This window comes from Juglans regia, chromosome 4 (genome assembly GCF_001411555.2).
Source record: "Juglans regia cultivar Chandler chromosome 4, Walnut 2.0, whole genome shotgun sequence".
NCBI lineage: Eukaryota > Viridiplantae > Streptophyta > Magnoliopsida > Fagales > Juglandaceae > Juglans > Juglans regia.
Genome location: NC_049904.1, coordinates 29,576,158 through 29,648,246, shown reverse-complemented (window position 1 = coordinate 29,648,246; position 72,089 = coordinate 29,576,158). Strand labels below are relative to the sequence as shown.

The 72,089-nt window shown below is 36.1% G+C and overlaps 3 protein-coding genes and 1 non-coding gene across 5 annotated transcripts in view; all 4 read right to left on the bottom strand.

Annotated features, from left to right (window-relative positions):
- The window catches only part of LOC108979149 (glutamate receptor 2.9-like), an 8,492-nt gene extending 4,567 nt beyond the window's left edge, over nucleotides 1-3,925 (bottom strand). Inside the window, exon 1 of the mRNA XM_035689285.1 lies at nucleotides 3,814-3,925. Coding sequence (XP_035545178.1) covers nucleotides 3,814-3,910 — 97 coding nt within the window. The 5' untranslated portion in view covers nucleotides 3,911-3,925. The remainder of the gene's footprint in view (nucleotides 1-3,813) is intronic.
- Nucleotides 3,926-19,337: 15,412 nt separating this feature from the next.
- LOC118348342 lies at nucleotides 19,338-19,444 on the bottom strand. Its single transcript, XR_004801436.1, has one exon. It is a non-coding gene; the product is annotated as a U6 spliceosomal RNA (small nuclear RNA).
- Nucleotides 19,445-36,141: 16,697 nt separating this feature from the next.
- Nucleotides 36,142-43,014, bottom strand: LOC108979151 (glutamate receptor 2.7-like). Of its 2 annotated transcripts, XM_035689394.1 has the most exons (6): nucleotides 42,742-42,855; nucleotides 41,928-42,052; nucleotides 38,314-39,602; nucleotides 37,878-38,184; nucleotides 37,309-37,706; nucleotides 36,142-36,945 (listed from the first exon to the last, which is right to left on the bottom strand). In XM_035689394.1, exons 2-6 carry the CDS (start codon nucleotides 41,938-41,940, stop codon nucleotides 36,475-36,477), a joined length of 2,478 nt encoding a protein of 825 aa, XP_035545287.1. In that variant the 5' UTR covers nucleotides 41,941-42,052; nucleotides 42,742-42,855; the 3' UTR covers nucleotides 36,142-36,474. The 2 variants fall into 2 exon arrangements, with proteins under 2 accessions (XP_035545287.1, XP_018805296.1); XM_018949751.2 differs by lacking the exon at nucleotides 41,928-42,052 and having other exon boundaries at nucleotides 42,742-43,014.
- Nucleotides 43,015-53,760: 10,746 nt separating this feature from the next.
- On the bottom strand, nucleotides 53,761-58,412 carry LOC108979147 (glutamate receptor 2.7-like). The gene is made up of 5 exons (XM_018949745.2): nucleotides 58,130-58,412; nucleotides 56,678-57,999; nucleotides 55,553-55,859; nucleotides 54,646-55,040; nucleotides 53,761-54,508 (listed from the first exon to the last, which is right to left on the bottom strand). Exons 1-5 carry the CDS (start codon nucleotides 58,410-58,412, stop codon nucleotides 54,011-54,013), a joined length of 2,805 nt encoding a protein of 934 aa, XP_018805290.1. The 3' UTR covers nucleotides 53,761-54,010.
- Nucleotides 58,413-72,089: the final 13,677 nt, after the last annotated feature.

The window sequence follows — 72,089 nt, the reverse complement described above, 5'->3', positions numbered from 1 at the left end:
GCTCCCCATCGGCCGGCGACCTCACCCCTCCAATCTCAGCCTCCCTTGTGCCGCCGTTAGCCACCACGAACCCATTGAAGCTGCGGCGTTCCATGCACCACTGCGCCGCCGTCGCACCACCTCCGGCCACCATCTTCCTATCACTTCATCCCCGACCTCTTAGCAATCCAATGGACCCAAACCCGGCTCCGATCCGTCACCGGTGAAGCACAACCAAGCCCATCTCCGATTTTTGCATTTTTGGCCTAAAAACACTCTTGCGCCGCCACCCACGGCAAACCACTACCACCATTAACTTCACCGACCTTTCTAGGCCCTATCCTATCAATTTCGGGTCTTCGTTTGCACCCGTTGGAAAGTGGGTATATGTGACCCACGGCCACAATGTATTTTGCATTGTTCCGCAGCTGTTTTTCCACTTTTTGCGCCTCCGTGATCCTCCAGAATTTATTATATAGCATTGTAAGTATTTTTCAAAAAATTCTTGTGAATTTAATGTATTTTTGCACATGCACATTACACTATATTTAATTGCTAATTGGTTTTGCCGGACTGAGTCCGAGGAGTAACGGGGTTGATTGGAATGGGTGATGGAGTTGTTAGTATGATTGGTTTAGATTATGAGATTTGTTGGCTGTTCGGGTTTAAATATTGGTGTTTTGTGTATGATGTGGGTTGTGGCAGATATTGGTGATTTTAGGAAGTGATGATATATTTTGGGATTATGAAGATTTTAAGTTTTGAGGAATTTAAAACAGGTTATTTAAGAAGCTTAGGTTTAAATATCGAAATACATGATTGATTGGAAACTTACGGAAATTACGTGATTATCTTTATAGTCGACTCGACATATTTGACGACAATTCTGAAAAAGTTAAGTCGTCTAGGTAAGCGGGGTTTCTATGCTAGATTTGCATAAAAAGAAATGAACTGAGGTTGGTTTGTAAAAATGTGCATGTTGTATTAAAAAAAAAAGTGAAAAACAACTTCAGTATATGTTTTGCATTCCCTCATGAGATACGTATGAAAGAGAAAAGAAATGTTTTTGACATGAAATGTGTAGACATGAGCAATATTTGACATGTTTCTAAAATATGCAAGAGAGCGAATATGATATCATTGAAATTTTTATGCATGTGATATGAAATGATTTGGATCTGCTTTTGATCAAATAGAAATTATATGAATATGTTTCGCACGTGTTTTGATATGATATGGATATGATAAAACTTTGGCATACTTATCTGTTCTGAATATGGTTCTGATATGATGATACTGTTCACGTGATATGGTTGGTACCACCATGATATGATATGAGTGCACCCACTTTGGAAATAAAGTGGTCTTTATACGTGTTCTTTCATGTGTGCACACTCGGGATTCCGAGATTGAAAAAGGGGAAGTTCACCACATGATACTGCCTGGTTTGGTCACCGGGGATAGCACAACCCTACCACGGGGGGTTAAACATGGTATATGATATGATATGATAAGATGAAGATGTTCAGTTATGTTATGTCAAAGCATTTTTGAATATGAAATGGATCCTCAAATATGAATTGTTGACTTGAGTATGAAATGTTTGAAAAGTCGCTCTGATTTTCTGATAACACGTTTTCTGAGATCTGCATATAAAAATAAAATGTTTTGTTTCTGCATATTGAACTTTCTGAAAATGCTCATGTTTACATGCTAGTATATGTTCTCTGCTTACTGAGTTGTTGATAACTCACCCCTTATCTCCACCATCTTTTTCAGATGATTTGAATGTTTCAGTTGAGGATCAAGGATTTGGAGTAAGGGTGAGAAGAGTTAAGAATGATGGTTTAAGCATAGAAGATTTATATGGGTATTGAAAATTTTCATTCAGTAAGCTTGTTGTGTTCTGATGTTGTGATTTGTCGGGAGATTGATGTTTATATTAAGACTTTGTCTTGTCTTAGAATCGTTATTCTGGAGTAAGTGATGTAAATATATGAGTATTTTGTGCGATAGAGAAAAATTAGAGTATGTACTATGTGGAAGAAAAATGATTTTTAAATGACATGAGTTAACTCTCCGGATCCTCGGGTACGGGGCGTTACAACTCATTTAAATTTTGTTTCAAAATTACAATTTTATTATTGTTAGGTTGAAATTGGTATTTTTCATTATGCTTATGTTTTTATTATTGATATTATAATTTTAGACCTATGCTCATTTTGTTTTTGGTGGGTTTTTAATATTAGTTTTATTATAGGTTAAAATCTGAAAAAATATTGATATTTTTTTTAGTATGTAGCCTTATTTTTTTATTTTTGGAGATATTATGGCTACAAATAAGTATAGATTTTAACATATATGAGATTATGTTAATTACGTCAAATGGTTTTTTTTTTTAGAAAGAGATAGGGTCACATGTCTAAGAGTGGCCTCCTCCCAATTTTATTAAAAAATCCTCACTTATGACGAAGATATCATGGTAACAGACATGACACATGAGATTTACTCATAAACAATAAAACACAGCCCATGTATCTAACTCCTGAAAAGAAAAAAAAAAAAACAAACCAAACTCCCAAACCACACAAAACAAAGGATCGAATCCAAGTAAAATGAAACCTGAATGAAACCACACAAACAAAACTAACACTTAAACATCTTAAAGAAGTGAGGCCTATGTCAAATGGGTTATGTGGGTTAGTTCAACCCATTTATATAAAATAGGTTGAAATATGTGATGTTGTATTAATTAATTTCTAATTAATTACTCAAAAGGTCAAAATAGATTGTGTCTTGTTATCCATTATTTAAACGAGTTGTGTTAGAGTTTGAAAATAGTCTATCTCGTTTAGCTTAACGAGTCGTGTTCGGAATGATATATATAGTCAAATGTCCATGACTTATAACATAATACAAACACGAATTGTAACCCCTACATTACAATACTTGTTAATCCGAGAAGCTATGTTAGGTTTCGTATCTTTCTCTTTGAATAAAAGCGAGCACACCATTAAAAAATGGGATTTGATTTGTCTCAACTTTTATTCAAATGGAGTGTACTGCACACCCTAATAAAACTGTACAAATCGTTTCTCACATAAATAATATATAGAAGTTTTGGTTATGAACTGAAAACTTTAATTTGAAAAACTGCTTGACAAAAAAAAAAAAAAACCTACTATGGGTGTTAGCCACCCCAAACGAAACCATTAATATTGAAGTGAGCATGAGAAACCATTGGAGTTGATATGCTGCAAGACTTTTGTGCATTTGAATTGTGCAAAAATGACAAATTATTGGAGTTCGAATTTGATGATAAAGAATCAATGAGTGGCCTTTAATCATATAGACTAATTTATATACCCGGCCTGAATACAATATGGATATACGAACCAAGCTAGCTGGCTATTTACACACACACACAGAGATATATATATATATACATATATATATATATATATTATATCATGCATATACTTTTAAAATACTCAAGCAAATCAAGAATTTTAGTTTTCGCTTAGCAGTTTAGGTTCAACTATGTTAGTTCATTGAGTTATATTTTCTAGTCATGTAGAGGCTTTGCTCACTCCCCATTGTGAGCCGTGTGGTGAAAGTTCTACAGAAAAGCTAGTATATATGTTAGTTCATAATTAATCTGGGCCAATCTGTACTCATATGTATACTCTATTAGTTTCCATCTTATTAATTAATTTAAGTTCATTTTAATTTGTTGTATTTTATTAACTAGATGCATGAACGTTCTTAAATTTGAGTATCATGTTGATGATTGGCAAACGGCCGGTTAGGTAGTAGATACAATTAACAACTTACCAGCAGAAGTCACTCTAAGCTGGGCACCATCAGGGAAATAAAGAGATACTTCGTGAGTCTTTGAGCTGTTGTTGTAGTTTTGAGCTGAAATTTGCATGGCCGCTTTCTCTTCTTTTCCGATACGGGTGTTAAGGTCAATGATTATTCCTATACCCGTTACTATTTTGTTGTTTGATTCAGCTCCAGAGCAGACATGAGCACTCATGACAAGAAAACAGGATATCATGAGTACATGTTATATTTATTATAGATTGTGATATTAAATATGTGAATTTATTGAATGTGGGTTATTATTTATTTTAGTGAACCATTATCTCCAAGAGATGCATTGGTTCAATGGTAAGGGTGTGTTGTTTCAAATGAGAGGGTATGAGTTCAAACCACCATAGCTACACTTTGTTTGTTTAATTTTAACAAGGCATGGAATTAGCCTAAGGGGCGCGTGGGCCAGGCCCGAAGAAACACAATGCTTGGTCCAAAGAGAGGTCACGCATGGGCTGAAGAGACACTATGCTTGGGCCAAACAAACACAATGCTTGGCATGGGAAGAGGCACAATGCATGGGCCGAACCGGCCCGTTTGAAGACTCATTTGGATGGGTGCAATGCTTCAAAATATATTCATCAGAAATGGTGAAGGTGGGTTTCGAACCAGTGACCTCCCTTGGAGGAGGGAGGTGTCCAACCACTTGACCAGGCATACCCCTTTGGTCTTTAAGTGAAACAATATGACCTTTAAACCAGTAACTGCCAGTTGAAAAGTCACAAGTTAAGAGTTGTGATCTTTCACATGGTGTCACTTCATTTTCTATAAATAGGGGATGAGACCCACGAATTTCATTCATTCCATTCTCTCATATTTTCAGTCACTTGCACAATTTTGTAGAGAAACTCTGAAGGAAAAACTTCAGAATTGCTATCTGCAGTTGGTGACTTTGTTGTATCCTGGAGGTGAATTGCTTGTAACCCGGTAGCAAACTCTTTCGAGTGGGGGCAATTATCACCTTAAAGATAGTGATCAACACGCCTCAAAGTCGCATTTATTTTTCAGATTACTGTATCCGCACAATATTCTTTAACAATTTTAAGGTGATAATCGCAATGGGATCAGAATCTGATATGACGACTTTCAAGATGATGAATCAAGACTTTGTCAAACTAGATAGGTTTGATGGAACAAATTTTAATCGCTGGAAAGACAAGTTGATGTTCATTCTTACTACATTGAAGATTGCGTATGTTTTGGATTCGAACTTGCCAGTACTTCCAGAACCCAAACCTGACGATAATGATCAAATCAAGGCAGAACACAAGAAGCGTGAAGAAGATGAAGTGGTATGTAGAGGACACATTCTAAATACACTTTCCGATCGTCTCTACGACTTGTTTACATCAATCAAGTCACCAAAAGAGATTTGGGATGCATTGGAATTAAAATATAGAACCGAAAAGCAAGGTACGGATAAATTCCTTATTATGAAATATTTTGAATTTACAATGAATGATAATACTTCGTTGATGGATCAAGTCCATGAATTGCAAGTTTTGGTGAATAAACTTCGAGATCTTAATGTTGAAGTTTCTGAACCTTTGCAAGTCGGGGCTATTATTGCCAAACTTCCTCCAAGTTGGAATAATTATAGAAAGAAACTTATGCACACAACAGAAGATTTCACTATAGAGCAAATTCAAAAACATTTACGAATTGAAGAGGAAACTCGAATTCGTGATAAGAAATTATTTTCTCAAAATGGCTCTAAAGTGAACTTTGTTGATGAGAAAAATAAGTTTCAAGGTAATTTTGGAGGAAACAAGAGAAAATTTAATGACTTTTCTAACAATGGTGACAAGTCCAAGAAAATAAAAACTTGTTACAATTGCGGAAAGAAGGGACACTTTAAGCGTGAATGCAGGTACAAGAAGAAATACAAGAAAGAAAATGGCAATCCCAATAGTGCAAATCTGATCGAAAATGAGACTTCAGAAATTGTGGCCATGGTCTCTGAAATGCACATTAGTATGATTACAGAGTTAAATATGACTACAACAACTGAGTCTTCTGATTGGTGGTATGATTCAGGCGCTACCGTTCATGTTTGCAATCAGAGATCTCAATTCAAAAATTATGAAGATGCAGCAGATGGACATGTAGTACTAATGGGAAATCACAACTCTGCAAAAGTTGTGGGAAAAGGAACTGTGGAAATTCAGTTCACTTCTGGAAAGAAACTTATTCTTGTTAATGTTCTTCATGTCCCAGAAATAAAGAAAAATCTTGTATCAGCAAATTTGCTTTGTAAGAAGGGTGTCAAGACCGTAATCGAGTCTGATAATGTAATTCTTTCCAAAGGGGGAGTGTTTGTTGGAAAAGGGTACTCTTGTGATGGAATGTATAAACTAAGTATTAATAAAATAAGTTCTGATTCTGCTTATATTGTTGAGTCTTCTACTTTGTGGCATAATCGTTTAGCACATTTGAACTTTAAATCCTTAAAGTTTATGTCTAAACATAGTTTAATTCCATATAATTATGGACATGATGCTAAATGTGAAATTTGCATTCAAGCAAAAATGACAAAGAAACCTTTTCCTAAAACAGACAGAAATACACAATTATTAGAACTTGTGCATTCTGATATTTGTGAATTAAATGGTATTTTAACTAGAGGAGGCAATAGATATTTTATTACTTTTATTGATGATTTCTCAAGATATACATATGTATATTTAATGAAAAGTAAGGATGAAGCCTTCAATATGTTTAAATCTTATAAGTCTGTTGTTGAGAATCAAAAGGAAAAGAAAATTAAGATTCTTCGCAGTGACAGAGGCGGTGAATATTTTCCTACTGAATTTTCTTTGTACTGCGAGGAGAATGGCATAATACATCAAACTAGTGCACCCTATACCCCACAACAAAATGGTTTAGCGGAAAGAAAAAATAGGACACTAGTTGATATGGTAAATGTTATGATTTTGAATGCAAAATTGTCTTTAAATATATGGGGAGAAGCATTGCTCACGGCATGTTATTTGCATAATAGAATACCTTCTATGAAATTCAAAATTTCACCATATGAATTGTGGAAAGGTAGGAAACCAAATCTGGAATACCTAAGGGTATGGGGCTGTTTAGCCTTTTATAGAGTTCCGGACCCAAAAAGAACAAAATTAGGTCCAAGGGCAATCAAGAGTATTTTTGTAGGATATGCTGAGAATTCAAAAGCATATAGACTTTTGGATTTGGATTCTAACGTTATAGTAGAATCAAAGGATGTGGAATTTATTGAAGATAAATTCTATAATGATTCTAAAGCAGTATCAGATCCTACTCAAACACTAGATTCTAACTTGAGTCGGAAAAGGAATTGTATAATTCCTAACACATTGACTGAACCGAGAAGAAGTCAAAGAGTTAGAAAAGAGAAAAACTTGGATCCAGATTTTGTGTCATCTCAGGCTATTGTTTTCCTTTTGGAAGGAAATAGAGATGATGTTTTAAATAAGATACCCATTCTATTAAATATAGAAGAAGATCCAAAAACATTTAAAGAAGCTATGACTTCTAGAGATGTTTCATTTTGGAAAGAGGCAATAAATGATGAAATGGACTCAATATTGTCAAACAATACTTGGGTTTTAGTAGACTTGCCTCCTGGATCGAAACCTATTGGTTGTAAGTGGGTATTTAGGAGAAAATACAATACAAATGGGTCTCTTCAAACTTTTAAAGCCAGATTAGTAGCCAAAGGTTTTAAACAAAAAGAGGGCATAGACTATTTTGATACGTATGCCCCAGTGGCTAGATTTACATCCATTAGAGTGCTTATGGCACTAGCTTCAATATATAACTTATATGTACACCAAATGGATGTTAAAACTGCTTTCCTAAATGGTGAATTGAATGAAGAGGTGTACATGGAACAATCAGAAGGATTTGTTATGCATGGGCAAGAAAAGAAAGTTTGCAAATTAATTAAGTCATTGTATGGATTAAAGCAAGCACCAAAACAATGGCATGAGAAATTTGACTCGGTAATTTTATCTCATGGATTTAGGCATAATAATGCTGATAAGTGTATTTATTCTAAATTCACAGATTGTTATGGTGTTATAATATGTCTTTATGTGGATGACTTACTTATATTTGGAACAAATATGGAAGGAATATCTGAAACTAAGAAGTATTTATCTTCAAAGTTCAAAATGAAGGATCTTAATGAAGTTGACACTATTTTGGGTGTCAAAGTAAAGAAATATAGTGGGGGTTATGCTTTATGTCAATCTCATTATGTTGAGAAAATGCTTCTTAAATTTCAACACTTAGGAATTAAAGAAGCAAATACCCCATACGACTCTTCATTTAAATTAACTGAGAATGCTGGGAGAGCAGTTGCTCAGTTAGAATATGCTAGTGCAATTGGCAGTTTAATGTATGCAATGCATTGCACTAGGCCAGATATTTCCTTTGCTGTATGTAAACTTTCTAGATATACGGGTAATCCTAGTACGGAGCATTGGAAAGCAATTGGTAGAGTCCTTGGGTACCTTAAAAGAACTAGTTCGTTAGGACTGTATTATACCAATTTTCCTGCTGTACTAGAAGGATATTGTGATGCTAGTTGGATTACTAGTGCAAGTGATAATAAGGCTACGTCTGGTTGGGTTTTCACCCTTGGTAGTGGAGTTGTTTCATGGGCTTCTAAGAAACAGACATGTATTTCACATTCTACAATGGAATCTGAATTTGTAGCCTTGGCGGCAGCAGGCAAAGAGGCAGAATGGTTGAGGAATTTGTTATATGACATAAAGTTGTGGCCACAACCGATGTCAGCCATTTCTTTGTACTGTGATAGTGAAGCTACTATGTCTAGGGCTTATAGTAAGGTCTATAATGGAAAATCTAGACATATTAGTTTGAGACATGAATATGTCAAACAATTAATAAGTGATGGTATTATCACTATTGTATATGTGCGGTCAAGTAAAAACTTGGCAGATCCTTTCACAAAGGGACTCTCGAGAGATATGGTGAATAGTACATCTAGTGGAATGGGTTTGAAACCTTTCTTTTAAAAGCCACCTGTAATTATGTGGCTGGGATAGCACTGAAATTTAATTTAATATGAGAAACCCTTCCAGGATGGTCAGTGCTGGCTGTTACGCTAAATGTAGGATGAATATTATACTCTTAATGAAGTTCAATAGTTGTATAAATGTCTGAAGTAACAGAGACACAGAAATGAACTTTACCTATGTGAACATAAGAGGTGGGGACAACTTCTAGCAAAAGTTTAAGGTTTACTTTTGTAAATGTTCATGAATGCCAGGATGGAGCACGTGAATTAGTGCAAATATTTGGTGAGTTATCTCGCTAAAATTGGATAGAATCATGTGTGTGGTATTTCCGTTCTTAGCGTATAGAGTCTTGGTTTAAGCCTAGGCCACCATTGACTTTGTTAAGAATTTGAGATACTTACACTAATTGAAGGTTTAAGTCGAGAGATACCTTCTCGTATGCATGAGGATATCAGTATTTGACTGAAAATTTAATATCGCAATCTAAGTGGGGGATTGTTATATTTATTATAGATTGTGATATTAAATATGTGAATTTATTGAATGTGGGTTATTATTTATTTTAGTGAACCATTATCTCCAAGAGATGCATTGGTTCAATGGTAAGGGTGTGTTGTTTCAAATGAGAGGGTATGAGTTCAAACCACCATAGCTACACTTTGTTTGTTTAATTTTAACAAGGCATGGAATTAGCCTAAGGGGCGCGTGGGCCAGGCCCGAAGAAACACAATGCTTGGTCCAAAGAGAGGTCACGCATGGGCTGAAGAGACACTATGCTTGGGCCAAACAAACACAATGCTTGGCATGGGAAGAGGCACAATGCATGGGCCGAACCGGCCCGTTTGAAGACTCATTTGGATGGGTGCAATGCTTCAAAATATATTCATCAGAAATGGTGAAGGTGGGTTTCGAACCAGTGACCTCCCTTGGAGGAGGGAGGTGTCCAACCACTTGACCAGGCATACCCCTTTGGTCTTTAAGTGAAACAATATGACCTTTAAACCAGTAACTGCCAGTTGAAAAGTCACAAGTTAAGAGTTGTGATCTTTCACATGGTGTCACTTCATTTTCTATAAATAGGGGATGAGACCCACGAATTTCATTCATTCCATTCTCTCATATTTTCAGTCACTTGCACAATTTTGTAGAGAAACTCTGAAGGAAAAACTTCAGAATTGCTATCTGCAGTTGGTGACTTTGTTGTATCCTGGAGGTGAATTGCTTGTAACCCGGTAGCAAACTCTTTCGAGTGGGGGCAATTATCACCTTAAAGATAGTGATCAACACGCCTCAAAGTCGCATTTATTTTTCAGATTACTGTATCCGCACAATATTCTTTAACATTACAGGCCAGAAGATCAACCACCATGGTCTTTGAACCATTACGGCAACTGTCATGATGCGTCCAGAATTAGGCATTTGCGAGTTTTGCTGCATGTTGGGCGACAGTCACAGCACTTCGGGCTTTCGTAGTAGATCAGAGTCACCTCATCAACCTCTTATTTATGCACGCACTATCTGAGAACGTTTCAGAAATGATCACTTTCTTTTCGAGGAAAATTACCAGAGGTGAAATCTAGTACCTAACTTTGATTCTGTCTTCTATGATGTCAGGCCTTGATTATCTTTTTGTTCGCCAAGTATATTTTTATTTCAATGCCGGTCGTGCTCGATCGTGATCTTTCATTAAATTATTTATTCAAGAAAATCTCCAAACATGCATCGATCTGTTTATTGAAATAAAAATTAAAAATTGAATAGAATATTATTAGAATATTATTTTTTAATATTATTATTATTTTAAAAATTAAAAAAATTAGATTGTTTTTTATATTTTATCTAGAAATTTAAAAAAATTATAATAATAAAATAAGATGAGATAAAATAAAACATTTTCACTATTTAAATAGGACCTCAATGAAAAATAGAAAATAATTTATATATAATATTTTTCATAATATATTTCACAATAATTTATTAAATGAGGGGTAATTTTGTAAGATATTTTATAAAAATAACATTACTTTAGAAAAATATTTTTTAATTTATAATATTGTTATAAAATATATTGTGAAAATTTGTGTAAATCAAATTATCAATACTCATGAAAAAAGAAAAGTTCCGAATGCATGCGGATCAAAGGGCGGACGGGTGATCAACTTTTTTGTGGCGATATGAGAATTTCGACGGTCATTTAACAGTACCTGTATTTATTCGCGGGATAGCCCTCCCAATTAAAAAGGAAAAAAAATTGGTCGTAGCCCACGAATCAGTCAGTTTTTGGAAACTGCAACCAAACTAAAAGTCATGTAGCTAGGATGGCTGGTTTGGTCATTTCTGGGATCTCGACGATTTGACGTCTTGATGCAACAACAGTTCGATCGTTCTGAAAGAGTGCTTTCCACGTATCGAAGTAGATCCGTTTAGATTTAAAGAATATTTAGTTTCGTTTCATTTTATTATTATAATTTTTTTAAATTTTTATATAAAATATAATAAATAATTTAATTTTTTTAATTTTATAATAATAATAATAGAAATCAATCCTTAATTTTCACTTTCCATTGATCGACTGTTGGCTTGTGCGTATGTTGGCATACTCTAGTGACAGTAAGACACGTCAGGCAATATTCAAGATCAGTACGCGGTAGTTGGCTCGGTGGCGCAAACTGCAAAATTGAAGAAAAAAACAAGCTTCATATATAACACTGTTTTTTGCCTTCGAATTTTCATATTTTAAAATCATTTCCATCACTAATTTTATAAAAATTAAAAGTCTCTTTCAAGTAAATGGGAAGCAATATAAAAACCAAGTGGGATCTGAGACGAGGTCGCGAGAATCTATACCAATTGTCCGAGGGTTTTGTTCATTCAGCCCATACAATTAACTGATTTAGATGGGAAACGGGCAAACGTGAGATGGAAGTTAAAGAAGGATAATCATATTCTAACCGTTGTCACATCAACACATTTTCATCAATAAAACAACGAAGGAACGCGTATTATTAATTAATTTATAAGGCGTTGAAGTTTGAACTCATACAATTGGTTGACTGATACCTGCCCTTACGCAATCACCGACTGAAAGATGATTATTTTCTTTGCAAACGAGATCACGTGGCAAGCAGGAAACATCTCCATATGGTGGATAGATAGCCACGAAGAAGTTCTCAAGATTGGACCTAAAGTTAGCCACGAAGACTTCTCAAGAACTGCAAATAGAATTTTCCAATAATATATCTGTTTGGGTGAACGAAGGGAGAAATAATAGTACTTGGTCTTCGGAGATGGGCCAAGAAGGAATGTTATGAAGTCCACGGAGATGGGCCAAGAAGGAAGGAGTTGGGCTGAAGTTTGGAAGAGAACATGGGCCACTTTATACGAAGAAATGAAGAAATAAAATGTAGTGTTTTGCATAATAGTAGGTTGTTATGCATTTTATCATTTTACTTGTTTACCGTTTTATTTACAGCTGTAGATAGACACGTGTAAGGTATCTATTAGTAAAGTTAGTTACTGGCAGGGAATATATGGGAGGTCAAAAACGTGTGCGAGGTTTATGAATATTCTGAACAATTTTTCTGAAGGAATTTATCTGGAGGATGGTGTGCTTTGAATATCATCGTGATTCTACTTTTATCAACTATCTATTTTTATCATCTTCTACAATGTTCGTCTATTCCAATATTCATTAATATATAGTCCAATCCATTTATCTTTCTATTACTACAAGCTACATTACAGTGGTATCAGGTCTCCGATTCTGTACCATAAGTTAGCCATAAATTACCATTGCCCATTCAGACCATCATTTCTGCATACAACCATTCATGGCTAACAATACTAGATCTAAAGATCAAGACGTTCTGCAGCTGCAGGAAGCTCAAGAAACTTGAACGCAGACCCAGAAGGAGAGGATGCATGCAATGCGTGTAGATATAGTTCAATTGACTCAAATGGTCAAGACATTAGTCACAAACCAGATTGCACAAGTGGTTCACCGTGACACATATAACTACAGGACAGAGAGTTACAAGATGTCAGGCGTGAAGGACAGAGGGGAGTGAAACTGGATTTTCCTTACTTTGATGGCACCAATCCAGCATGTTGGATTTTCAAAGCTTCACACTATTTTGAATACCATCAAACACATCATGCACAAAGATTGTTAATGTCATCATATCACATGGAAGGGGATGCATTAATATGGTGCAAGATGTAGTAGAAACAACACAATTTAATAACTGGGAAACTTTTTCTAGAGCCTTATTGCTTATGTTTGGACCCACAACCTATGACAACTCCATGGAAGCCCTCACCTTCCTTAAACAAGTGTCTATTGTGGTCATCTATAAGGCTCAATTTGAGGCCCTCTCAAATTGACTTAAAGGATTCACTGAATCACACAAACTAAGTTGTTTTCTCAGTGGGTTGAATGATGAAATTTATCTTCCTGTACGGATGTTCAACCCCTTTAGCCTAAATATTGCCTTTGGGCTTGCCAAAATACAAGAGGAGTACCTGACTAGTTCAAACAAATCAGTGAGAAGTTGGATGGACAGAAACACCACTCTAGCCAACTCGGGGCTAGGAGTTAGTCACTCTCCTAATTAGTTTCAGGGAGTTGGACAAAAACTTTTCAAGCCAAGGAGAGAAATCCCCTCATCTTAAATGGATGAAAAAAAGGAAGAGTACCTAACTTGTTCAAAAAAATCAATGAGAAGTTGGATGGACAGAAACACCATTTTAGCCAACTCGGGGTTAGGAGTTAGTCACTCTCCTAATCAGTTTCAGGGAGTTGGACAGAAAATTTTCAAGCCAATGAGAGAAATCCCCTCACCTTAAATGGATGAAAAAAGGAAGAATATCTAACTAGTTCAAAAAAATCAGTGAGAAGTTGGATGGACAGAAACACCACTCTAGCCAACTCGGGGTTCGGAGTTAGTCACTCTCCTAATCAGTTTCAGGGAGCTGGACAGAAACTTTTTGATATGAACTTCACCAACAATTGTGATGAAACCCGATAACAATGATGGCTTGGAACCCCAAGATCGTATTGACAAGATTTGTTGAGCCTTGACCAGTCACCCAACTAGATGAGAACCAAGACTACGAAGGATTGAAAACGCCACACCCAGAAATCAGAATCAAGGTGATAAGTTTGGAGCTTGAACGCCACAAGATTAACTTGATAAGTTCAAGGAGTTCTTTGAAGAACCAAGAGGAACACAAGACCTCACAAAAACAAATAAGTTTCTGAAATTTCCAATCTGATATTAAAACTCGAAATAACCCCTTTATATACTTGGAACAACCCTCCAAGAATAGGAAAAGTCATAACTACAGCTTTAAAAGCAACACAAATATTAACATAACAAGTCCCACGAAATTTAGGCCTCTTGGACTTCTAGAGGCAGCCAGAAATGACTAAATGACTAAATTCAATGTATTTCACGTACCCAGGCAAGACCAAGTTCATTCACCTATTTAATATTCTTGAAACTTAACAAATTCACGTCCTTTAATGGTCAGACCATTCATCATATTTCTATGTGCTAATTAGCCTCTTCAATTGCCTTGATGACATGGATTAAGTCTTGAATATTGTTTGAGCCCATCTTGGTCATTTTAGAATCAGCCCAATTCTCTTGGATTAGCCCATTTAGTGCTTCCTTGAAACGTTTGGCTCTAAGTCTTGTAATTGGGCCACTAGGAAATGACAAAGGGTCTTGTACAAATTCAGCTCCATTCCCACTTGTATGATTAGCATGTCCAACTTCTTGGTTTGCATCACTTTTCAAGCCAAAGAGAGAGATCCCCTCATCTCAAATGGATAAAAAAAAGAAGAATGGCCTATACTACCATTGTGAAGAGAAATGGAACCCTAATCACTTGTGCAAAATCCTAAAGGTGTATGTGTTACAAGGGTTTGATGAAGAGGGGGAAGATAAGGGTGAGGAAATTTATTTTGATTCACATGAGATGCAAGAAGGCCAACAAGGAGAAAACAAATTAGAAATATCCCTCAATGCAATCACATGAACTCCCAATCCTAATACCATGCGAATCTGTGGCTCTATTGGTGGGGAGATGGTGCTGTTGTTGGTGGATTCAATAAGCACACACAACTTTTTGGATCTTTCTTTTGCAAGGAAAGCAAAGCTGCAAGTGGATACCACTCAAAAGCTCAAGGTGCGAGTGGCCAATGGCGAGTTGGTCACAAGTGAAGGGGCATGTACAACCACATCACTAAGATTACAAGGTAACCAATTTACTACTTTTTACTTGTTAACTTTGGGTGGTTGTGACACTATTTTAGGCATTCGATGGCTGGAAAATTTGAAAAATATAACTTGAAAATTTTCCAAGTTAGTTATGCAGTTTATGTGGCAAAATAGATTGGTTGAGTTGAACGGTCTCCGTTTAGGTAGACCATCTTTTGGGGAAGGAAGGGGAGTGATGTTAAATAGTATGAATGGGCCCAAAGGAGTCTTTATCCAATGTTATGTTGTACATCCCACAACCACCACCAACCTAGACCCATACACAACCCCAAATAGCCAGCTAATCATGTTATTACTGTAGTTTAAAAATGTTTTTCTAGAACCTATGGGCTTACCACCCAAGAGAACCCATGACCACAAAATCACACTAAAAGATGGAACCCCACCTATCTCCATAAGACCATACCAATACCCATTCTACCAGAGAATTGAGATTGAAAAAATTGTTATTGACTTACTCAAGTCAGGGATGATTAGACCCAATTCTAACCCCTTTTCCTCACCAGTTTTACTAGTCCGAAAGGCTGATGGAAGTTGGCACATATGTGTAGACTATAAGGCTCTCAATCAAGAGATGGAGAATGATAAGTCTCCTATCCCCGTCATTGATGAGCTGTTGGATGAGATTTATGAAGCCCATAGAGATGGGTCAAGAAGGAAGGAGTTGAGCTGAAGTTTGGAAGAGAACATGGGCCACTTTATCTGAAAAAATGAAGAAATAAAACGATGTGTTTTGCGTAGTAGCCAGTTGTTACGCATTTTATCATTTTACTAGATTACCATTTTATTTATAGCTGTAGATGGACACGTGTAAGGCATTTGTTAGTAAAGTTAGTTACTGGCAGGGAATATATAGGAGGTTAGACATGTGTGTGAGGTTTACGGATATTTTGAACAATTTTCCTGAGGGAATTTATCTGGAGGATGGTGTGCCTCGAACAGCACCGTGATTATACTTTTATCAACTATCTATTTCTATTATCTTCTACAATGTTCATCTATTCCAATATCCATTAATATACAGTCCAGTCCATTTATCTTTCTATTACTACCAGCTACATTATATGGAAGCTAGCTCTTCGGTTATTTGGCAGAATCAGAACTGAGTTCACAAATTTTGGACTCGTTTAGTTATACAGTTCAAATGAGATGAGATGCTTTATTAAAAATTGAATAAAATATTATTATAATATTATTTTTTAATATTATTTTGATTTTAAAATTTGAAAAAGTTGAATTGTTTATTATATTTTGTGTATGAGTTTGAAAAAATTGTAATGATGAGATGAGATGTGATGATTTTGTGTATCCAAACTAAGCCTTAATGTCTACCAGAAGGGTTTGTGCTGGGTACTATGCTGGTTTAGCTACTTCTGGTTTTTATAATGTTGAGCCACTTTCCTCTTGGGGTGGGTAGCAGGCTGTCCGCCCCGCCCTCACATGGGTGGGGCAGGGATTCGTGCCGCTAGATGCGGGGGGTGGGTGGCCCCAGGGACGGACCGGGCCCGACCCTGCCCTGCATTATAATATATATTTATATAATAATAAAAAAATCCTTCAATCATAATACGACGTCGTTTTGTACATGACAAAACAGCTTCGTTTTATGGTTGCATGGTTTTTGTTTTATCTCTCTCTCTCTCTCTCTCTCTCTCTCTCTCTCTCTCTCTCCTCTCCGTCTACTAGTCCATCTCCGCCCGTCTGTCTTACGCCATCTACTCCATCGTCATCCGTCTGCATCTCCATTGTCGAAGGTAAATTTTAAATCGATAATTGATTCACTTTATTATTTGTTTTGTTGAGTTATGGAGATTGGAGGAAGAATGAGATTAAATGGAGGAGTTGGAGGATGAAATTGTGTCATTGTGAATTGTGTGTTGTGGGTGTGCTATGGAGAATCGATTTGTGCATGTGTTTTGATGTTTGTGTTATTTCTTTTGTGTGATTTTGTGATTTTAGAGTTTCGGAGTGGAACCCTAAACTAATTATGTTAGGGGTCTTAATCTTGAAACTCCTAAATTGTTTTTTAGTTTGTTGCAACTTAGTACTTTCAGCTGTTTCTGAACCATTCTGGGCCTATAAATATGTTTTGGGCAAAAGGCTCATTTTTTTTTAGTGGGGGGGGACGAATGGGGTGTTCGCCCTCGCATCCCGACACCCAGACGGGCTACCCTGCAACGTAGTGTGCGAATAGTACCCTTACTTTCATTAGTCACCAAAGCCTATTGTTGATACTAGGGGTGTAAATTTAAACCGGAAAACCGGAAAACCGGACCGGACCGGACCGAACCGGACCGGTTGGTCCGGTTTTGAACCGGTCCGGTCCGGAACCGGTTCCTATTTTATGAAAACCGGCCGGTTCCGGTCCGGTTCCGGTTCCGTAGTTTTTGGGACCGGACCGGACCGAACCGGACCGGTTGGAAAAAAAAAAATATAAAAATTAATTTATATATTATACAAAATATTTATATATATAATATATAATTATATGTTAAATTTTTATATATAATATATATAATTATATATCATATATGAAAAAATTTTATATTATAATTTATAAATAATAACATAAAATGTTAATCTTAAATATGAACATTTGTAATTTATTTGATCATATGTTATTAATATAATTATATATAAGATAATGTTGTTATAAATTATAATTTATAAAATAAAAGTTTAATCTTAAAGATAAAAATTTAATTGATCATATGCTTTAAGCATAATATATATATTAAATTTTTAATAATATTTTATAATAAGAATTAACACTTAATTATATGTTTTTTACATTTAAAAAAAACCGGAAAACCGGACCGGACCGGACCGGAAACCGGTAAAACCGGAAGTACCGGTTTAAGAGGGTAATTGGGGCGTAATCGGTTTTGAAAAATACAAAACCGGTACATACCGGTTCGGTCCTAGATTTTGTCCAAAACCGGACCGGACCGGACCGGTTACACCCCTAGTTGATACTCAACGAAGTACTACAAAACCCCAAAGTACAACCACCAATGGCCAACAACAAAACTTCATATTAGAATCAAATCTTATCATTATTTTAAGTAATGTGTACGCCTGTTCTCTACCCACCAACAACTTCAGAATAAAATAATTTTTTTATAAATAATTTTTTATTTTTTATTTTTTTGTCCTTTTATAGTAGAAACATGCTGATTTCTCAACTTTTTCCCATCCTTTTGTTAGAAGAAACATTTTCTCTTGTAATACAAGAGCATACACATCCGGATGAGTAAATTTTTTCTTAAATTTTACTCATCTTTTTATAATATCTTATATTTCACTCTTTATTTTTTTTTATTTTATTAAAATAATTTTTTTCTATTCTTTCTTTATTATTTTTTTTCTCTCATTTTCCTTTACAATCTTAGCTATTCATTATTTTATTCATTTTCTTATGTTTTTAACTATTACATTTTAGCAAATATTTTAAACACAAATTTAAGTTTTTTTTTTGCATGTACGATAATATTTTTAAAATTATTATGTTTTTAAGAATAATATATTTTATTGTCAAAATTCACCTTTTCCAACGGTAATATTTTGCATTGGTTAAATTTTAAAAATTAATAGGAAAATGAAATATATAATTAAATTTGGGGTAAAAAAACCTAAAAATTTATAATTATTAGGAAATTGCAATCGTACTGTATTGTGAAAATATATGTTTGTTAATAAAAATGTCTTTATTTAATATTATTGAAAGATATTAAATTATTATCTACCTCACATTAACAAAAATAAGGAAATTTGGTTTTTATGATATGGCTTATAGTTTGGAAGAAAGAGTAGGAATAAAAAATATATCTAAATGAATATAACTTCAGAATAACAAATATGTAAAGAATGATTTAGGCTTGCTACAGTTACTCCTCGATCTGTAGCAATCCTAAAATCAAAGGTTATTTTAGAGAATGGGATGTAGCTCACATTTTTTCACATTTCATATTTTTTTCCCTAAAACTTGGCTAATAATCGGTTATAGGGATGCAGATGCTAATGCACTAAACTCATCATTTTTTCAACCTCTATTGTATTGTCTTAATGGAAAGTTCAAATCACATAACCCTTAAATTCCTGATGTACTTGTCAGGCCCGTCTGTTGTAGATAACATGACTCAAGTTCCACATTTTTTGTTGGAATAATCTCTGATACAATTTCTCAATTTGTGCGTGTCATTCTTGCGTAAGGGTCATGCTAATCTTTTCTGTATAATTCCAAATTTCTATATCGGATAAGAACTTCTCATTTCTAAATAATATGAGATCCCATACATGCACCACTTATCCTTATACATCATATGAGGTATCACATATACTCTTTTCAAATTTTTTTTTTTCAAATAGTTGAATAAAATCCTTCACTTTCTACCTCATCTGCCAGACTAAATAGTGCTAACAATTTAATTAGGTACGATATGGTACTAACAATTTTTTACAATCATTTTACAACTTATTTTAAAACAATAAATGTAATTTTGCCACTTAATTAAAAAAAAAATTCAATTCTAGATTATAACGGTATTACCCTTTAGTTTAAATAGAGTTGTAAAATAATTTCATACTAGTTATAAGTTTATCATTTTTCCATTTAATTATTCCAACCTGCAGCTTGCATGGATTTACAACTAGCTAGTTCTATAGTATATTCACGGTTGGCAAGCCATTTAAGACAAAACACGTTTTCTCGAGGAAAAATATCAGGGTGAAATCTGGGATCTTTCTTTGACTAATTTGCTCGCGCGCCAGCTTCCATGAAGTTGCCTTCAAACTTCCAAAGATGGAGGAAAATACCGACATCTTGCATCAATCACAGCGGAAATTACAAACATCAATCTAATTGAAGTCTTGCGCAGTTGGAATTTGGACGGTTATGCTGATCATCACATATTAATTCTTCCTGATCAAAAGACGCTGCTGAAAGCCAAGCCTGTACTGTTACTGTATGCATGTCATTATATTGAGAAGCTAGCTAAATAAATGGCTTCCTTAACATGGAAGTCTTGGTGTGAGAATTACGTTTAATTCCGTTTAGAAATGAGTGGAATTAACTTGTTTGATTTTTTCAATTCAAAACCATTTCGAGGGAAAACGCGTTTGTGTTTCGAAATAATTAAAATCCAAAGGAACAAAATCCACTCATTTCTAAATGGAAAAATATATGCATCTTTCTAAATACAAGCGTGCTGTTCTCCAACACCCGATCAATGTGTGCCAGACGTGAACTCACGTGCCTCAATACGATTAATGCCTACCGAAGGGGTCTCGGGAATTTTTTTTTGTAAGGGCCCTCGTTTTGTCTGTGATGGTTTGATTGATGACTCAATTTGATAAGGCCAATCCATTATTATTATTATTATTTTTTTTTTTGTGTACTTTCTATATATAAGGGTGGGTTTGGATGTTGAAGTGAGTTTAGTTGAGATGATAAAATATTATTAGAATATTATTGTTTATTATTATTATTATTTTAAGATTTGAAAAAGTTGAATTGTTTATTATATTTTATGTTGGGATTTGAAAAAGTTGTAATGATGAGTTGAGATGAGCTCAACTTCCAAACGAAGCCTAAGGGTTGGGCTATAGAATGGAGATGACCAGTTTTTAGCTATATATAAGTTATAAATTGAAATAAAATCATTTGTAGTTCTGTAGACCTAAATATATCATCGAATCACGTAAATATTATCATGTCGTATGATCTATTTTTCATTTTCTCTTAGGCCTCCCTTGTTTTCACAAGTCATCTCAACTCATCTCATCTCATCTAATTATCACAACTTTATCAACTTTTCATAAAAAATAAAATAAACAATTCAACTTTTTCAAATTCCAAAACAAAAATAATATTAAAAAAATTTATTCTAATAGTATTTTATTCAATTTTCAATTTTTAACTTTAATCTTAACTCATCCTATCTCATCTGCGAAAACAAAAGAGGCATTTTGTTTCTAAAAAGGGACTAGGAACATATTGTAACACACAAGCCTAGCACCAAGCCCAAGTTAATCGTAGGTTATATAAATTTCTATTTGGACTAATATGTATGAAAAGCCCACTTGAATTTTATCGAGTAATTTTAGAACAGGGTACGAGCCCAAAATTTATTTTGGCAGAGCATGAATTTTATTGAGCTTGATTATTAGGTTAAGATCTTTAATGGACCATGTAGGAATTGAACCAAAAATTTATAGGACAAGTTAAATTATTTTAGAAATTGACTCGACACCCATTAGTGTTGGTTCAATACTCGACCCATGAAAATATGGTTAAACTAAAGAGATTATTTGGACTACGCTAACTGGCCCAACCCATTTATTAATTATTTTAACATCGTGTTTTGCACGTCTTTGGGCTGAGTTCTAGCAACTCAGGTATTTGGTCTTTCACCTGCACACTTAAGCAAATACGAAGAATGGGGGGCCTTGGTGGTGGTTGGGGAGTCTTCGAGGCTGAAATCAGTATATCTCTTTAATAGTTTGTGCGTAACCTTAGAGAGATTAAATAGAGTTCTTCGTACCTGATAATCGACTTTTATACTAGGTTCCTAGTGGGGACAACTTATCCTTGACTTTGAGGAACCTATATCATTTCCACTATTCATTTGTCAGAATTCTATAATGCGGCATGGCTTCTGGGGCGACGTCATTAATGCGGCATGGAGTCCGGGTAGCATTAATGCGACGTGTCTCCCTAACTTACTTTATCCTGCGGGCATTTCCTGTTAAGCCTCTCCATGCTTGCTGTCTAGAGATTAAGAATTCTCCATATTTCCCTCTCACTTGCTTGTGTAGGTTCTTGAGTGCAGGGTGCATAGTTTTAAATTTCATTCTGTTTCGACAGGAACGACCAGAATTTTCCGTTTCGGTGTAGTATACCGCACATTATGCCCCTTCGTTTCGTTTCGCTCCAAATTTTGGTCGTTCTAGTTCATTATGGCCATTCCGGCCGAAATTGGCATTTCGGTCCCTATTTCGTTTCGGACTGTTTTTGTAATTTTCTTGTGCTTGAATGTCATTTTTGTAAATTTTAAACCTAGATGGTATTTAATTAATTCTAGAATATAAAATGTATTTATATAATTTTAATTTTTTTGTAACTTTAAATATGTCCCCTCATTTTTTTTAAATTTAATTATTTTTAATAATTTCTCTATTCTTTTTTTTCTTCTTTGTTTTTGTGTCTCAACTCAAGTTTATGATTTTTTCAACGTATATTCATTTTATAAATCTTCAATTCTTCCATATATATACATACATCATACACACTTACATATATATATATATTTATTTATTTATTCTAGTAGCTGTTAGTTTATATATACATATAAATATTTATATATAATATATAATTAATCTCGAAATGATATACTAGAATACACCAATACCAAAATATTCCGTTCCAGTACTTAAACCAGAATGATCACCGGAACGAAATTCAAAACATTGGCAGGGTGGTGTCAGGGCAGTGAGTCCCATCTGTCTTTACCATCTGCTTTGCTTGCGCATAGGTTTCTTTGGGGGTGGGTTTTACTCATGGGTCGAATACTTTGCAGGGGCCCACCAACTCCATTTAGGGGAGGGTCATTGGCCTCTCTTGGGTTAGGTCGGGCTCTCTCACGTACTTCCTCAGTGGTCCCTCGTGGGTTTGCTTTAAGGGCCAATAGGGAGAAAACCCCTTTACAGTTATCCCACCAATTCTTTTCCTTTGTCTCTGACGTTGAGATCCCTTTCCCTAGAAATGGGCAGTTATTACTCTCTCGGTTCTTCTACTTGTAAGGTTCCAGACTGAAGATTATGCTAGTATGGTTTTTTTGTTATTTTAATGATGTTGGGCGACAGTTCTCCTCTCGACTTTATTGGCACGTTTTCAGACGGTTAGATTTCACACTTGATTGCGTCCTTCCAGTTCTTTCAGCATTGATGGCATTAGGCGGTTCCTTCTTTCACATCGCATCATACACATTGTGGAAGGCATCCACCTCTTGCCAGTTTCATTGGGAGCATGCATTCCCACGACTTTAGGATGCTAAACGCCGCTACCGTTTATTTAAATTTCCCACATCATCGTTCAATAATTTCATCCCTAAAAGTCAATTTTGTTGTAATAAACATAATGCCTGTACTTTTTTTTTATTATTATTTAAACTACTCGTCTACTCATGCAATATGCGAGAATAATTATTACAGAATAATTAAGAGGTGAAGAAGTTAAAAAAAAAAAAAAACAAAGTAAATGATGAGAAGTCAAAATATACAATAAAATGCTATAATTTATATATATATATATATATATATATATGTAAATGCTAAAGTTGGCTAGGATTAGATGACTAAATGATAAAGTTTATCTTATCATTATAAGTTTGAATTTGAATGAATGTAAAACAATTGCTGACTTTATCTTGAATAACATTGAGTTTATCTAGAAGTCTTTAAGGTTGGTTAGATAAGTCAGTAACATGAAATTCGAATTCAAAAAGGTCTGCAATTATCCAAAATAGAGGTTGAACACAGATCAGTAACTACAGAGAAGAATTATCACGAAATGTTAGCAATCCGTCAGGAAACGTTCTCGCGACTGACTCTACGTGTCAACAGAATCCTACTACAACTAGGACTCTTTCCAGATTTAATATTTAAAGGGATTAGGTTTCATGACTTTCTAATGAGTTTGATTAAGGATCATTGAGATATATTTCGTGTACTTATGAAGGGAAAATCATCTTGAGGATTTTCACTTTGATTTTTATCTCTCCTTAAGTGTGATCGTGCTCCAAGTGTGGTCTTATGTTCCAAGTCAATGGGCTCTCCACATGCTACTCGTATAAATAATTGTTCGCGAGTCTGGCAAAATGTGGTCTTATATCCTACAGAATCTATATTTATTGCAACAATAAGATGCAAAATACGAAAATAAATGGAGGAGCTGTACCTAGTTGAAAGAGTTCTTCTTATCAATCTGATCTCGATCACTCCCAGCGAGGATGTAAAAATCCTCATCTTGGCCGCCATCCTCCTCATTAGTATCGTTAGCCTTCGACCGGTCAACTGGGCTAGTAGATAATGCAGAAGTGCCTACATCTGCATCTACTCGAGATCCATCTGTAGGCTGAGCATTTCTTGCAGTCGATATCTCAGCTACGTGAGGGATCCCCAGAAACTCGGCGATGACATCCGCCAAGAAATGGGTTGGTCTGCTGATGAGGAGCCTCCCTGTCAATTTGTCCTTCACCGAGAAATGGGTTGCATGGAATTCAAAGAAACAAGAGTTATTAGTGCAAAATTGTAAGACAGATAGAAGATTTTTTGTGATAAAGAGAACATGAAGAAGATTATGAAGCTTAAACGAAGAAGAATTAATGGAGAAAGAGGAGCCACCGATATTGTGAATGGGAAGACCAATTTCATTTCCAACTCGAATTTGTTCATTGCCACTATATAGTTCGGATGAGAGGTTGAGATGAGAAAGATCATGGGTGATGTGGTGGGTAACAGCACTATCTAGATACCAGGTTGAGTCTGTGATGGCTGATGGAGAGGTATAGTTGGCAGAAAAGGATCGGGGTGGGTCTTATTGGTAGGCATGATCAAACCAAAAATGACATTGTAGAGCAACATGTCTAGGTTTGTTGTAGACTTGGTAGGTAGGTCTATGTTGGTTGCTGTTTTGGGAAGAGGATTTTGAGTGGGAATTAGAGGATGAACGTCCTCTATTTGAGAAGAACCTTCCTCTGCCTTAACCATTTCGGCCTCTACGAAAAGAACCTCTTCCTCGCTGATCTCGTTGATTGCCTATACTGAGATTGGCAGATGGCTCAAAGGGAGAGAGGTTATGGTACTGCCGAAGGTATGGGTCAACTTGCTTTCATGAATAAGAAGAAGGTGATAGAGCTCATGGGAGGTTATGGGTTCGGTTACGGTGGTAATTGAGGTTATGAAGGATTTGTAGGTTGAGCCTGCTAGACCATTGAGAAGATAGGTTACAAATTTTTTGTTGGGAAGGGGATTTCCAGTTGCAGCGAGTGTATCAGCTAGCATCTTCACCTTGCTAAAATACTCTGAAATGGATTGTTCTCCACGAGACAGATTTGTGAGTTGAAATTTGATTTGGAACTCCTTTGCTTGAGAGTGTGAGCTGAACATAAACCCAAGTGCAACCCATAGCTCGCGTGAGATACCTGTAGAAATGACATGACCAATCACAGACTCGGTAAGTGAAGAAAACAGAATACTCTGAATGAGTTTATCTGTACGTTACCAAGAGAGGTAAGCTGGTTTTATTTTGGGACTGGTATTGGTTTCAGTAGGAAGCATTTTTGGTGGAGGTATTTGTGTTCCATCAACATACGAAAAAAGATCATGTCCTCGTAAATAAGCTGTAAGCTGAACTTTCCACAATAAGTAATTTTCAGAGTTGAGTTTTATGATTACTAGATGTGAAAAGGGAGAAGGAATAGAGGTAGGAGGCGATGGGGAGGCTGCTGGGTTGACTGCCATGGTAAAAACAAAAAGGATCAGAGAGACTGCTAGTCTAGCAGCTCTGATACCTTATCAGAAGAAAGAATAAAGTGTTTTCTGAATATTCATCTCATTGAATACAAAAATTACATAATGCCTTAGACACCTTATATAGGCATTCGGTACAGCATGTAATGACTTGAAGAATAATAATAAAAGGAATAAAAGTTTGTTATAACCGAAACATCAAAGGATAGAAATCTTGAAACTTCTAGAACTGCTGAGGTGGATTATTACAGCTTCTTATTCTGTGAGTGAGCATCATTTTGATTGAGGTTAATAGAAACCATTGCAACCTTGATCTCAACCTTATTTCTTGGTGCTGCTTTGGAACAATCAGAAGTTCGTAGCTTTTCAGTTTATGCTGGCCGGCGCGGGGTGATAGTGCTAGAAGGGGATCCATTGGCATTTGATATGCGCTCATTTCTGGGCGATTTGCCTGTTGGATCAGTTGGAGGTCTTCATCGATTTCTGTTTTCACCATCAGGTTCCGGTGGATCTAGCGGAACTTTCCAGTTAAACAGAAGACAAGTGATCGATATGAAAGCAGATAATAGATAAAGAACCTCAAAGCCCTGGATGCCTAACTGCTTAACTTTGTCAGAACTATCGTTGTCGGTTGTGCACGCATTTGAGGGAGTCAGCCATTCGTCTTCCAGTGACTTCAAAACTCCATTCTCTGATAGGTGTAGGATGGCTTTTGAAAAATTCCAGACAATTGGCAACTCTTTCTGGAAGGCCTGAATGGGAAGCCAGAGAAGATTAGATTTCCCTTGGGTGCATGTTCTAAAAAACATCTATAGATGAAAGGGATGTTAACTTTCAATGAAGATTCCAAAAAGAAAAACCATCAGGAAAAAGAAACTGTTGCTTTCATAAATATCTAACATGTATAATATGCTTTTGATACTGTAATGAATGTTTCAGTAATTAGCTACTTACAAAACCGAAACCTCCGTATTTGGTGCTAGCCACGGCACTGCTAGTGAATTGCTTGCAGTACTTATTGCAGAAATATCTGGCATATGGGAGTTCGAAAAAGGCAGCAGATATATTCTTGCTTTTGAATTCCGCAAGGTACATATCTTCGCCACTTATCATCACGACATTCTCTGACTTGAAGCCATGCACTTTCTTCACGTACTCGCATATAAATTTATTCCCACACCCAACTTTCAAGTCGAGAGTCTTCAACGACTCAAGGTCCTCCGCAACAGTTGGTCGTAATTGTTGCACCGTGAGCATTGAAGACAGAGTACTAGTGTAGCACGAGGTTAGGATCATCACGATAAGGAGCCAAAATACAAGCACTAAACGTGTATATGTGTTACGGATATTCTCTCCTGAAATGGGAAATTAACAGTGTTGGATTAGTGCTTATTTGTCTCTCATAAGTAAATCAATGTTTTCCTCCACAAGCATTATTCTTATGATTTTTGACCATTCTTAAAAACTTTTGGAAACAGAGTACTGCTTGTGAAAGATATTAGGAAAGTACTGGAAAACGCTCGAGACTGTTGTGCAAACGTTAGGTGGGCTTCTACAGAGCAAAATAGAATATCTTTGGTTGTATACTGAAAATTCATACGTACTATGAACAAAGAACAGAGTCGAGAACGTAAACCAAAGTGCAACGAAGATAGTTTTCCACCATTCCCGTCCAAAATCTTCATTGGGTTGCCGCTCTAGTAACCAAACAATGAGCGTTGTGAAAAGAAAAAGGGCAGCAGTCGACATCCACAATTGCCAAGTGAAAGGCTCCGTAAACATGAATTGTAGCCTCGCAGATTTTGTTGGAGCTATTATTGCCAAGCTTGACTCGGTATAGGGAAGAGTGAAATCCACGTACTGCAGTCGGTCTTCTAGTATGGTGATGTCTCCAACCACAGCATCATAAGTCTTTTATGGTATTAATACCACCGGCCGACATGATGCCATGCATGCATGAAACTCCTTATCAGAACAATTAAGTGTAGCCCAGTGAAGGATAACAAAAGGTTAAGTTACAATATCAGCTAGTCAGATGATGATCAGTTCCTAGCTAGGGGTTTCTTTGTTTTGAACAATCATCAATTGATCACTGCTCTTCCTAAGAATCCCCTTCTTTCGCGAAGGGATTTTTAGGCATGTTTGGCAAATATAAAAATTCTTAACTTGTTCAAACAAAAAAATTAATACAACTTTTACACAAAAACTAATCCAAACATTACTCAACCACAAAATATTTTTTAATTTCAAGTTTATAACTTTTTCATCTAATCGTCGAACACAAAAATTAATACAATTTTTATAAACTTCAAAACAAAATATAAAAATCAATGCAACTTTTACAAACTTCATAAAACTAATATTAAAAAATTATATTGAAACAATTTAACTTTATCTATTGACTTTCACAAATTCTAATACAATAATTATTTTAAAAAATATTTTTATTTGATTTTTTTTCAATCATTTAAACTATTTTATTATTATTCACGTAATTCCCCATCTAAACATTCCCTAAAACTAATCGTCTGACCCGCGGTAATTACTGAAGTATAATAATTAATTATAGGAAAGTCGAAAAGACAAGTAAAAAACATTAATAACGTGAAATTTTTTGTTTCCTCTCAATTAACTTAGTAATCATGAGTGATAAGGAACGTTTTTTCTTTTTATCTAATGTAAAATAATCTAGTACTGAGTTTATTATGGTTTTAAAGAAAATACAATGAAATGTCTTTTCCGCATGTAAAGGGTACTTGGGATAGATCAATAAAATAGAATGAAAAATAAAATAAATGATGAGGTAATTCAATATACAATACATATAATTAGATGCTTTTGAAAATAATTAGGTAATAGATGGCAAGCGTTATCGAGATGGAGGGTTTGATGCGTCGACAAGTACTCTAGTCAACTAGGGACGTCAATCAATTAAGCAAGGACTTTTCCATAATGAATGCCAAATGGCGGTGAAAAAGTTACCTTATTATATACAAGCTGAACCAGATCATCGTAGGATCCATTATTTGCCTCAATTTTGAAAGGCAGAGGATACTCTAAAAGGTCATGCGCCTTGTAGAAAACTTGAATGCAGAAGCCATCGTATTTGTTTTGATTCTGTGTTCTACCATGCATAACCTTCACAAATCTCTCGTATGTTTTTCCACCTGGAGCTACGATTTTCAGTGGCTTTCCATTGATAGGATTTTTCCAATAATTACCTGTTGGTAGAGCAATTTTATAAGTTGGTGTGTAAACAATTAAATACCAAGCAACTTACCTGAATCGTACGTGCATGTAAAATATTCAAGCAAAATAAGAATATTGTTGGTTGAGCGTTTAGGTTCAACTATATTAATTAGTTCATAGAGCTGTTTTTTCTTGTATAGATTGAAGCTTTACTCACGTCGATCTATTGTGAGCCATATAACGAAGGTTTTATGGTTTTATAGAAAACCAGAATTACCGTGCAAATCCAAAGGTATGACCATACTAGAAAATCCATTTGTTTTATGTTGTTTTCCCAAGTTTTTTCTAACTTATTATATTTTTTATTAACGTAAACGTCTCATAATTAAGTTTATAAGTTAGCAAACACTAAAGTGGTAGGTAGATACTCATACAACTTACCAACAGAAGTCTCGCTAATGGCACCCTCCCGCCGGGAAGGAAAGTCAGACAGTACTAATTCGTCTGTCTTTGGGAACTTGTTCTTGTACTTTCCAGCTGAAATTTGCATGGCCGTTTTCTCTTCATGTTTACCAATATGAGTATTATCATCAATGATTATACCCATATTCGTCAATGTTTTGTTGGAGTTGGCTCCATGAGCTGCAGAGTAGACACCGACAAGACCAGATATCACGAGTACAGGGAAGAACAACGACCATTTAATGGATCTTGGAACCCCGGTAATTGTTAAGAGTCCGAAAGTCATATTTGCAGATTTTTTTGTACGTTGGGCATCAGTGACGTCTGTACGTACTTTGGGGTTTCGTAGTACTACATCAGATCAGTAATATTAGATCCAGAGGTGTCGGTGGCTGATGAAAGTAGATAGCTAGCAACCAGAAGCAGGTTTGGAATTGAGGAGGATATATAACTGAAATTAAACGTCCAGGATGGCCGGCCTTATATAGGTTTAAAAGTATTGCTACGCTAGCTATCTTGTTTGCAAAGAAATATCCAAATTGATAGGCCTGATAATATGTTTCCTAAAAAAACAAACATACATTCCTAAGAAATTAGTCCTTCCTGTGTGAACGTGCAAACACTTAATAAGACAGTCCGTCCTGTACTGGGGATTTGCAAACACTTAACTAGCCTCGGGGACATCTGCACTGCAAACATTGTTTCGGTTTCGTAAACAAAAATGCAGAGATTCGTGTAGTACTGTTCGACACAGCCAGTGCTACGAAATGCATGCCCAAGAGAGACAAATACATGATGGGCTTCTTGGAATCCAGTGAGTGTCGTAATTCGGAATATGACCCGTGGTAACATAGCTATTAATGGGCGGGAGATTCCAAGACACGTGAGGAAATGTGGGTTTGATTTTGAGGGTTACGAGTCTTATGATACATTAATTAATTGCCATGCATCCACATTTGGATGCCTGCATATTCAAGGGGTACTTGCTCGTCTTTATTCGCCTTTGTCGGTTGCTGCATGGGCGGAACTACAAAAGCCCCCAAAATTTAACATCCTGGTCCTGCCCTTGGTGCTTGTTATTAATTTAGTCTTTTTACTTGTTGAGTTTGTGGAGCCTAATTTATTCTTATCGCGGCCTGGTTTGATGTCCTGATTCAACAGAGACTCGTTACGAATAATGTCGGTACGTAGAGTACTTTCAATTAGGCTTGAACTATGGAGCACAGTCAATTGGCCCAGACCGAAGCGAACATGTATGCAAAACTTAGCTTTGATAGCGAAATCCTCCATCCATCTCACTTCCCACCTCTTACACATTCCACCCATCTCCTCCATAGATCTGGCCCTTCACTCCGAACGTCTCCCATTTGGTTCAACCCTACTTCTGGTATTCTGTACGTATGTGGACATGAACAAACCTCGATTCGTTTTTTGAGCCCCCAAACCTTATCAAACAACCTCAAAATCTAGCTACCTAAACTCCATATCCAATCCAAATTCACATTTTTCCTCACTTCCTACAAAAGCTAGAAATTAATTGGTGGATTATAAAATGAGTTGTAAAACTTAAATCGTTATTTTAAAATTTAACTATTCAAATATTCAATAAAATTCATGATGTATAATAATACAAATACCTTATAAATAAATTTGTTTTAGCAGATTCTTAATTATTTTATCGCGTATGATTTTTACAAATATATATATACCACATTTAATAGCGAAATTAAAATAAAGGATCTATAAATCTATAAAAAATAATAATGATAAATACCAATCGATCCATTATATGTGCTTGATCTCCGTTAATTAGCAGTGGTACGTTCAGTAAATATATGTATCGATCTGTACGTCAGGTTTCACGCTTCTTGTGCTTGAACTGATCATTTTATCATCCACCAATAATTACTTTCTTTTCTAGGATGTGAAAATGTGATAAGGTTTGGGGGCTCAAAAAAGTAATCGAAGTATGTTCATGTCCACAACAGGAGTAGGGATGAACCAAATGGGAGACTTTTGTTGTGAAAAAGGCCCATCAACGAAGGCAAACAAATAAATTAGAGCAAGGATGAAGAAACAATCACAACCCGACCAGCCTGTGCTGGTTTCTAGTCCTATCCGACCCAGACAAGTGGCTGAATCAACCCGACCCCGACAACTACGGGTCGAGTTGGGCCCTTTTTTTTACTCGGGCATTGCTCCCAAAAATTCGCGGATTTCTTGCAATATAAGATTGCGAGATGGAAATGGAATCAGAATCAGCATGCCAGCTGTGAAATCCTCAAAACAATGATTAGAATCAAGGCAATAATAAATTAATAATACCCAAAACAAGCAATTTTATCTGCATATTTTGGAGCCACATCTTCATTGTCAATATCTGAGTTCCCTGTTGCCTAAAATCTTGGGCCTGGAATGCAGAATCCATATCAATTCATCAAATTATATACTCAAATGTATTAATCTCAAGAGCTTAGGAAGAACAAAAAGGGGAAGACTGGACCAGTTCTATTATAAAAAAGCTTTTTATTCTTTTTACATAAAGAAAATTGATTTTGTTAAATACGGTTTTAAGTTCTAGCATTTTAACTAATATAACAAACAAGCTACAGTACAAAAGTTATTGAGATACATGTTTCATGAATAAAATAATATCCCCGAAAATAATATCCCTGATTCTTTTGAATTATATGAAACTACTCATATAAGGAAGATTTGTGGTGATTTTTCTCATTATTCTTAACAAATGCCATTACAACAAAGATGGATTTCAAACCTAGGATTATGGTCTACTATCAATGAGAATTTGATATCTGGATTTTCTCCGTAAAGAAGTGTATATATATAAATTCCAGTTGTTTCCACCATTTTGGCCACAACTCCTCCTTTAGTCAAGTCCTTCTCTTCCTTCTACAGCACACATAGTGCGGTAGCTAAGAGGATACTTCAAATCTATAACAAAGGAGAACAGAGGCAACAAAAAATAGAGGCAACGATGAACGAATTTGAATTCTGGATTTTCCTTGAAAAGAAAGAAATATTTTGTAAAAAAAAAAAAGAAGCTTTCTTGAAAAATTTTGACAAATCAACAGATGGATCAAAACAGCCAACTTGATAGTTTTGGTATCTTATGAAGATATTTGTGCCCAAGGGGACTTAAAAAGTCCAATTGTTTCCAACATTTTGGCCACAATTCCTCTCCTCCTCAAGTCAAGTCGCTCTTTTCCTCCTATAGCACACAGTGTTACCATAAGAGGATACTTCAAATCCATGATAGAGGGGAACAGAGGTGACGACGAATAGAGGCGATGCTGATGACGAAGAGTATGGGTGTACAGGAACCTACAAAATTGGCCGCAACTGACTAGAGCCGACCGGAACTGATGAAGAACCAGCCGGCGTGCGGCAGATGTTTGCTCAAATCGAAGTTTGCCGGTTTGATCCCAGTTCAACCTAGTGAAAAATCGCTGAACTAGCCGACCGATTCTGCCATATTTTTTTCATTTTATACCTATATAAAAACGACATCGTTTAACTTAAATGAGTGAAACCGTGTCGTTTTGGGCCCCCTCAGTTGAAAAAAAATAAAGCAAACAGCGTCGTTTCATTATTAGGTTAAGATCACCCCCCTTTCTCCCTTCTCATTCTCATTTCTCTGTGCCGTTCTCTCAACTCTCTCTCTATTGGATTCTCTCATCTCCCTCTCGAGTCTCAACTCTCTCATTTCTCTTTCAGCACTCTCTCTCTCTCGTCGTTGTCATCCTTCTCTCCCTCCATCCATTTGTACTGTTTCAAGCTCTCATCTTCGATTCGTTGAGGCTTGTTGATGGGGATCGGGGTTCTTTTATTTTTTCTAGAGAGGGTACCAATAATATTGTGATAGTGTGATATTTTTTATGAATCATTTGATATTTGTTGTGAATTTTGTAATTTTGTGAATTTGTGATTATGGAGTTCAAGTTTACGTGTAACTTTGTGAATCTCTTTCCGTATTTCTCATTCCTCTCTCTCTCTCTCTCTCTCTCTCTTCGCACCACCTACCAGAAGAAAATCAAGACCAACGTCGACGGTTTTCTTCCCCTTAACCGGCCAGTTTCGATCGAGATAAACATATTTTCAATGTCTCGGTGCGATTTCAATTTTGGACCGAAACCACACCGAGACCTACGGTTTTCATCCTTAACAAAGAGAATGGGGACTAAGGAGGGCTAGACGACTAGGGTTTGGTCTACAAAGGAACAAACGTAAGGTACTTTAAAACAAGTTGGGTTGTGCGGGTTGAAACTGATGTTTAATGGGTTTGATCCAAAAGCTAACTTAAACCGTTTCTTCGGTCGGGTTGGGTCAGGTTGTTCAGATGAACCGAGTTTCTTTTTTTCTACACAAGCTTAATCACATGACACAATTTATGTGGTTCAGCAACGTGCCTAGGTCCACAGAGTGGCATAAATTTTATTGATTTAGAGGAGAATAAAATCACACAATCTCAACTCACTATATCAAGGGCTTTTTCTCTCTCAGAATATATACTCACATTTTGACTCTCTTTGTTCTTACTACAAATTGCTGAAAAATATGTACAAGAAGTCAAAACATAACATATATATATATATATATATATATAGAAAACAACGCTACAAACCCTAATTGGCAAAATATAGGTTCTTCACTCGAGCAACGTGTCGAGCATGGCACGAGTGAACCACCAATGAACATTAGCTCGAGCGCTGTGTCGAGCACAACTCAAGTGAACACTAGGGTTTGTGGTCTGCTCAATCCCACTTTTGGGTAAGACTCGAGCAAACTCACGGATTGAGCTTCGCTCGAGCGACAGTCGAGCGAACTCCCGAGTTACACCTTTTCTACTCACGAACCAAGCTTAGCCAAGCCCTGTCACCTCTGCAACTCACATCTCTCATCTTTAGACCAGAAAATGCTACAACATAACCGCTATCATAAAGCTGTCCCACGAAGATAAAATTTTCTTTAGATTTGGAACGTGTGTGACTTACTGTAAAGCCCACATGCATGCCCATGTTCGGGAGTGTGATGCACACATCACCCACTCCCACTACTTCTAGTGTCTCTCCATCAGCCGTGTACATCTTTATAAAATCACCAGCAACATAATTATGCATGATCTTTTGATGTGAGGTGCTATTAGGAGTGTGCAACGATCAATCTGGACCGGAGAAACCGACCAGACTGGTTGTTTCAATCCGAATCGGACTAGACCGAGACTAAGACCGATCAATCTCAGTCCATGTTTTAGAGGACCAAAAAGTTTCGGTCCGGTCCCGATCTAGGATTTTTCCACCCCGGACCGAATGAAAAATAAAAATAAAATATATATGATATATTATTTATATAATAATTATACAATTTATTATGTAATTTTCATATAACCTATAACCATTAACAATATAAAATTTTAAATATGTTACTAACACTTGTTAATATTCTATTAATTAACTAATATATTCTATTAATTAGCTACTTATATAGTAATTATATAAATTAATAATATAATTTTCATCTAATTTATTATCATTGATCATATTAAATATTTTTTATTGAGATAATTACATAATCCACATTAATAAGTCACTTAATTTTAATTTAGTATTTTAAATAAAAAATTTTTATTAATTGATTTTGTAAAAAATAATTAGGCTGGACCGATAGCTATCGTTCCGGTCCAGTCCGGTCCCTATGAGTCTTCAATCCGAAAATATAATGGACCGAAAATGTTTGATCCATCACCAGACGAGACCAGACCGACCGATTTGCACCCTTAGGTGCTATGGAACGAAACTCCTGAATCCAATACCCAATCATCAATCGGATCATGCATTTCAAGGACTAGCACATCCTGTATTTCTTCTACCACTGCATTCATAGCATCACTTTCCTAATTCCGGCAGTCTCTCTTGATGTGGCCAGGCTTGCCACAACTCTAGTAAGTGATTTGCTGCCCAGATCTCGTCATGCTCTTGCCCCTGCTCTTGGAGCTTGAACTGGCATATCTTCTACCCCGATTGTCAACATTCAGGGCTAATCCCGAACTCAAAAACTCACCAGAGTCTCTTCTACATACGGCCTATTTAGCAAAGATCATGTCACGTACATCATCGTAATTCAATTTTATCTTATCAGCTGAACTACTCACTGTCTTCCTCATGATCTACCAACTATTTGGCAGCAATGCCAACATAATTAATGCTCAGATCTCATCATTAAACTCAATCTCTACATAGGACAATTGATTTGTGATGTATTAAAGTCATTCAAGTGTTGGGTCATAGACATAGCTTTTGACATCTTCAGTTTGAACAACTTCTTCATTAGGTACACTTTGTTATTTGCCGATAGTTTTTCATACATACCTAACAAAGCCTCATTGAGATCCATCGTGGTTCTCTCTTTAATAACGTTGTGTGCCATTATTCTGGACAGGGTCAGCCGAACAACCCCCAAAACCTGTCGATCTAATAAATTCCACTTGGCATCGTCCATGCTTTCCGACTTCTTTTCTAACAGTGGAAGATGATGTCTCTTTCCATAGAGATAGTCCTCGATCCGCATCCTCTAATAGTGCCGTCAAACTTCTCGATCCTAAGTGCTTTCAATTTGTCTCTAGCCATCGTTCTCTTTCAGACCCTAACCTTGGCTCTGATACTAGTTGTTGTGAAAAATACACATCAATGATAGCATATAAATAAAGAGCAATGATCAAGAAATAATCACACGACACACAATTTATGTGGTTTGGCAAAGTGTCTACGTACACAGAGCTACAGAAATTTTATTAATTCATAGGAGATTACAATCACACAATCTCAACTCACTCTCTATATGGCTTTTTCTCTTACACAATATGTACTCACACTTTGCCTCTTTTTGTTATCACTGAAAACTGCTAAAAAACATGTACAAGAGGTCAAAACATAACATATATATAGAAAACGACACTGAAAATCCTAATTGGAAAAAAATATATTCTTCGCTCGAGCGACATGTCGAGCACACCTCGAGCGAATAACCAATGGACATTGGCTCGAGCAGTGTGCCAAGCACAACTCGAGCGAACACTAGGATTTGTGTTCTACTCGAGCCCACTATTGCGTGAGATTCGAGTTGCTGATGAGGACTTCCTCCCTCGAAGAACCTTCATTTACATCCGATGTGCCTTCTTTTGTAACTAATATGCCTGCCAGAGCTGGGGGTCTTCCAGGATTTCTATCTGCATAAGACTTTCTTATGCGACTAGAAACTTTCTTCCAAACGCTTTCGTTGCGGCCTGGAGTTGCATTTCCTTCGAAAGCATCTTGAGGTTGCTGACGACTTTCTGGTGTGCGAATTAAGGATAGTAGAAGACAAATGGTAGAGGTGGCAAAAGATGTTACATAGAGAACCCAAAAGTTCTGGAGGTTCAGGCTTTCAGGTCTGCTGGAAGCTGTTGTGTTGGTTGAACACTCACCTGAGGGAATTAACCATTCATCTTCCAGTGACCTTAAATCTCCATTCTCCGACAGTTTTAGAATAGCTTCAGAAAAATCCCTGGCAATTGGCGAGCCTTTCTGGAAGACCTGAGAGGAGTAAAAACAGATTTCTATAATTAGTTTCTTTAGTATTAAATTAAACAGTTGAATAGAAATCAGAAAAATGAAATTAGTTTTGGCCACTATATATATATAGACTCCTTGATCCCAGATCAACTGTTTCTTTGCGGACAGGATGGATTGATAATCTATTTTCACAATCATAATATATATATATATAGGTTTATATGTGCATGAATTAATATATTTGAAGAATAATTTTTCTTGTTGCACAAAAGTTTTTCGTACCATGCATTTTGGGGATGTGGATGAAGTAAGGGAGGGGGATTTTCTTCTGATCTCTAGAAAACTTTTCCTATGGCTTGGTGTAATTTTCAAGTTAGTACTTACAAAGCCCAATCCTCCAAATCTGGTGTTACGTATGGTGGCTGTGTATCCTTTGCAAAAGTGTTTGAGGAAAACTTTCTCATACGGGAGTTCAAGAAAGGCAGCAGATATATTGTTGCTTTCGAATTGGCCTGGGTAGCTGTATTCACTGGTAACGTTCACGATATTCTCTGGTTTGAAAAGAAGCACGTTCTCCATGTATTTCCTTACAAAAGAATCGCCATCGCAACCAACTTTCATGTTGTTCTTTCTCAACCACTCAATGTCCGTAACGTTTGGTCGCAGTTTTTTCACAGTGAGCATTGAAGACAGACTAGCAGTGTAGCTCGAGGTTAGGATCAACACGATAAAGAGCCAGACTACAATAACCAAGCGTGTGTAATTGTTGTGGATCCTTTCACCTGCAAAATGAAGCCGCGTACGTGTGGTATATATGAGCACTAACCCGCTTGCTAATACAAATATCAAACATATTACTGATATAGAAATCTGCCACCCGAGTCATTACGTACAAAAAAATAACTACTCGGACTTAGAATCGAAGCAGTATATATAACTTAATTGATACTTACGATGAGCAAAGAAAATAGAAGAAAAGGTAAACCAAAGTGCAGTGCAAATCTGATCCTTCCAAGAGCCATTAAAATCTGAATTGTATTGACGCTCCAGGATCCAAACTATGACCATAGTGTACATCAAGATGGCACCGGTGACCACCCACATTTCCCAGGTGAAAGGCTTAGCAAACATCAATGGTGAGCTATCAGTTTTTTCTGGAACTATCATAGCCAAACCTGACTCAGCATATGGAAGAGTAAAATCTACAGATTGAAACCGATCGGCAAGTATGGTCACATCACCAATGATAGCATCGTAAGTCTTTTATTGTAGTTCGCCGCCCCCATGCAGGACATGATCACAAGCATAAAATCATAATCAACACATTTAAACAGAATCTTAAATAATAAAAAGTATAATCAATGAAGAAGGCTTAGAAGAAGCTGGTACCTTATTAGAGACACATTGAACCAGCTCATTGTAGGTGCCATTGAATGCCTCGAATTTGTATGTCAGATTATACTCTAGAAGCTCAATCACCTTCGAGAATATTTCAATGCAGAAACCAACTGCATATTTTTTGTCATTCGGTTTCTTATTATAGTCAACCTTCACAAACTTCTCAAACGTTGTTCTACCTGGAACCCCAATTTTAAGGGGCTTTGCATCAGTAGGCATGTCCCAACCTTTTGGAGTCCGCTTTAAGTTCCCTGGCCAAATTACTGGACCGGACAAATTAGAATTTGCAGTATCATTGAGAAACGGGCTCTGCATGGAAAAACCAAACTCTGGTCTCCAGAAATCTATTTCTTTGTATTTCTTTCCAACCACGTTTACAATTCTCAGAGTAGGAGTGTCTGAGAGCTGGCCTTCTTCGAAATGTATTTTGCCACTTAAACCAGAGAATTTACTTGATAATAGATAGTCTAAAATTTTTTTTGGACTATGAGTGTTGCTAGTCATTCTCTCTATCGCTTGTGTAACCATTTTAATGCTATCATATGCTCGCAGAGCATAAATTCCAGGGTCGAAGTTATCTTCCTCTAGATATTCAGCTCTGAATTTTTTCCGGAATTGGCCTTTGAAGTCTTGATACTCAGAATTGCCTATCTCGGGATAGTAAGCCTTAATTCCTAATGCACCTTCCATAGATGAAATAACGGAGTTATTGACAGAGTCCAGCAAGCTTGTAATGCTGTCTGAAATTATCCAAGCTGATTCTTCCCCAACAAGTCCCATCTTCTTAGCTTCTCTGAACAAATAAGTTGCCATATCTAGTGATGAATGAAGGACCACAAAGACACGAGATTGGGTTTTCATTAGCTTAATCAGCTCTTCATGGACAACACTCCTCGGATCAGACACAGAAGATAGTGGTGGGAGAACCAAACGGTACTCAATCTCCGAACCAACATTTTGAAGAGCCTCGGATAGAAGTGCAAACATGCCGGAGTCACTGCCATAGGCATCATCTTCATAAATCGCAATGATCCTTTTCCAATTGTAGGCATGAACAATATCTGCAATGCATTTTATCTGTTGAGAACCATTTTTAGCCATCTGTATCAAGAAAGGCCAACGAAGCGGCATTAGAGGTGGGTTGATGGCTGGTGCTGCAAACGAAATGACCGGAACATGAGCTTGCCCTCCAACAATTGCAACACGAGCTGCTTCCTGCCATGTGTGTATGCCAATAATCACTCCAAACTTTTTGGTCTCTCTAATTATCATCTCTTCGGCTGCAACAAAATTTTAATAAAATGAGTTGTTAATCAAGAACAGTGGGATTTTCGATTTGGCGTTATAGAGAGAGAGAGAGAGAGAGATTAATGTAAATCATTTCTATCATACAATAATAGAATTTGGACTTGCTTCTTTGGCAGAGCTTTAAAGGATATGGTGCCAGTGAGTTTAATTTAAGCCACACAATACTTTAAGCAATTCAAAGATAAGATTAGTACCGGAGAAAATACACTACCAAAAAGCTGCAGTGTACCCGGCCCTTCCTTACGTTATAAAGACGTGATTGCCCTTAAAATCCATAAAACGACAAAATACCTATGTTAAATTTAAACAATAATCTGTAATTAAAATTATTTATTATAAATACAAAAATATATCTTTATTTATTTTTTCTTATTTTCATGTTTTTTTTCAAATTTTCTTGTAAAAATTTCTTCATGGTTTTTTTTCTTATTTTTTGAATTAATTTATGTTTTAAAAAATTATTTTTCAAATTTTTAAAAGTTTTTTTTTATTTTTTAAAGCGTTTTATTTCTTCTATTTTATTTGTTGAAAATTTATACTCCCTTTTTTAATTTTTAATTTTTTAAATTATCAAAGATATAATATATTATGTCAAATTTGTGAATGAGGGAATACATTTCAATTTTTGGTAGCTAGGTTGGAGGCTGATTGCCAAAATTGATAATTTGTGAGATAATTGTAAACTGCATATAGTTTGATAGCACATGTATTTTTTCTTCAAACGTACTGCAATATTCGGTAGGTTTTGTCCATCATAGAGAGCTCAAATCATTTTAAAAGCATTAATATATCTGTCCCTCAACTTGATTGGTTTTGTTTGTTTTCATTCATACTTACATATACATATATACATATATATATATATATATATATATTATTTGCGTTAAATATTGCAATAGACTGTTTAGCAAAGTCGAATTTCCATCTTAAGATTTATATCCCAAAAAAGATAGATGGGAGAATATGTTAATTAACGTGAAACTACAAAAAAAATAAATATTTGTGATAGATTATTTGCGACGATAATAACTATTTACAAATATTTTGGCAAAAAATAATTATTTTCACTGGAAAAAACTAGTAACAAATAAACAATTTTTTTATAATTAAAGTTCATAACTGGCTGAGCCTAATGAGTAATACGTCCAAAACAATATGTAAGATGCTACTATATATGCCTCTATTGTGGCATTAGATGATTAAATACTATTTATTATATTTTACTTATGAACTTATTATATAATACAATATAATGAGATGATTATGAAAAAATAGATGATCATGAATAAGTTTTTCTTTTATATATATACAGCTCATTATACTTTTTTGATTTGGCACATGACTTATAAAAAAAAATTAAAATACATACATAAAATGATAGAAGGAATCTAGGATTTTAATTTTCTTCTTTCTGTATTTTTACGAGCTAGCCATTTTTTTTTTCTTTTGCATATATATATTTTTAATTGTTTTAATAAGTCATGTGGCATTATGGTGCCACGTCAAAGAAGCAAAATGATAGATATAAATTAAGAAGTATAATAGCATTACCCAAATAATATATTGTTAATAGTTTCTCTTATATTTATGATCGCTAAAATATAATATATATATATATATATTGTTAATATATAGTTTCTATTATAATATTTATGAACTACGCCAAAGCGGCCATTACCATTGGAAATCCATTAGGTTTTTAGTATGAGAGACAATTGATCAATAGAAGAAATAATATATCAAAAGTCGTACTCTTTTCAAGTCCTATCCATATTATTGAATATGTCAAACCCCGGGGCCCTCGTTACATGACTATCAATCCAATTTACTATAAGAAAAATATTAATATTTATAACGAATTATTCAAGACGAAAACAATTAATTGGAATGATATAAATATTTTTTTATAGTAAATTGTATTAATAGTGTTGAGGGATTTGACATATTCAATAATATGGATAGGATTGATTAAGATTGACTCATTTACTATTTAAATTAAATTTGCAAGAAAGAAAATACTCTTTAAAATTAACATGTCTGAGAAAATTATGTTTTCAGATATTTTCAGACTATTTTCTTATTATTTATAAATAATTTATTATTATTTTAACTACTATTCTTACTATTATTCATAAATTATTTAAAATACTCTTAATATTCCAACGGAACTCATGACTTGCTATATTAAAATAAAATGAAAAGAACAGCAGTGCGGTTTAAGTAGGTTAAACTAGCGTACGATCGAGCATCAATTTAACAACAAATAAAAAGGCATTATAGTTATAAAACAATATTACATGATGCGCTCATCAATTTCCTGCAGCTTGTAAGGTGTACGTACTTCTTTGTAATTGACAAATTTATCAGAGCTGATTACATTTTCGCCCATGCATGCGTTTCTGGTCCTAGGCCAATTCTCAATCTGTACGGAAATTTTTTTATTAAAAATATAATATAAATAATTAAAATTTACTTCTTTCTATCTGTTTAATCGACGATTTCATACAAAACTTTGTCTTGCAACTTGGATTTAGTAATTTGAGGTTATTCATTATCTGTACTTGAGTACGTCTATACATGTTTTCGGAAATAATAAATCTTTCCTCTCTTAACATTCCATACTTTATATTTTTTTTTAATTTTTATTTTTATTTTATAAAATATTTATTATACGAATAATGAATAGAAAATTTAAAATAATTTAAAAAGAATAAACTCACAAAAAAAATTTAAAAAAGTATTAAAAATTTAAAAAATTTAAAAAAATGTAAAGTATAGAATGTGGTAGAAATTATGTAGTAAAACTCTTTCGAAAATATGTGCATGCATAAAAAACAAAGGTAAATACATAACAAACGCACAAATCTTATATTCGAGATGCATTGAAATCAAAGTTTGTAGAAAGATATATAATTATCCCCAGTGCTTATCTTTTACTATTTAAAAGAGAATGATTAAGTATTTCAATATATAAATGGTTTGGTTTTGTTTTCTAATTCCCTTTTTTTGCTTTTATAATTATTTCATTATTTGATTTCCGACGGCAAATTAACCTAATTAACATCCTACTGTTAACAAAATGGGTACTGATAGAGATTAATGACGACATACCGGCGGCAGAAGTGACACTAAGCTGGGAAAGAGAGACTTTGTGAGTCTTTGAATGGTTGTTGTAGTTGTGAGCTGCAATTTCCATGGCGACTTTCTCTTCCTTCCCAATACGGGTATTAGGATCAATGATCATACCGATACCCGTAACTTTGGTTTTGGTTTCGGTTTCATTTCCATCGGAGACGATAAGAAGAAAGAACAGTACTACAGGGAAGAGCAACCATGCAGGATAGGGCATTTTGGCGATACTGTATTTTGGGAAACGTGGTTGTTGTTAAATGGGGATTCTGGGATAGTAGAATGCATGGTCTGCCAGCTATATTTAAGACAAAACACGTATTTCCACGAGGAAAAATATCAGCGTGGAATCTGGGATCTTTGACTTTGCTCGCCTTTCCTGAAGTTGCCTTCAAATTTCCAAAATGTTTAGTTTGTCTCATTTTATTTAATTTAATCATCACAATATTTTTAAATTTTTATATAAAATAAAATAAATAATTCAATTTTTTTAATTTTAAAATAAAAATAAGATTAAAAAATTAATATTTTATTTAATTTTTAACTTTCATTTCAATTTATCTCTGTTAAAATAAATGAGACTGAAATGTCCTACTCAGTTGGGGTTTGGACGGCTGCTGATCACATTCTTCCTGAGCAAGACATTGCTGAAATCCAGTACTCTTTGTCATTAAATTGCTTGCATGCGAAGCTAGCTAAATACATAAAGGGAGTTGCTTCACTCACGAAAATTCTTACCGAATGTTGTAATTGTTTTTTAAATATTTTTTAAATCCCTTAAATATTTTTAAAAAAAATCACAAAATCATTAATAAATATTTCTTTAACCATTAAATTTTTTTTAAAAAAAAAGTATTACTCTCGGTGATCCGAGTGGCATTTCCCATACATAAAGGGCTTCCTTAACATCATGGAATTAGTCTAGCTTGGTGTCAGAATTACGTGCACGTTGGGAACTTGTTTGATTTTTTCTGTTCAAAACCATTTTGGAAGAAAACGCGCTTTGTGTTTTGAAAATAATTAAAATCTAATTTCTAAACGAACAGAATCTACTAATTTAAGAAACAAAATAAATAATACGACTACTCCGCGTATGGTGGATATTTCTTCACGCCTCCTCCTCCGGTCCTATCTTGCATTATTTTCATGCCGGGAGAGAAGCACCGCCTCTATACGTATTATGTATGTACGTATAATATATATATATATATATATATATTATATGCAATCCAAAACGTTTCTTATTTTGGCTATTGAGAGTTTTTGGGTACCTAGCTAGCAAGTAAGTGTGAATCATGCTCTGCATCACGATTCACGATTCCTAACGCATCAGACAATTAATAATAATCAAATCTGCATGTTGGGAAAAAAAAAATTTAATTGGTAGCAATGTTTTAAATTCGGTTGTGGTGATTATTTCGGTTTAAATATTAAAACGGAATATTTTGATATCAGTGTATTCTGATGTATTATTTTAAAATTAATTATATATTATATATAAATATTTATATGTATATATAAACTAACAACTAATAGAATAAATACATATATATGTAAGTGTGTATCGTGTATATATATATATATATATATATATATATATATATATATATATATATATATATGGAAGAATTGAAGATTTATAAAATGAATATATTTTGAAAAAATCACAAACTTGAGTCGAGATACAAAAACAAAAAAGAATAGAGAAATTATTAAAAATAATGATATTTAAAAAAAAAAAAAAAGAGAATGAGAGGACATATTTATGATCTGTTTGGATACAAAAACGGTTTCATGTCATTTTATCTCATTTCATCATTATAACTTTTACAAATTTTCACACAAAATATGATAAACAATTCAACTTTTTTAAATATCAAAATAATAATAATATTAAAAAATAATATTCTAATAATATTTTATTTAACTTTCAACTTTCGTTTAAAATCATCTCATCTCACTTTATTATTCAAACGGGACCTTAAAGCTATAAAAAAATTAAAATTATATAAATATATTTTATATTCTATAATTAATTAAATACCATCTGAATTTAAAATTTATAAAAATATCATTCAAGTATAAGAAAATTATAAAAAACAATCTAAAACGGAATAGAGATTGGAATGGTTGGAATTTGATTGAAATGACCCGAACGAGCCTGAATTTAAAGCGAAACAAAATGAGAAGATAGAATATATAGGATACTACTGCACCGAAATGGTTGAAAATTTAAAACTATGATTGGTAGGGCTTATTTCGACGTACGTAAACCTTTAGGAATAGTTTGTATTCAAAAATGAGTTGAAATGAGTTGAGATGGGTTGAGAAGGTTTGTGAATAGTAGAATAAAAGTTAAATTATTTATTATATTTTATATGAGAATTTGAGAAAAATATTTTGAGATTTGAAAAAATTATATTACTTATTATATTTTGTGTGAGAATTTAAAAAAATTATAATAATAAGATAAGATGAATTGATATGAGTTTTGAATACAAACGAGTCATTAATATTTTCATGACTATTTTTCATCGTGAATTATCTGTAATTCTAGCGGCTACTTGTTCGTTGTTCCAACCTTTGGGTCCGTTTCTAGATGGCTTGACCATTAATAAGTGAGGAAGGAATATTAATTAATGGGTGCGGCTACTCTGCCGCCCCTTCTTGACCGCTGGGCTTACCGCCCAGCGTAAACTAGTTTTTTTTTTTTTTTTCTTTTTTTTTTTCATATTTTTTTAATATATTTAAATACATTTAAAAAATAAAAAAAATATATCAATACATTTAAAATCACTTCTTTAATCACTAAGTAAAAAAAAAATAATAATAAAAAAATAAAAAAAGACAAGTGATCAAATAGAGGTGTCAAATTGAGTGGGCATAGTAGTATTTTCCTTAATTAATTCCGCAACAGCATGCCAATTCCTAATTTTAGTCTGAATTCAATGTACATTCAATGCTTGGGCAGTACTGATCAGCATGATAGCCAATCACTTCGATATGGCTGTAGGATATGAGTGGGGCTACTCTGCCGCCCCACTCTTACCACTAGACTTACTGTTTAGTAATTTTTTTTTTTTATATATTTTTTTAATATATTTTAATATTTTTAAACTATAAAAAAATATATCAATACATTTAAAATCAATTTCTTAATCATTAAGTAAAAAAAAAAATTTGACCAGCAATCAAATAGAGTGGTTAAAATGAGAGGACAAAGTAATTTTATTCGTAAGATATTTCTGATAAAACGCTATCTAGGAAACTATTGAAAGTAGACTGAACTGTCCATTTTGTGATTTAGAGCAGTGCTACATCTTTTGAGAGACGTAGAAAAGTATCTCGAATAGGCAAATTTTTTTATTTTTTTTAATTTTTTTTTTATATATGTTTTTAATCATCGTGAACATTTTTAAAAAAAAAAGGTAAAAAATTTACAATATTATTAAAAAATAATTTTTTAATCACTCAATAAAAATAAAAAAATAAAAAAAATCGAGATATTTTTTGGATCCTTTCTCTTACCACATAACTCTCATTCTGTCTGCATCTCTTACGTAGGGAAAATCCGAATCTGATAGATATTGGTAGATTTTATGTTGATAGCTTTGGATTACTTCGAGGAAGAATATCAGCTCAAATACCATAAAAAAAAATGAGAAAATATATTTGTAACTGTGAATTATGTAACTATCGCGTAATCGTTTTAAAAAAAGTAAATAAAATATGAGATCTACATAAAAAAATTAATTTTTTAAATGTAGACCACACTCTTTTTCAAAGCGATTACACAGCGGTTGCATACTTCACGGTTGTATGTAGAATTACTAAAAAAATATAGATGAAGATTGTTTGAATTGAGACAATATTATTATGCATATGTTAGTATTTTTTATATAACTTTAATATTATGCGACACACGTGACTACAAGCATCATTCAATGGCAACCCTTCTCCCCAACAGTACACTCCACAAAAACCTGGAAACATGCATACACTCACTCCATCTCCAATGTAGGTTGCGGAGCACCTCTCCTACGCCCAATTCGACGGGCCCTTGTCCATGCCGTCGTTAAGCGCGGAAAGCCCCGACCTTTTTGTTGGGGTATATGTGGAGACTAGTTTTAGAGTTGAAAAAGTGTTTGCTGAAGTTGGCTCGACTGTTGGCTCGAGCTAAGGTTCGATCGACATCACTCGACAGATCGCTCGAGCAAAGGCAAGTCAGAGAAAGTTCGCTCAAGTCTCACTCGACACTCCGCTCGAGCGAAACACAAACCCTAGTGTTTGCTTGACACTCCGCTCGAGCCAATGTTCATTTGGCTGTTCGCTAGAGTGAAGTACGCAGTTTTTGCCAGATTAGGGTTTTCAGCACCACTCACTATATATATGTCATATTAGACTTGTGTTGGACGGCCTTAAACATATTTTGAGAGAGAACAATTATCTAATGAGTGTATATTATGTGATATAGCAAAAAGTCCTAGAGAGTGTGAGTTGAGATTAAGTGATTGTAATCTCATTTGGTCAATAAGATTTCTGCAGTTCTGTGGACGTAGGCAATTTGCCGAACCACGTAAATACTGTGTCGTGTTCTTGATTGTGTTGCTTTTACTTTATTTGTCATCGTTGGTGTGTGTGCTTTGCATAGTATTTCACAACAACTGGTATCAAGAGCCAAGGTCGGATCTGAATAAGAATTATGGCTGGAGATAAAGTGAACGCAACCGGGATCGAGAAGTTCGACAGTACTGATTTTGGGTACTGGAAGATGCAGATTGAGGATTATCTCTTTGGGAAGAGACTCCACCTTCCACTGTTGGGAAAAAAGCCGGAGAACATGGCTGATGCTGAATGGACCCTGTTAGATCGGCAGGTTCTAGGTCTTGTTCGGCCGACTTGTCTAGAACAGTGGCACACAATGTCAATAAGGAGAGAACCACGGTGGATCTCATGGCGACTTTGTCAGGTATGTATGAAAAGCCATCTGCGAACAATAAGGTGCACTTGATGAAGAAATTATTCAATCTGAAGATGTCTGAAGCTATGTCTGTAGCCCAACACTTGAATGAATTCAATACGATCATAAATCAATTGTCTTCTGTAGAGATTGAGTTTGATGATGAGATTAGAGCATTGATTCTATTGGCATCGTTGCCAAATAGTTGGGAGGCCATGAGGATAGCTGTGAGTAGTTCAGCCGGCAAATCAAAACTGAACTATGATGACATACGTGACATGGTACTTGCTGAAGAGGTACGTAGGAGAGACTCAGGTGAGTCATCGGGTTCTGGATCAGCCCTGATTGTTGACATTAGGGGCAGAGGACATGGCAGGTCAAGCTCCAAGAGCAAGGGAAATAGCAAGATGAGATCTGGACAGTAGATCACATGCTGGAGTTGTGGCAATCCGGGCCACATTAAGAGAAACTGCAGGAATCAAGAAAGTTCTGATGATGATGCTGTGAATGTAGTGGCAGAAGAAATTCATGATGCCTTACTTCTTGCAGTGCACAGTCCGATTGATGATTAGGTGTTGGATTCAGGGTCTTCGTTCCATAGCACGTCAGATTAAGAAATCATGCAGAATTATGTTGCTGGTGATTTTGGAAAGATGTATACGGCTGATGGAGAGGCACTGGATGCAGTGGGAGGGGTAATGTGCATATCACACTTCCAAACAGGAGCGTGTGGACTTTACAGCAAGTCAAACATGTTTCAAATTTGAAGAAAAACCTGATCTCTGTGGGATAACTTGATGATAGCAGTTTTGCAGTAGCATTCTCTGGAGGAGCTTGGAAGATCACTAAGGGTGCGCTGGTCCTAGCGCATGGTAAGAGATCTAATTCTTTGTATTTGACATCAAGGTCCAGTGATGCGCATGGAAATACAAGAGTGCAAAAAGGCAGGCTTGATCGCGCAAAACATGTGAGGAAGCCAAAGGGAGTCAGCTTTGTCGTTCCTCATGAAAGTCTGGGAAAATTGGCTAAGGTTGCCAAGATCGGTTCGAGACCGGATACTCCTGATGCAGTGGGAGTTGTGAATCGCCTTGTGGATGTGCTGACTAAGGATGATGTATGTGGAAGATTGAAGTCGGGCTTGACTTCAGTGTGTGAGCTGCAAAGATGATAGGACTTGGCTGGAAACAATGGTTGGCATGTGGAGACCCAGTCTCCAAGTGGGAGATTGTTGGGGTATATGTGGAGAATGGTTTTGGAGCTGAAAAAGTGTTTGCTGAAGTTGGCTCGACTGTTGGCTTGAGCCAAGGTTCGCTCGACATCGCTCGAGCAAAGGCAAGTCAGAGTGAGTTCGCTCGAGTCTCGCTCGACACTCCGCTCGAGCGAGACACAAACTCTAGTGTTCGCTTGACACTCCGCTCTAGCCAATGTTCATTTGGCTGTTCGCTCGAGTCGCGCTTAACACTCCACTCGAGCGAAGTATGCAATTTTTGTCAGATTAGGGTTTCCAGCGCTACTCAATATATATATGTCATATTAGACTTGTGTTGGACTGCCTTAAGCATATTTTGAGAGAAAACAATTGCCTAGTGAGTACATATTTCTTAAGATAGCAAAAAACCCTAGAGAGTGTGAGTTGAGATTGAGTGATTGTAATCTCCTCTGGTTAATAAGATTTCTGCAGCTTTGTGAACGTAGGCAATTTGCCAAACTACGTAAATACAGTGTCGTGTTCTTGATTGTGTTGCTTTTTGTAACACCCGAGCGCGTTTGGGATTACGAGTAAAATTTTTAGAAGAGAGAGCTTGAGCCTAATATATTTTTGGCGGTATATAATTTTTTTATAGGTTTGATATTTAGGTTTTAAAGTCTTAATGGATCAAGTGGATGTTCATCAAAAAATTTATGGGATAATTATATTTTTTTTTAGGTTGATTAGAGACCCAAAACTTTAGATAAAAGTAATGTATTAATCTCGTTAAGAGCCCAGCCGTGAGATCGGGTCCAGACTTCATCGCACAGTGTCAAGCCATTTCTATTTCATGCACGTCCATCCCTTCCTTTTATTTAGGTTTGTTCTACTTTCTACTTATAGCTTATATATAAGTTAAGTTTTTCTCAACCCTAGATTTGTGCCGCTTGTCCTACTCCTCTCAGATTATCAAACTGAGACCTCCACTCCAGCCGCCTCACTACCTTCAAGTAGCCACACCCAGCCACTGCAACTCCACGCACGGAAGCCACACCCAAAACTTTAGATAAAAGTAATGTATTAATCTCGTTAAGAGCCCAGCCGTGAGATCGGGTCCAGACTTCATCGCACAGTGTCAAGCCATTTCTATTTCATGCACGTCCATCCCTTCCTTTTATTTAGGTTTGTTCTACTTTCTACTTGTAGCTTATATATAAGTTAAGTTTTTCTCAACCCTAGATTTGTGCCGCTTGTCCTCCTCCTCTCAGATTATCAAACTGAGACCTCCACTCCAGCCGCCTCACTACCTTCAAGTAGCCACACCCAGCCACTGCAACTCCACGCACGGAAGCTCCAACTCTTTCTATCCCCGTCGTCGTTGGTCTTGTCCAGCCCTTGTAAAACCGCAAGCCTCGGTGGCTTCCAGCAGACCTGCCACCCCCCCACAGCCAAGCCAACGAGTCATTACTCCCCCGAACCCAGTCCACGCGGAACCTCAGCCGCACGAAGCTGCCACCCAACGCATGCGTAGCATCTGTTGCAAGCCATGGAAATCCTATGTTTTAGACAACCGAAACAGAGCCACGCCTACAGCCACCCCAACTCCTCGGTGCCACCTGTCACGGCTCACCCACGGCCAGCGTTGCGCTGTAACACCTCTGCTTAGCCGCTTCTCCACCACACGAAACCGAGAGCCACCCCCACCTCATGGAGAAGCCTCTGCTTCCTGCACCAAAAACAGAGCATTTACTGAACTCCACCGTAAGCCACTGCAAAACCAGCACCTGTTTGCACCGAAAAACACCATAAAAACAACGGAAACCGCCGGTCGTGACATCCCCGTCACCCTGCGCAGATCGGTAAACCCAGAACCTCCGCCATATTCGTTTCCTCTCGGTTGCTCTCTCTCTCTCTCTCTCATCTTGCACTCTCCGTGCTCTCTCTACCTCTCTCGCTTTCGCCGCCCAGCGTAGGTGGCCTAGCCACTGCATGCCCTCCTCGGCGCCCAGCAACACCACCATAGTTCCTTCAGCCCAGCAGTCGTGCCTTGCCCCTCCACGTACAGCTCGGTTTTAGCCGTAAGTCCGCACTCCACTTCCTTTTGTTTTTCGTGTTGCTGACTTAAAAGGGTAGTGTGTGTGTGTGTGTGTGTGTGTTTATATATATATATATATATATATATATATCTGTGTGTGTGTGTGTGTGTGGGTAAGTCTGTAACCTAATAGGATAAATGCTATTACCGTTATACCCTTTGATCATATTTTCAAACGAGGTATTACAAAAACTTTTGCATAATCGGTCTAATAAATAAAAATTTCCTTGTTACCTTTGAATTACAAGTTACATTATTGTGTTTTAAACTTTGATATGCATTTGTAAACTCTAAATCTTCCATATTTACATAAATGATCTTGGTAAATTAGATTTATTTTAAGTAAAACCTCTTTCAAAAGTAAGTGATAATGTTGTAATTTTATTACGATATAGTTTGTTAAATAATTTTTATGTATAACTTAAAAAGAAATTTTGGCATAATTATGTTATGTAGTATTAAATTCGATAGTTTTATTTTTTCATTAGTTAATAAGTGAGTTAATCTTTAGTAAGAGTTTTAGTTGGAATTTGAGAAGTGTTAACATTTTTAGGAATTCGTAAATTTAGGTTTATGAGGAATTAAAATAAGTTATTTTAGCATTTTAGGCTTAAATATTGAAATCCGTGTTCGATTGGAAATTTACGAAAATTACGTAATTATGTTATAAGTGAAGATTAATATTTGTTCGGCATTTTGAGGAAATTTTCAAAAAGCTAAGAAGTCCAGGTAAGCGGGGTTCCTATGCTAGCCTTTGCATAAAAATAAAATAGACTGAGGTCAATTTTGACAATGTACATGTTTTGTATGAAATGAAATTTTGAAAACGACTTCAGTTATTTGTTCTGTATTACTCATGAAATTCTGTATAAGAAGGAAATAATTTATGTCATGACTAGTGTAGATACGAGCTTATTTTGACATTTTGCTTCCGAACTGTGCAAAAGAGAGCGAATATGAAATTTTGTGCATAAATTATATTTTTGTGATATGATTCTGTTATGTTCTGAAACTGTTTTGTACTCTGATATGATAAGATGTGATTTCTGAAACCTCTGGCATGACATTCTGTTTTTGCTATGACCTTACCATGGGTGTAAAACTGTGGCATTTGTTTGGGTTGGTACCAACTTTTCTGTTTCTGGTGCACCCACTTTGAAAACAAAGTGGTTTTCTGCTTGGTCTTTCCTATGTGCACACTCGGGGCTCCGAGAATGATAAGGGGAAGATTCACATTCTGTTTCTGCTCGGTTGGCCGCTGGGGTTTGCACAACCCTACCACGGGGGTTAAACATGGAATTCTGTTATGATATGATGTTTCAGTTATGCTGTGCCAAGAGAATTTTGAATAAGAATATTTTTGAACTTTCGCTCTGAAATTTTTGATAACATGTTCTGACTCTGCATTCACAAAATAAAAAGTGTTTTGTTTTGTATTTTGAAATCGGTAAATGCTCATGTTTGCATACTAGTATATGTTCTATGCTTACTGAGTTATTGATAACTCACCCCTATCTTCATAATATGTTTCAGATAATTTTGATGCAACAGCTGGAAATCAGGAATAGGGAATACTTGCAAGTTTTGTGGATCATAGAAGACTATGTGCCTTAGGGTACAATAACTTTTGGAGAGTCTTTTGGTAGCGTTGAAATTTTATGTGGCTTTGGTATGTTGAGTAATGGATATTTCTAGTCCTTGTGGAAAAGTTTATGTATATCAATGAGATACCACTGATGTGCCCTTATGTAGGAACATGGATATTTGTGTTGAACAAATAGGTTAATATGTTATGGAGATTCTGGTTTATTTCAAAACGTATTATTTGGAAATGATATTTAGGTGATATGAATTAAGTCTTCGGACCTTCTGGGACCGGGCGTTACACTTTTACTTTATTTATCATCATTGGTGTGTGTGCTTTACATAATATTTCACAATACTTTTGACTAACCTCCACAAAGCCGCGAACCATCGCCCTCTACCGAGACTTAGCCTTGACAAGATCCAAACGATCGATCTGAGATTATTACATAATAAAGATTAAAGATGCATCCAACTTACAAGCTACAAGTCGTATACCACCTACTACAACTTCAAGTCGCACAACACCACTTCCACATGCAACACGGCATGATGAAAAGGATGATGATCTCTTTATTTTGTCTTTGTCTGCATTGCTCATTGTTTTATTCTTTTTGTATTATTCATTTTATTATCTGGCAGCTATTTTTAGGAGGAGAATTTGTTAGTTTGTTAGAGATGGCAGTATATAGCAAGCCCTTTCGACTACATTGTACCTACGTCTTTTCAATAAATCAGTGTGTGGAATATTCATCTTCTCCATGCATTGTGCTCCTTGATTCTCTAGTTCTTCTTCCCACTTTTATCTTAACTTACAGAGATTGGGTAAGCCGCCATTGATTTGGCAGGAAATTTCTTCGAAAATTATTGAACCGGAATTTCCATCAAATCGAACCATTTGAGTATTTTTCTTGTCCTGATCTTTCCTGTAATATTGTTAATTTTAGTTGACTTTGCTCCTTTGAATGTTTAATTATAGGGTTTCGTGTATGCCACAATTTGGGGATTTTGCCCCTGAAGTTGAGATTGTTTGGAGTCGCTCATGAATCCTGATTTTTGTGAAATTCCCAATCGATCTTAATTGGGAGTAATCGAAAATTGAGATATTCATAATTTCGATTGCTGCTTTGCACATTCATAGCTCAATACTATGTACAATTTTTATTTAAAAAATAAAACTTTTGGACCGAAGAATATTACAATTCAAACAACTCGAGGATATTCAAGAAAGCTGAAAATCACTAAGAATTTAATTTCCTTTCCTAAAAAATAAAAAAAATCTTCGGTTATTTTCTTGTTCTTCCCATTATTACCACAGTTACGATTGAAATATATTTACAGCCAACGTTTGGATTGGCAAATATAATTCTTTGTCTCATCTTTAGCTTACCTACGTACTGCATTCAATGAGGAGTTCTAATTTCTAAGGCATTTCATTTTCAGTAGTTGGGGAGGCCTGAATTATATTGTCCTGAGTGTCAGAAATGCTCACGACTTCCCACCTTGAAGAACTCCATTCATCTAATTCCCTTGTGCGAGCAAAAGTTGGAGCTCTTGCCGGTGTATCGTTCTCTCCCTTATAGAAGTATCTTGCAATTCTGACCGCCTTTTTCCAAGGCATTCTATCACTTGGAGTTGGAGTTGCGTTGCCTCCGAAAGCCTCTTGTTGGCGCTGATAACTCTTGAGCAAGCGGATTAATGATATTAGAAAACAAATGGTGGAAGTGACACCAGATATAAGGTAGAGACCCCAGAAACTCTCAAGGCTCAAACGTTCAGTTGTACTGGTTGCTACATCCGTTGCACACTCACGGGAGGGAGTCAACCATTCATCTTCAAGTTTTTTAAGCTTTCCGTCTTCAAATAGCTTTAGAATCGATTGTGAAAAATCCCTGGCTATTGGGGAGCCTTTCTGGAATACCTGCATGGATGATCAGATATTACTTCTATTAGAGAAAAATAAGGAAAAGCTTCTTTGGTGAATCCTAGAGAAAATGAACTAGTTTCAGCCACCATGCAGAAAGTTGTCAAAAGTGCAAAGTTGAAGTTACTACTCACAAAGCCAAATCCTCCAAATCTATAGGTGGGTCTGCTGCTAGTGTATGATTTGCAATACTTGTTGATGAAAACTTTCTCGTATGGAAGTTCAAGAAAGGCAGCAGCTATTTCCTTTCTTTCGAATAATCCTGTATAATCATCTTCCTTTCGAACCGGAACGATGTTTTCTGACTTGAATTTAATCACACCCTCCAGGTAAGCCTTTACAAAAGAATCGTTATCACAACCAATTTTTGAGTTGCTGTTCCTTAGCCAGTTGATATCTGGAACCGTTTCTAGTCGTTGCACGGTGAGAATTGAAGATAGATTTGCAGTGTAGCTTGAGGTCAGGATCCACACGACGAAAAGCCAAACTACTACCACCACTCGAGTTAAGTTGCTTTGAAGTTTCTCTCCTGCAAAGACAAAACCATATATGGAGTGTCACGGATGGTTCTAACCCAGCAACAAAAGGGCATTCATATATAAACCATTCACAAGAATTCTTCAAAAATTTCGTCGTGGTTATGCTTCTAAAGTCCATATCTTGGGACCCTGTTGTTGATTAGAATTTAGAAGCCGCATCATGTTAGAGTGAACCTAATTCTGCAGGGGTCAGTTATGCAGTATTTGTATTATGCTATCTACAAATACTTGCATCAAATGCAATTTTCGATGCACCACAAGCACGTTTTCAAGCCGGATATGATTTGAACTTCATAGTCTATGCAAACTCGGATGAAACCTATCGGTTGAAAATTGAATATAATTTTGTAAGAATATAACTTTTTAATATGATTTTTGTTTTAGAATTAGAAAAAGTTGAATTGTTTATTATAATTTATGTAAAAGTTTGAAAAATTTTAATGATTATATGAAATGAGATCATCATCTACCAAACCAAACATTTAATCACAATGCTACTTACTGTGAGCAAAGAACAGCGAGGAGAATGTGAACCAAAGGGTGGTGCCAATCTGATTCTTCAATGGGCCTCCAAAATCTGGATTGAATCGATGCTCCAAGAACCATAGTATAAGCATAGTATAAATCATGAGGGCACAGGTCACCAACCACATTTGCCACGTGAAAGGCTTCAGAAACATCCAAGCTGACCCTTCTGGCTTTGCTGGAACTATCATGGACAACCCCGACTCCGCATATGGCTGTGTAAATTCTACGTATTCCATTCTGTCGGCTAATATAGTCACATCACCAACGACTGCATCATATGTCTTCCATTTTGTTTTTTGGATCCACATTACAATGTAGTCTTTATCAGAACAAGAGATGGTAATGGAAGTAAAAGAAAACAATAATCAAATGAGAATTCCAGTTTAGAAAATAATAGTCAAAGATCCATGCTTTTGCTACGAGCTAGCTGTTCCTAGGGGCTTCCCCTTTCCCTTTAAAAAACTGGGAGCCAGTCAAACCTAGACAAACTATAGGAAATGTCTTGCAGACATGTTGTTGACGTGCAAGTTAGACGTGAGAAGTTTCAACCTACGGCAGAGCATAGTTCCGAATATCATTTCTAGTCAATTTTATTGCTACAGTAAGTCGTTTCTCTAGATACCCTGCCTGCCCTCTGCCATTGATCAATTTTCTTGCTACAGTAAGTCGTTCTCTAGATACCCTGCCTGCCCTCTGCCCAATGGCAGAGGGCAGGCAGGGCATCTAGATTCTGTTTTTAGGCAAGGTGGAGATCATTACATTTCGGGTGTGTTTGATAAGTAAGGTAATCCTATGTTGGTCAAAATATTTATACATAATAAATACTATAGAGTCTATTTTACTATCACTCTTCCATTTCAGATCGAACAACTACTTGAGAGGATTTTTTCTTCCTTCTTATCAAATTCGATTTAATTTATAAGTATATTTTGTGGGTGGTTATATATATGTAGATAGTGAGGTAACATGTAATGTTTAACTATCAACTTAGGTATCAAGTAGAAAAGAAGAAAATGCTTGTTTGTTTTGCAACATTAATCACCATCTACATGATGAACATCAACATGAATGATCGATTTAGCTAAAGTTAAATTGTTACCTTGTTGGCGATACCACAAACCAGTTCGTCATAGGAGCCATTGAAGGGCACAAATTTGTAAGGCAGAGAATAATTCAAATTTTCCAGCACCATTTTGAAAGCTTGAATGCACCAACCGTCGACATCTGTATTTTCGACCAGGCCCTCACCGTACTCTACCTTTACAAACTTATGGAATGAAGTTCTACCGGGAACTCCGATTATCAACGGCTTCGTCTCATTTGGCATTGCCCAGCCTTTCGGAATTTGCCTTAGGTTCCCTGGCCAAATTACTGGGACAGCCAAACGATCTCCGGCTTTCACTCCACATTTCTTTATCACAAGGCCATTATGGAAGCCAGACTCTGGCGTCCAAAGGTCCAATTCTTCGTACCTTTTATTTTCCTGCTTTTCTCGTTCGTCTCCCCTCCCAACCACATTTACAATCCTAAACTCGGGATTTTGCAACAGCTTTCCCGCTTCGAAACTTATCTCGGAGCTTAAACCAGAGAACTTGCTTAAAAGAATATTCTCTAACAATATATCTGGGCCACTGTTGTCGCTAGTTGTTCTCTCTATGGCCTGTGAAATGGCCATAATGCTATCATATGCACGGAGAGCATAAATTCCCGGCTTGGGATTAACTTCCTCTCGATACTCGGCTTGAAAATCTTTGGAGAACTGGGTATAGAAATCTTTATAAGAATTAGTACTACTAGAATAGTCGGTCTTGATTCCTAAAGCACCTGTCATAGATGAAATAACAGAATCATCAACCAAGTCCAGGAAACTTGTAACACTTTCCGCGATAATCCAAGCCGTCTCTTTCCCTTTGAGTCCCATGTTCTCGGCTTCTCTGAACAAATGCGTCGCCATCGATAAAGATGACTGAAGAACAATAAAAACCCGAGACTGTGTCGTTTCCTGTAGCTTCACCAGCTCGTCGTGAACAAACACCTTTGGATCATCAGACAGAGAGGAAAATGGTGGAAGAACCAAACGGTACTCGATCTCTGAATCAACCTTCTGAAGAGCCTCAGAAAGAAGGGCTAGCATCCCCAAGTCACTGCCATATGCATCATCTTCGTATATCACTACAACCCTTCTCCAACTGTACGCCCTCACTATATCTGCAATGCATTTCGTTTGTGCAGAACCGTTGTTAGCCATTTCAATCAAGAAAGGCCAACGGCTTTGCATCAGTGGTGGAGTTATGGCTGGAGCTGAGAAGGAAAGAACCGGAACTTTAGCCTGGTTTCCAACCGTGGCTACAAGAGCTGCTTCCTCCCATTTGTTCATGCCAACAATCACTTCGATTTTCTTTTCTTTAATGAGCTCTCCAGCTGCACAAAAATAAAGAAATTCAATAAATAAAGAACGGAGATCAAAAAATTCCTTAATTTTATAATTTGAAAACCTATCATGTTCATCCTTATGATCATCATCAGCAGCATCATAAAATAAAAAACAGACCATCAGAAGCTACTTGCAAGGGGTCTCTGCCAGGGTCCTGAAAATAGAGAGACAGCTTGTGAGTCTTTGAATGGCGGTTGTAGTTTTCGGCGTAAATTTGCATGGCTGTTTTCTCTTCTTTCCCGATCCGGGAACTGACATCGATGATTGCACCGATATTCGTAACTTTCTTTGTATCGACAGCGTCACCTCCGTCAGAGAGTAAGAGAAGAAAGAAGACGAGTATGGGAAAAAGGTCGCAAAATTTGAATACTAAGCTACTGGAAACGAGAGGAAAAGCCATTTAAATTTTAGGAGTGTCAACTGATAATTCGGTTTGCGGGGCAATAAATATCTACCATGTCCGAGACCAAGACACGCAACTGCGACTGCTAGGAATGTCCGAATGTCATCGGGGAATTTGGTATCTGCAGTCGGAATATTTGACTTGACCAGATCTGGTATCAAAAGGGATAATTTTCTCTCTTAGATTGATCTATTTAAACCTTAGGTTCCATTGACTTGGAAATACGTCAGACGTAAATTGTGAATGTCAAAGTTTCAACGTTGTGCTGCCTTGTGTAGTTGGTCGGCTGGATTTAGGCTTTGCATCTTGCTCGGCAGTTTTCGGTGATAATAATGTAGGCCTTAAACGTTTCGGGCTTTTCATTGTGTGTGTGTGTGTGGGTGTGCATGAGCTAGCCTTACCGGAGACGATAACCGGAGGGGCTGCCGGATGAAAAAGGTTGAGCGGGATGAAAAAGAGAGACGTTGAGCGGGATGAAAAATCGAAAGGGAGGAATGGGGATGTACAGTAATTTCCATATATGGGGAGACGCATAGAGCATACATTTGAGATTTTTTTCAAATATAAATCCTAAAATTTAGGAAAAATGAAGTCTCAACCAAATGAGAATGCTCTTACGTTCCAATTTAAACCTTTGGTTCCATTGACTTGGAAATGTGCCGGACGTGAATTGTGAATGTCAAAGTTTCGACTTTGTGCAGCCATTTGTAGTTGGTCAGCTGGATTTAAGAGCAGGATTGAAGGGTGAGAAGAGAATTTTGTGTTTTGTTTTGAAGTTTAAAATATTATATTTTAATATTATTATTGTTTTGAGATTTGAAAAAGGTGTATTAGAATTTAAAAAAGTTGAATTATTTATTATATTTTATATAAAAATTTAAAAAATATATAATAATGAGATGAGATGAGATAAAAATTTTATATTTTATTTTAATTACCAAATCTGCCCTAAGCTTTGCATCTTACTCGGCGGTTTTCGGTGATAATGATGTAGGCCTTAAATGTTTCGGGCTTTTCGTTGTGTGCTGTTTGTAACTGAAGACCATGGATAACGCGGTCCGGATACGTAGGCATTCCTTTGGGTCGTATAGGGCGGCCTTGTTCCCCTGTTTTTATACATTTTCTTTTTCCAGAAGATCAAAGCCCAAGGAAGAACACATTTTTTTATACCATTACAAGATAACTTCAAGCTTCCAAAGTCAAATGTCCAAGCACTCTGGCTAATTACGTATGAAATCACTCACTTATTTCAAAATTTTAAACTAATAGTAGAGATATATTTAATAATTTAAATTTTGTCTTAACATTCACTCTCAATAAGTAAATCTAACACGTAATATTATATTTAATTGAATAGAATAGAGTCTTATAAATCAGTGAGAATTCGAAATCAAAATATTTTTTATGATATTTTGTGAAATTATCACTTATCTAAAAAATTTGAGTTGATGAAAAGAGATAGATTTAATTATTTATATTTCATGATTCATCTTCTCAATTAAGACCGTTAGCTCGGTCCAACTCAACATTTGTGTCTGGTCTCAATATTTTATCTATAACTAACCATTAGATCGTATTGCTTGTAATAATCTACAATCTGAGTATATCAACTTCCTAGTTTTCAGAAGTTATTTAAAATTAAGACAACAATTAGAGACATAAAGAAAGGTCAGGAATCAGGACAGGACTGCACCCCTTAATTGCAATTTGGATGGCGGTGTTGACTTTTGAGCATTAAAAACCTTAAACTGGCCAATTAGTTGCTGCTAAAACACATATTGGGCATGCCATTTTAACCATATGTGCAAAGAAGTATCTTCGAGACAATGTCAAGAGGCTCTCTTGTCATTCTCTTAGTTCTCGTAATAAGCCATTCAGGAAATAGCCATTCATTCAGAGAGAAATCCAAACTTGTATCTGATGGAATAGACAAAACAAGCCAGAATTCTGCAGTCCTTGAACTGGATGTCACAGCAACAACAGTGACATGCGAGCCCATCTATGGATTCTTGCCTTGCGCAACATCGGTTTGGGGTCAGCTCTTCATGATCATTATATACGAGTTCTTGCTGTCCCTTGCAGGGCAGTATGTTTCCAGTGGCTCTGAACTTTTCTTCCAATTGTTTGGAACTGGAATCTTTGGTGCTAGCAGCCTGTTCCAAGTTCTTGGCACAATCCCCCAAGTCGCTTTGGTGCTCGGTAAGTATCTTACTAATAAGCTTTCCCTCTAGCTCCTCTCCACATAAAGTGGATTCTTTTCTCCTAGAAATTCTGCAGGTGGGACTTCATGATAGTAATTACATGATTTTCAATATCATTAAGTAGAAATTAGAAATGAAAGCATTATTTATGAAAGAGATCATTACTGCTAAGTTCTTTTGTCTTGCAATATATATCAAAATTTTAATGGGCATTCTCTGATATATGAGAGAAACTAAAAGGAATGGGCATGCATGGCTTCTTTCCTCTCAAGGTTGAATATTCCCATGCATTACGAAAGCAAAAGTTGAATTTTATTTCTTCGTTTCTTTAATATTATTGATCATACACCACCTTATAATTTAGAGGGAGACTATCTAGTAACCGGAAAGTATGTAATTTAGTGGGAATTAGTCAACAATAAAATAAAGAATATTTTTCTCTCCCTCCTTATCCTTTTAATCAAAGTTCATTAATAAATTTATGGCCTCCTTGGAATCAACTTCATTCCTAAATGAATAATATTGATACACGCTGTTTTTTTGTAATTTTTTTACAATCATATTTTAAAATGTTAATATTTATGTAAAGCGATATTATTTTTATAAGTGATTTTATAAAAATGCACTTTATTTAAAATATAGTTATATAAATTATTATAAAAAAATATATATGTCTATCGTTTTAGTTCGTAAATTATACACGTATGTATTCAACTCCTTTCGCAACATAATTACGAATAGGATTACGTTCTCGTTGTGTTTTGTACGAACTTTAGGTTGCTAATAAAGAAAGAAGATATAGGCCCCATTTGAATGAATTTTTTAATCTAATTTAATCTCATCTTATCATAACAATTTTTTCAAATTTTCACATAAAATATAATAAATAATTTAATCTTTTTAATTTTTAAAATAATAATAATATTTTATTCTAACTCACTTGTATCCAAATCCGAACATAATCTTCTAAGATGTGATTAAGATACCTACCAGTCGAACTTTTTTTTAAGAAGGAAGTTAAGGAACTCAACTAGTGGGTTAGACTTTATTTATGTTTCTATTAATTGTTTCGTATCGTTTTGTCTACCTGCCCTCTCCCAGTTGGAATTTTTTTTTTATAAATTCTAACGTTTCTTTAAACTAAAAGGAGTGCCTTAGCATTTCCTGTTTCCGAATATCTTATAGTTATCCATGTATACTTCTTCCTTTGTATTTGGATTAATATTATATACAAGTTCTAAATAGATAAATTTTATACAAATTTTTTTTATAAAATATATGGGTTCCATTAAAAAAGGGGTTTTTTTTTTTTTTCATAGTGGAATCTAATTTTTTACAAAATATTTACATGGAACTTATCTATTAGGACTTGTACAAATCATTTCTCTCTCTTTAAGATATTAAAACTCTGAGTATTACGTGGCAGAGCGATTTTTTTTCGTGTGAGTTTTATTCGTGTGTGCTAGGGTTCGGCCTATGCCCATGATAGGAGGCCCTCCAACGGCCAACATTACCGGTGGGATTGGGTTGGGTTCTGTCAAAGGTTCTCTGAAGGATGGTGCTGGAGTCTCAGTGGGCGAAAACGGTGAAGGGATGGTTGAGAAAGAGGCAACTTGCGCAGTGAAAGATTAGGGGGTGATTGACGTACATTTTTTCAAGCGCTTCAATAGCCTTTGCCTGTAGCCAAGTTTCGACTACCTCTGAGGAAACCAGTATAGATTAATGGAGAGTTGGGTTTTGTGTTTTTTGACTTTGAGATGGATAGGGTGGCGGAAAACCTCAAATAAGCTTTAGTGTTGAAGTTTCTGTCGTCGAGGCCGTCGATCGATGTGTTACAGCTACAGATAATTAAGACAAGGGGTTTCGCTAAGGTCTCGATGATTAGCTTTTTGAATGAATTCCATGTGTTGCTTCATCTGGCTAATAAAAAGGATTATCTGCATGAATGGAGAATCTGATTTTTGCTTGAACTGCTAAAGGGTGGCAGCCATTTGCTAAAATGGGTCATCCATGGGTTTTCTAGGTGCTAAAACTAGTGCATTTGGTTGGGTGTGAACTGAATATTGAGGTGCACCAGTTCCCGGATGTGCTGAACTCATGGGATAATCATTTCTCCAACTGAAGTTAGGGTGGTTTCGCCAACCTGCATTATAAGTGTTAGAATATGGTGCAGAAAAACGTTTAGAAATCAAGTTAACAGGGTGAGAAGCATCAAACAAGACTTCCTTAAAAGCTGGAAGAGTAGGACACTCAGATGTTGCATGGAAAGCATCCTCACAAATGGTACATTTTTCTTGTTTTGGAATCATGCACTTTCTTTAATTCAATTGCTTCCAATTTTTTCGACAATAAGGCAAATTTGGCTTGCAAATCGTCCTCCCCATTCAAAACATACTTACCTCCCCCACTCAAGGTCCTCAAAGGTTCAGTTCGATCATAAACACAAGAAGTGTCCCATGATTGAGTGTTTTTAGCCAAGTAATCGAAATAAGCAAAAGCTTCTCCCGGTCGCTTGTTAAAAAACTCTCCATTACACATAGTTTCGACAAATTGTCGCATCTTAGGCATCAAGGCTTCATAAAAAAAATAATGATGTGCCAATCCCTGTAACCATGGTATGAACAAGCATTTAAAAGATCTTTGAATCTTTCCCAACTTTGGTAAAAAGTTTCACTTTCCTTCTAAGCAAAATTCATGATTTGTCTCTTTAAAGCATTGGTTCGATGCATTGGAAAACACTTTTTCAAAACTTCAACTTGCATTTCTTGCCATGTTCCAATGGATTTTGGCCTCAATGCATTTAACCATGTTTTTGCTTTATCTTTCAAGGAAAATGGAAACAACTTTAGTCTAAGAATCTCCTTAGTGCATGTTTGATCAATGAATGTAGAACAAACTTCTTAAAACTCTTTGATGTGAAGGTAAGGGTTCTCAGACTCCATGCCATGAAAATGTGAAATCAATGGGATCATTCTAAATTTGAAATTAAAGCTGTTTGCATTCACAGGTTGTATTATGCTAGTTCTGACAGGTTGTAAATAATCTTTAAGTGTCCTGTCTTGATTTACCATGTCCCTATCATGATGCTCATTTTCAGCCATGTCGCTATGAGTGTTAGATGATGATTCAAGAGAAAGGGATGCAGAGTTAAAGGATGCTAGTGATTCTGTCCTAACCATGAGATGTTTGGTCTCTAGTCCAACTAGTCCATACAAACAAGAGCAGAAAAAACATAAGCAAAAATAAAAAATAAAAAATAAAAATCAAAGAAGATAAAAGAAAATAAAAGAAATTAGATGTCACCCAAACTGTGAAGAAGTTCACAGTATTAACCAAAAAGAATGTTTCTTAAAACGCCCATTGTCCCCGACAACGACGCCAAAAACTTGATCAGCTTTTAATTTCGACTTCCAAGTGTAGAAGCTGTCAAAATAATACAAGGGTAAATCCCAAGATTGAATTCACAGGGACAATGGAAATTAAGCAAACATTTCAAATTTACAAGACAATATATTACCGTTTATGATAATAATAAATTTCGAAGGGATAAGAAAGCATTAAACTAAAAGATCTAGCAAATTAAAAAAAAAAAGTAAGAAATGAGAAATAAATTTCAAAGGTTGACCACTAACTATATCGATACCAAAATGGGGGCTATTTACTAAGGGGGTGTGGACTAAATATTGAGTGAAATTATTGGTTGTTTTGGAAGTTCAAGCACAAGTAGAACTGAAAATAAATGTGAATCTATGTTTCTAAAATTACTAAGAATCAAGAGGTTTAGAGGAAATGTATAGAAATTAACTTAAACTTGTAAGAAACAATAAAACAAACACTTGGGATGTAATTTTCGTCCACTGATTTGGTGATGAATTTACTTCTCTTTTCATATTCTCTTAACCATTCTCTCATTCCTAGAAATCATGGTTCGATGATATAGCAACAATTTTTTTAGCCTAATAAAACTACTTGATAGATTATATAACAACTGTAAAACAGTGAAAGAAAACTATCAAAGTCTTGTTACTTGTTCAAGTATCAATTGTGCTTTTACGTCTACAACTGAGCTGAACTAAGAACAAAGAACTTCAATCCTTTCTAGATGCAAATTGAAAACTAATTCAACAAGTTAATCATCAAAATCACAAAACATCAAAGAAAATCCAACCCCGAACAGTCATGGATTACTCCTTGAATCCCAAGTTAAAAATCTAGCCTATCATCTCTAGATTAGCCAGATGCCCAAAATGATTAAATCCCAACATTTATGGTTTCTCTCTAAACAAGAACTGTCGAAGACCAAAACTGCTCCAGACCAAAAATACTCCCAGATGCCGAAAACGCTGAGACGCAAAACCCCCAAAAAGAAAAACTGCCAAAAACGAAAAATAAGTCGTAAAAACGAAAAACCCTGGAAGAAAATATACTGCAGAAGAAAATATGCTAAAAATGAAAAACTGCCCCTCGTCCTGCAACACCGACCCCACTGAAATGAGGCCTCTTCCGCATGATTTGCTCCTAGTCCCGTGCTCCACGTCCTGTGCACTTCACCTGATTTCCGCAACTCGTAGACATACTAAGTGTTATTTTCCATTTCGTGCCCCGTACATGCGAGAATCCCACTCTGCTCTAACCATGCATTAGTTGTCTCACTCTCCATCCTTCATGACTTAGCACACTTTAATTCCAATAATGCCCTCTGCTTTCATTCTTTCCAAAAATGCCCTACACATATAAGTATGTTATGAGTGTTTAATTATTTTGGAGGCAAATGTGAAATGTTTGTGTGCAAAATAAGGGCATCGATTGATTTGGAGTCCGATACTAAAATTTGATGTTTAATTAAGTTGTTTAACTCTTATTTGATGAAACATATCATTCACTTAAACAACTTAATTATGCATTTCTAACACTTTATCAATGGGCGAGAGAGGGTAGGGTGGTGGCAGGGTGCCAATTTCAGTTATTTAATTGGTCTGTGGATTTTTATGTGAAGACGGAGTCGTCCATTGCACCACAATGGATTTTTTTGTTAGGGTTCCTGTTGCATTTGTACAGGATGGATTGCTTGCAAATTCTAGCATTTAGGTTTGGCAGGTTTTTGGGCACAGATAATGCTACGTTGTATAGAACAAGGGCCACGAGGGCGAGGTTGTGCGTGGAGGTTGATCGTCAAGATGAACCAATTTCTGGTTTTTCGCTAGTGATAGGACAAAAGAACCATTTGTGGCAGGAAGTAGTTTATGAGAAGAGAGGTTTTTATTACAACAAATGTTTTCAACAGGGTCATACAACGGTGGTATGCAGGTCTGGTGATAGGGCTAAGACAAAACTGTTAAGGAAGGAGGGGCCGAGAGTGTCAAGGAAGGAAAGAGAGGAAAACGTTTTGAAGGAAGTTGGTCGTAAAGAAAATCAGCAGAGCTTAGTAATGCATGTTGACGATGTTGGGACTCAATTGAAGTTGAAGGATAAACAATGGGAGATATAGGAAAACCCAGTAGTAGATAAACTGGATGGGGTAGTGCAAATTAGTGAGGAGGAGGTAGAGAGGGGAGCGGTTGAGAAGGCTCAAGAAGGGGAGGATGTTGAGGTGGGGGAGGTTATAAAGGTAAGTGCAATGGTAGGGGAGAGCGATAGGTGTGTGGTGAAGGACAAGGGTTCTTTGCAAGATTTGGAGGTGCAGTGTGTGGTAATGAAAGGTGGGGAAGGACAGACGCCAGTATTAGAGGAGGAGTGTGTTAATGACAGGCCAGCTAAGGGAGTTGAAGGTTTTAATAGGTTTGAGGTTTTATCAGAAGGGGATGGTGATGCTGTATTTGATTCTCAGAAGGATTACCATTTCAATCCAGGCTCTCAAAAGCTGTTGTGGCATTCGAGGTGGTGGGGGGTGCTAAAGATTCAGTGGTGAGGAGGCCTCGCAGGGCGAAATCCCAACCTCAAAAATTGAGTTTATGATTGACAAAATAGTGGTGTGGAATATTAGGAGTTTGGAGACATCGAAAAGGAGGTTGAGAAAGTTGGTGGTCTCGGAGCCGCATCAAGCTGTAGAAAAGATGCAAAGATGGGCTCTTAGTCTTAATTTTTCAAAGTTTAGCTCTAATATGGAGGCTGGCGGTAAAACATGGGTGTGCTGGAAAGAGGATGTTGAGATGGATATTGTTGGGGTTACTAATCAGTCTTTCACTGGGCTTTTCTTAGATAATGGTTGCTCGTTGTTAAGGACTTTTGTTTATGCAAAATGTTCTCAAATTGAACACAGGGAGCTATGGGGATATTTGTGTGGTATTTCGAATGTGGGTATTTCATGGGTGGTGATGGGGGATTTTAATATTATCCGATCAGATGAAGAACGTGTAGGTGGAAGACCAAGGCTTCTTACTACTATGGAGGATTTTAATGATTGCATTGACAGGTGTGGACTTGTTGATTTAAGATTGGAAGGGAGGCAATTGTCATGGTGTAATGGTCAACATGGTATGGCCAGAAGTTGGGTTAAACTAGACCGAGTGCTAGAGAATAATGTGTTTGTTTCTAAGTTCGGTGATGCTAGTGCTCAGCTATTAAGTAGGAGAACATCGAATCATTCGCAGTCTTATTGCAGCTTTCTTTAGGTTTTGAGAGATATGGGCCGGCTCCATTTCGTTTTCAGAATATGTGGACTTCGCATGTGGATTTCTTTAAAGTGGTAGAAAGCTCATGGAGGGAGCTGATTGAGTGCAGTAGTGGGTTATTTAGATTGGCCAGTAAACTGAAGAGGTTAAAGCATAAGCTGTGAACTTGGAACAAGGAAGTTTTCGGTCGAGTGGATGGGATTATTCGGGAGGAGCTTTCAGAGCTCTTGGAGGCAACATTGCAAGCTAGCTTTTCTGAGGCTGTGGAGGAGGATTTATTGGTTACTAAGGCAGAGCTTGAAATTTGGGTAAAAAGGGAAGAAACGAGGTTGGCGCAACAAGCAAAGAAAAAATGGTTGTTGGAGGGTGAATAGAACTCCAAATTTTTTCATTTAGTTATTGTGCAACGGAGAATGAATTCATGTGTGAAAGAGATGAGATTATCTAATGGCTCAGTACTGAATTCTTCGGAAAGGGTGCATGATGAGATTGTGTGGTATTTTGAGGGGTTTCTTTCTCAAGAAGGGACGGGTTCGTTGCCTAATCAGGATCATTTATTTCAGCATGTTGTTTCGGATAGTGAGATTAAGAGTTTGAGGGCGAAGCCTTCGGAAAAGGAATTGCTTGTGGCGCTTTCTTCTATTACGGCGGACAGTAGCCCGGGGCTGGATAGTTTTGGGTCAACTTTTTATTTAGCTAGCTGGCATATTATTAAAGATGATGTGGTGGAGGCAGTGAATGAGTTCTTTAAAGGTAATGAGCTTCCCAGATTTTATTTGTCCTCTTTCATTGTTCTTATCCCAAAGGTGAAGAATCTGTAAAGTTTTGACAAGTTCTGGCCGATAAGTCTTTGCAACATCATTTATAAGGTGTTCTCCAAACTTTTGGTATCTAGACTATCTTTACTGCTTGAAAATATTATTTCGCCTGAATTGGGAGCTTTTGTGAATGGCAGAAATATATTTGAGAATATTTCTCTTACTTAAGAGATGATGAAGACGTTGCACCGGAAGGCTTCTGGTGGTAATATTATGCTGAAAATTTATATGAGTAAGGCGTACAATAAGGTGGATTAGTGTTTCTTGGATCATGTTTTACGTACTCAAGGATTTCCTAATTGTTTCTGAAAACTGATTAACAATTGTGTCTCGGGGTCGTGGTTTTTTTTGTTATGATGAATGGTACACATAGAGGTTTTTTTTAAGCCTAAAGGGGTCTACAGTAGGGTGATCAGTTGTCGCTGTATTTATTTATAATTATGGAAGAAGTGTTGTCAAGGATGATAAATAAGAAAATGTCTAACGAGAGGATTTAGCCGTTTTCTCATCCTATAAATGTTCCCAAAGTTTCTCATATGTTATATACTGATGATGTGGTGGTTTTTGCTTATGCGAGTAAAGGATCGATTTCGTGTTTAATGGAGATCTTGAGGGAATATGAGAGTTGGATAGGCCAACGGGTGAACAATGATAAGTCGGGCAATTTTTTCTCTAAAAATGTGGCTTATAGTAGAACTATGGAGATGGTGTTGGGTACTGGTTTCACAGAGGGTCAATTTCCATTTATGTATTTGGATGTTCCGATTCCGTTAATATCTTATTGTAATTGTAATATGGCGGGGTATGTGGAAGACTTGGAGCATGTGCTTTGTAAAGGGGAGTTTGCCATGGCCGTTTGGAATAAGGTTTCGGGAGAGGTGGGGATCCCATTTGTAGAACAACAGACTTGGCAAGAGAGGGTCCAAGTTTGGTTTAACAGGGCATCTAGGCAGTCATAGCTTGGGACATTAATGGGTTTGACTCCTTGTATTACGGTGTGGAGACTTTGGCTCAAACGCGATGCAGTAAGGATGGAAGGTAGAGACAAAAACCTATTTGAGGTTTGGAACTCGATCAAGCACTGGGTGCTGGTTCTTGCAAGCAAAATTTTCAAGGTAAAAATGCTTTCACAAGGGGACTTATGTATGCTTCAAAATATGGAGGTTTCAGTTGTGGAACAGAGAACTATGAAGGTGCAAGTTGTCCGTTGGTTGAAACTGAGCCCATTAAGGTTAAAATTGAATCTGAATGGTAGCAGTCTTGGCAATCCAAGGCCTAGTGGAGGAGGGATTATTTTATGGTATCAAGTAAGGAATCTTGGCTTTGCTTTTTCTCATCATTTTTGTACATGTTCTAATAACGAAGTTGAGCTTCAGGCGGTTATAGAAGGAATAAAGATTCGTCAACAATTAGGTCATTTTTTAATTGACATAGAGTGTGATTCTTTGGTGGTGGTTTCCTTGCTTGTGGATAGAGACGGTACACTGTGGTATCTTTGGGATTATTGGGACCAGCTGAGGGGCTTGTTGGAAGGTTTTGACTTCTCTAACAAGCACTTATGTAGAGAAGGGAATAAAGTGGTGGATGCTTTGGCTATGTGTGGTGCGTTGGAGGAGGATAATTTGTTCACAGATGTTTCTCAGCTTCCACATTCTTTGAGAGGCTTGTATAGATTGGAAAAAATGGGCACGGCATATGTTAGACGTAGATGGTGAAGTTTTTTTTTTTTTTTTTGGGTGAGGTTGGTTTTTTTGTTAAGATGGATTGGGTTGTTTATGCAAAGGTTTTCCTCCACTGTAAGTGAGAGTTAATAAAGTTTTGGAGGTTCCTACCTCCTTTTTTGAATTAAAAAATCGTTTCTATTTGGATTTTGCCTATTTCTTCGTGTTCCCATTTCTGTGTTATCCATGTATACTTCACGTTCCTGTGTACTTGTAATTAAGTAATTAGTATGATAAGGATCTCAATTGCCTGGATTCAAATCCATATACTTAAATTTAATTTGAGGAGTTTTTTTTTTTTAATCTAATTTGAGGTCATTGCTTGAAGCCATTGGAGTGACTGGAAGTACAAGTACAATTGAAACGATGGCAACAATGGGAATGGGCTTACTAGCAGGATCAACTATCATGCTTCTTACTTTGATCTGGGCCTCTGTTGTTGCTTTTGGCAGCTATGATCTTTCACGGCCTCCAGCTAATTTTTCAGATGAGGCAAACGTGAAACCATTCAGTTTAACTGGTTTTTCTCTTACCCTTGCGTCTTTGATTAATGAACAGACAATACTACTTTTTCATTCTAAATTTTATTATTCTCAATTACATCCGATGATGAAACACATTTAAATGGTTGTCCATCGAAGTAGTTGGTATATAAAATCACTTAGATGCGGTTTGGATAGTGAGATGAGGTGAAATAGTTTTATATGAAAGTTGAATAAAATATTATTTTTAATATTATTATTGTTTTGATATTTGAAAAAGTTAGATCGTTTATTATATTTTGTATAAAAATTTAAAAAAATTGTAATGATAAGATGAGATGAAATAAAACACTTTCACCATCCAAATGGGGTCTTAAACTGTGACACACCATGAATTGCTACTTAAAATGATAAACTACAGGATGAAGAACATCATTTCTGATAAGGTATTATTGTGACTGCATAATGTAGGTTATGGCGTTAGCACTGACGTTGAGACCTACTACACTGCAAGAATAATGATGGTGTCTATGATCCCATTTCTCCTTCTTCAACTGGCGAAAATTCTCAATTCAACTTCAGGGGCAAGAATCGTAGTCTTAGTTTCACTTATTGTTACTCTTGTTTTCCTCTTCGTATACTATACCTTTCAGGTAACACAAAATTCCATTAATATCATGAATGAGCATTGTTCTCCAGCAAATAGAAATGAAACCATAAAACTTTTGCTCTGATTTATCTACTTAACTCATTTGACTTTCATGCTTCTCGATCCGTTTGATAATTTGCATATGCAAATTTTCTCCTTGAAAATGAACAACAATGGTGCAGGTATTCCAGCCATGGATTCAGAATAGAAGATATGAATATCTGACACGCACGTATGTTCAGACAAACCTACTACGAAGTCTTCTCACTGCTGGAGGCAGGCCTAATTTAGTAGCTATAAGAGAGTAAGCTGTTTTTTATTTTTTCCTTTTTTTTTTTTTTTAAGAGGACGGCATCCCATTAAGTTTTATTGATGAGACTTCATGTAGAGCATACCATATCAAGCTGTGAAGAAGAAGAAAAACTAAAAAGTATACAGCTAGCACTGGTCGTAGCCCTGATTTTTCAACTCTTAAGCAACCTCTCAGCATGACATCTTTTGCAATGGAAGTAGCCTCTAGATATATCCTTGATCAAGACCCTCTATATGCTTTACCAATCCAAAAAATCTTCAAGGTTTGAAGTTATTTCTTTGATTAGTCCCACCATACATTTGCAGGCTTTTTCAGAAAATTGACAAGAATAGAGATAACTATATTTCCGTTGGTGAACTGAGAGCAATATTCTTGGGAATACAAATAGAATTAGGCCATTTGACTGATGATGAATTTGGAGCAAAGGTGATGCAGGAGTTTGACATCTCTCGTGATCATCGTATGAATGAGACTGAATTCGTCGAAGGAATCTCAAAATGGCTTGTTCTGTCTCGTCACCCTGCTGACGAACAAGACCATGCCAGGCCCAGGTTTTTTCACACAAGTTCAAAGGTAAACATTTCCCAAAGGTACAGTCTACTTTAATATGATATCGGAGTAAAAGTCCCCAACCCCGAATCTCCTTTCATTACTGTCAAAGATTTTGAGATAAGTAGTGATTTAACAACTCTAACAATATTGCCTTGAAACCTTGGTCTGCAGCAATCGAGATCAGAGCAGCAGAGTCTATTGACCCAGAACCAGGAGATCAGTACGACAACTCAAAAGAATTGGTTGAATTACGTTAAGGCAGCTCTTCTATTGCTTGTAGGAACTGCTATCTCGGCTCTGCTTGGACTGCCACTTATGCAAACTCTC

Bases quoted from the DNA above. Each gene is read 5' to 3' on its own strand.
- LOC108979151 (XM_018949751.2), bottom strand. From the start codon at position 42,979: ATGCCCTATCCTGCATGGTTGCTCTTCCCTGTAGTACTGTTCTTTCTT. The intron at 37,707-37,877 runs GTAAGTATCAAT...TTCATTTTGCAG, and splicing joins TTCTATTTTCTTTGCTCATC to GTGAAAGGATCCACAACAAT. The intron at 36,946-37,308 runs GTAAGTACTAAC...TACTCCTCTCAG, and splicing joins GATTTGGAGGATTGGGCTTT to GTCTTCCAGAAAGGCTCGCC.
- LOC108979147 (XM_018949745.2), bottom strand. From the start codon at position 58,412: ATGGCTTTTCCTCTCGTTTCCAGTAGCTTAGTATTCAAATTTTGCGAC. The intron at 58,000-58,129 runs GTCTGTTTTTTA...ATTTTTGTGCAG, and splicing joins CTTGCAAGTAGCTTCTGATG to CTGGAGAGCTCATTAAAGAA. The intron at 55,860-56,677 runs GTAACAATTTAA...ACAAAATGGAAG, and splicing joins TTTGTGGTATCGCCAACAAG to ACATATGATGCAGTCGTTGG.